This window comes from Esox lucius, chromosome 20 (assembly GCF_011004845.1).
Source record: "Esox lucius isolate fEsoLuc1 chromosome 20, fEsoLuc1.pri, whole genome shotgun sequence".
NCBI lineage: Eukaryota > Metazoa > Chordata > Actinopteri > Esociformes > Esocidae > Esox > Esox lucius.
In genome coordinates this window covers 11,572,012-11,634,314 of record NC_047588.1, presented here as the reverse complement: position 1 = coordinate 11,634,314, position 62,303 = coordinate 11,572,012, and the positions used below count along the sequence as shown (strand labels likewise).

Below are 62,303 nucleotides of genomic sequence, written 5' to 3'. Positions count from 1 at the left end.
AGGCGCACTGGTAATTTTACACAGAGGATGTCCTGATATGGGCACCGTACATTCCAAAAGAGAGTGTTCACCCCTCCCACCATGTTTCCTCTTACTGGATGAAGCAGTGGGCGGCAGTGATGACCCACTGCTGGTTGATGATGGCTCCTCCACACGTGTGTTTTCCTCTCCACTGTAAGCTGCACTGCCAGGCCGACACGTCTTCCACCAATGTCCCCCCAATGATCCTCTCAGAACGGACCGGGTTTGAGCAACCTGAGAGAATAATGGGGCAGGGTTTTCAACGAATACAGAGCCAACACTTCATTTGTAAATACGTTATTTGATCAGTTCCGCCAGTTGTTTGGCTGGATGCCTGCGGATTGCTTATGTATTTCAACCTGGTAATGTTTAAGTTTAACCCAGTTCAATATGTATTACCTGCACTGTTGTTTGCTGTATGGTTGATAGGTTGTTTGGGCAGCAGCCCTGAAGCACTGCAGTTCCCTTTACCGCCACACATCGGCGCTAAATTTTTTGGTCTCGACTGGAAACAAGAAAACCTGACTGAGGAGACCGAAGATACGAAGGAGAATGATAGTCAGGAGAAGTGTCATGTAAAAAAATAAGAGGTCAGTTTGTTGGATGGTTGTACTATTTTCACTATCAAATGTAGCTTCCAATAATTCAAGGCCTCTTCTTCAGACCTCTTGTAATTAGAGAGGCATCGAGTGCCGAGAGCATAGTGTGGATTTAACAGACACAGCTTAAGTCTACGATGTTATGCACTTCTGGCGACGTTCACACAAACAGGTACATTTTGATTTTTGATCTTTTTCGAGCTTATCATTCATTGTATTATTTATTTCTTTACCTATGCTGGCGAGTAAGATGAGCAGCATGAGGACTACCATGACGAAGGTTGTCAGCAGGATCAGTGAGGGGCAGGTGCACCGCGGCGCCTCTAGAGCTCCAGTAAAATGAATGGAACGGAATGAAAAATCCATTGTGTTATTTGTGATAAATTCCGGCATCACAAGGTCAGATATGGCAAAAAGACCTATAGGACGTCAGTTCAATTGTCCTGGCATATGGTTTTTAACAAGCGAGTGCATTACATCTATAGAAAAGCACAAGTTTTGAGACTGAGAATATTTTACCCTGTGTGGTTGGCTAGCATTTATGGGTGGCCACATTGTGTACATAACGTTATGCAATCAACGATGCGTACAGCCTCGGGAGTGCCAGGGCGAATGTGATGCCAAGGCACAGGTGTGTTCCGGAGCCTTGGAATCATTTCAGCCACTTATTTTAACAGTCCACATTGCACAGTTGCCTACCTGGCTCTTCATCGGGGCAGTCATTGGGGATCGTTAGACCAATGGATCCCTCATCTACTATGGGTGGATTACTGTGTAGGATCTCCAGAGGGCCGTCACTGGGAGGAGGAGGCAAGGAGGAGGAGGTCTCTGGGTTCGGGCCCTCAGAACCTGATACGTTGGTGGTTTGGAGGGGCGAGGGGTCTGCATCTGGCGGTGGGGCCTCCATGGGTACTTCAGACGAGGACACGGGGGTGTTGAAGTATGTTTCTGTTTGGGGCTTTTTGGCTTTCAGGGATACTCTCGCTTCTCGGGGATTAGTGGCCGCTGGGGAAAAAGAGGGGCAGGTTTCCAGGGACGGGGTGATGGGCTCAGTGTGTGGACTCTGAGCGCGCGGAAGGTAAATGGGGGTCTTGGTATCTATACCTGTTAGGTCTGGGTACAGGATGTTCTGAGGGGGTGGTGTCAGGAGTGGTTGTGCTGGGGGGTTGATTGTCGACCAGTGCTGTAGGGGTTGGGGGCCAGTGTTTGGGGGTTGAAGATGGATCTGGCTAGGGGTGGTGTTTCCCGAGTGGGATTCTGGGAAGAAGGGCTGAGGCTGGGAAGGGGAGGAGCCCAGAGAGGTGGATTTTTGGTCAATCCCTGATGAATTGTTATTAGAAATACCAAAGGTGCCCTTCAGTAGAGACACAGAAAAGCTTTTTAGGAACATAAAAAGAGTGTGTACACACACAGGACATATTCACAGAGCTGTAAATCCATTTTGTGCAGTCAGTTCTGAATGAGACAGAGCATTAGAAGCATGATGATTAGAAATGTGAAGATTCATGGGAAATATATCAAATACCCCACAATGCAGTTTAGGCAAGGCAACATGCCATTCATACGAGTGTAGATACTGTAGATAGTGACTTGATCTTACCTGAATGTGAGCCATGGAGCTGTATCTCTACTTCCTCAGGGATTATCATCTACTATAACTCCTCTCAAAGGTGGGTAACACAGTAACAAGAACAGCCAGCGCCAGCAAGTCTGTCCATCTGTTCCTGGCTTCGTCAGTTATGTTTTTTTGCCTCTTTTATAACCCCCTCTCTTCTTTTACCACTCCTGCCTATCTCACCAAATTTGCTCTTCCTCGTTTCATGGTCTCATCTCTCCTTTTCCTGCTGTGACTTCCACTCTTTTACCTCTCCTAATCTTTCTCTGCTCCTCAGAAGGGGGGAAGGTTGGTGCTGGCCGGACACAGTTCAGGTAGGGCAGTAATGGATACATGCACTCCTGTCATCGGGGGACCATGAAATATGCATGTAGATAATTGTGAGCAAGGGTCAGTTTTGAACAACAAAGGGTAATGTATACTCTACCACTGAGTCATTATCACTCACAGGTGCACAGATACATACACAGTGAACTGAATGAAAACAAGCATAGAACATTTTAAATGTACAGTGAATCCAGTGCTGATTCATTGTAAATGTTTCACATGGTTGGTTTGCATATCATGACTGTGTGTGTGTGTCTGTGTGTGTGCGCGAGTGTGTGTGTGTGCGAGTGTGTCTGTGTGTGTGTGTGTGCGCGCGCGAGTGTGTGTGTGTGTGTGTGTGCGAGCCTGTGTTTTACTTAACATAAGCAGAACAGGATTCCACAGTGGGCATGCAGGGTACGGTTTTAATATATATTCATTTTATATTCTTTTTTTATTATATATTCATTTTTTGTATTTACATTATTTGAGCAGGCAGACCCAGAAAGCATGTGTGGAATTGCAGGAATTGGTTAAAAAAACTATTTTCTGTTTTGATCCAAATTGGGTTTTTGTCAGGTGACGCGACACCATGAACCAAACGTATGTAGTTGAATATCCTCTGTGGTGTAAGCATCCTGCCAATGAATACATCCAATCGATAGGTTAACAAGAAACATTGCAATAACAATTACATAGTAGATATAAAAAAACAAATATGCTGAGCTAGAAAATGTGTTCAGCTAACAGGAACCTTCTGTGAAGTTTTCAATCAAATGTTACTACAGGACTGATACAATGAACTGACTGTCTATTCATTTTTACCATGTAATTGTTATTTGTTATGTTACATTAACCTATCTGCATACTTAATTAGTGATGCACATCCCTCATAGGTTATCTAAGTAGGTGTGGCTAAAGGTGTTGGATGACATGACCAAGAGCCGAGTCACGTCATTGATCTGTACCTTTCCTACTGAACGAAATCACCATGGCAGCAACAGGAATGTGGACATTACTCTTTACTATAAAAGTTTACTAAATTGTCTCGCAGCTTCATGACACAATGTTATCAATAGGATTAGATGAGATTTTAAAGAGCACATTGTGTTCTCTGCCCAATGGGAAAATGTGCAACACTGCTGTAAATTTGCTTTCCCTAAGTCATTTTTTTTTTCTCTCCCGCTGATATGAAATCATGTGGCTGTAGAAGGTGGACAATGATTTAGGTCAGACAAACTGACATTTAGGTCAAGAGTATGTATTTTGTGCTGGGAATGCAATTTTCTTAACTCCTGAATTGATTTCCCATGTGCTGTGAGCCCCACCCTGCAGCACGGCTGACTTGAAATAGACCAGAAACGACATGACTAAAATAATGTATTACCTCCATCTGTACAATAACAGTCCGTTTATTATAATAAAGATTTGTACAGACATTTACAGCACAGCTCCTATAAGCCCACTGAACAATTTGCACAAACACACAATTTGCACGAAAAACAAACCTCCACTGGTCGTAATGTGGCGTGATATTACTACGTTTACACAGGGACAAAATGAGAAACCATGCCCTGCTCTCTACAGGAAAAACACTGACTGTGCAGGAGTCCACGGCTGGTCGTCTGTCCAACATTTCCAATTGTATCTTGTTTAAAGACACCTCACAACGTCTGTAAACGCTGTCTCTGTGTAAAAACAGGGCCATTATCTGCTGAGGCTTTGACACTATGCATTTCAGAGCACTATCAGAGAGGGATTGACACACTGAGTCCTCGTCATCCAGAGTGAGACACTTGAGCCACTGTAGCCAGTCTATTGCCTGTTTGTTCCCTGCCTCAGGGGAACTGTCGGCCTATAGACGAGAGCCACGTTTTACAATGTCTCTCTGTTTTCCATGTACAGTAGTGTGCCTCCCTTCAATTCCCATGGCTTTTTTTATAATGTATTTTTGTCTAAGCTTTCTTCGGTTTAAATCTTGTCTTAGATTCTGTTTAAATTGTCTACATCCAGCGATGATTGTGAGCAAGGGACAAGTCTCCTTGTCACCTTGTCAACTGTTACCCCACTTTTCCCTTTTTAGTTTGTAGTCTGCTATATTTGCTAGGGATGCATCAATAAGAAAAGTGTTGGACCATGCCGATAACTGATATCCATATTCCACAATCGGCTGATATCGATACCGCTACTGATGTTTTGTCATTTCTGTAGCTGTGTAGCCTGGCAAAAATGAAATAAAAATCTTATTTCAACAAATGTAAATGTAATCATATAAAAGTTATCTTCCCATGTATTTCAGTAAAAACAGCTCTCCAAAATAAGTCTGATAATGGAAAATGTATAAATGATACAATAAATACAAAGTCCCTTTCTCTGCCTGTTTATAAATGTAGTAAATAAGTTAGGTAAGCTATTTAACTCTCAAAACTGCTTGTTGTTGTTCTTTTGGTAGGGATTAATATGTTTAAATTAGCTGTGTGTCTGAAGATTTGTAAATAATCCCACAGTTTGCAGCCTGAAAAACACTAAATTCTTCTAGGAAGGACATCAAGTTAACTTTTTTGTTTCACCTGCAAATGTGTAAGGTAAATCTACCAGCCATTCATTGTGGCATCCAATCCCCATCCCTTTACACCATATAACACAGGAAGAACGAGTACGCTGTACAATGATTTATTCCTAGTAACAAGTAGCGTTGTATATTGCTGCCAAGATCCACTCCGGGAGGCTACGGTACTGCACAGGTTGTTGCGGCGCGCCCTCTCCCTCCCCTACTGAATATCATGCACACTCTGAAGTTGCTTGCACAGCTGGTCTGCATAGAGTGTGCTGGATTCATTGGCTCCAACTATGAGGACAGTGTGCTCTGTGTTTCTCAAGTCGCAAGGACAATAGCACCAGGAGTTCAATAACCTTGAGAACAGTGCTGTAACAAGGCAGATTCTCTACACACCAGGAAAATGAAATCCATGTGCGTAATAAAAGTTAATGCCTGGAATAAAAATGTTTGTTGCTGTGGCAGCTACGGTTGCCATGCAACCAGCCGATCACGATTTAAAGCAATTGGCTGATAGCGATTATTACACTGTAACTCCCAGTCCCCCGACACAGACTGCTGGCCGATACATCAATGCATCCCTATTTGCCTCTCCACTTGTGCTTCCATCCTCCCTGCAACTCAGCAGTGTAGGATCTTGATGAAGGCCTTCCGGAACTCAACGTTGAAGGTGGTGTAGATGACGGGGTTGACAGCACTGTTCAGGTACCCTAGCCAGGTGACGGCGCTGTACAGGGAGGGCGAGATGCAGCAGCTGCCACAGTGGGCTTTCAGCACGTGGGTCAGAAAAAAGGGCAGCCAGCAGATGATGAACACACCTGACAAGGGGGAGAAGAGGTGGGGGAGCGGGGGGAGGGGGGGTGAGCATGTCTTTTCAACTGCTGGTTCCACCACCTTGACTCGGAGAAGGGAGCAAATTAACTATATTGTCAGGTGGTGCTGAGGCTGCAGTTAGAGGCAACTCTCTGATCGCTTTTAGGAGAATGTTTACAGTCCAAAGCGCACACAGTAATGGAAAAAGACTAATAAAGCAAGACAGATACAGGATCCGTGAAAAATAGGAGCTGGAAATAAATGAGCCAATCAAGCCCTGCCACCACAACAGTACCTACATCCATCCAGATTCATCAGCTATTTTAACTTTAAGTTAAGTTGTAGAGAGTGAATTGGGACTAGCTAAAACACTCGCTTTTTAGTCTTCGGTTTCTCTTACCTAGCACGATAGCCAGCATCTGCGTTGCCTTCCTCTCCTTCTGCTGTGACAGCCTCCCCCTCACCCTTTCCTTGGCCAGCGCTCCCTTCTCCCGATCTGCACTGCGCTCCCTCCATCCCTCACGGCCCCTCGTGCCATCCCCAAAAGTAACCGCGCGGGGCGTGAGGACGGGGCGCGGCGCCACTGACGGGGAAAGGGTCAGGTAAGGCACGGGTGCCACCGAGATCGAATGGGAGATGTTGTTGGCCTTCCCAGAGGATTGAAGAGGAGCGTAAGGCCGGGGGAGGCTGCGGTCTGACTGGGATATTAAACCATGCCCCGCTGGCTCCACCTCCAGGGGGTGAACCGTCGCCTCCTTCACTAACGTCTGAAGTAGTGGGGACGTTGGGAAGGAGAGGAGGGCGAGGGGGGAGGAAGAGAGAGAGATGATGGAAGGAAAAGAGGGTACAACAAGGAAACAACAGCTAAACTGTGACTGATGTAGATGTACAGCTCCGGAAACAATCACCACTGGACCTTTTTCTTTCCTTTCCAAAAAAGTCGAAAAAAGAAGGTTTTGAGTGAGGAACAGAAGGGTTCAAATTAAGAGACCACCGCAAATTGAACGCTTCTGTTCCTCACTCAAAACTTTCCTTTTCAATTTTTTTGGAAAGGAAGGAAAAAGGTGCAGTGGTCTCTTCATTTTCCCCAAAGCTGTATGTAGAGGCTCATCGTATAACCAGATTTCATGGTGATAGTAGGTACTCCGTACAGGTACTCAGCATGTTCCAGCAACGTACCACTTGAGGGGCTGTAGCGGAGGGCTTCATTATTAAAGTGCACAGCTGCACATCTTCTGGGTGGGTACACTTAGAGAAGGGATGAAGGGACAGAAAAAAGATACGGAAGATTAGAAGTAGATGCCTTCATTCCGTCCCACTACCTGGCAACAGTCAGCTTAACTGAATTCCACTTTCTGCCTCCGTGATTTATTGGCTCGCTGTTTCCACAAATTGACGTGTTGACTGGCTTGTTAGTTTATTGCTAAATGACACACCTTCCTGTTCTGGTGGTCCCCCCCTGCCCGGGCCCCTCCTCGGGGGTGCAGACCGTGTCGGCGGGGGACGGTGCGTCGGCCACGCCTCCGCAGCACCACGCAGATCTGGGCGTACACCAGGAGGGTCACGATAAAGGGAACATAGAAGGAGGCCACGGACGAGTAGACCACGAAGGACGGGTCGGCGAAGGCACACTTTGTCTCTTCCCGACTCGCTGATGGACAGAGGAAGAGGGCGGGAGCAGGACGGGGGGGGGGGGGGGTGGGCTGGGGTTAGATCTTTGATCACCAAAGAGAGTCTACAAAGGTCAGTTTCAGTCTAGACGCTGCTCCTCTGACTGATTTTTTATTGTACCTATATGTCCCCTTCTGAGCAAAGTGGGAGTTAAAGGTGATTATGAGTGTGTCCTCAGACACCTTCCCACTAGTGAACACTTGGAGTTGGCAGCACATGCCTTCATCCAGTCAACCAGCCTGTCTTAGAAACATGTTGATCTATTGGAAAACACATTGCAGAAAGCTGTTGGTAAGCCGTTGATGTAGAAGATTTGTGTCCTCCCATTTCATCGGCAACACTCAGAAGCGTGTGTGCGCCAACTCATCCTGCATATTTGCCTTGCTCAGCATTGGGATAAAACACATGTCGGCCTGTCTAACTGATCATTTATTCACACCAACTGAAACATTGATTTGGGCTTCAATCTTCTTTCAGGCTTAATGCAGATGGGTGGAAATGACAATGATCGTTTTACAGTGCTAATAACTGTGCTGTCTTGTATAATTTGTCAATTACGGATCTCCATTTGTTAGGTTTTCTCTGTTATGCATCACCCCCTCCCTCCCTCCCTCCCTCCCTCCCACCCAGAGGACCGGAGCCTGAGGACCATGTCTTAGGACTACAAGGCCTGACAGTTCCTTGATGCCCCTGTCCAAAGTCCCTCTGATCATGCTACTGATCTACATCAGTGGTTCTGCCTGTGGCTATAAACCCATTCTGTTTTCTGGAACCCCCTCTACTAGACCCGCTGTCTTAACCTCTGAATGCCTACCTCTGGAATTCCAACTGTCTTTCACATTCACTCCAGAAGAGCTGACTTCTGCACCCTCAGCAACCACCCTGCTGGTCCTCTCCAAGTATTTCAACAATGCAACCTTAATGGCGTAGCATCAAAGGGCCACGCAATCTGTACAACCAGCAGAGGATCTGCCACCATTAGGTTTCTGCATTTCCTAGCCACTGTGCTTCCATGTTCATGTGATTTACTTATATATTTGAATTAAGAGACAGAGACAGACACAGGGTCACACACACGGTGACAGACAGAGACAGACAGACAGACCTGTGTTGTTGAGTCCAAACAGCAGAGGGCAGGAGATGGCAAACGAGAGGAACCACACCACAGCAATCATCAGAGCCACCCTCCTCCTGGAGCTGTACCTGGTGTTGTACAGCATGGGCATCGCCACCGCCGTGTACCTGCAACACACAGCGCACATCAACCTACACCCATGTGCACGCACACACCCGTGAACACCACAGCCAGTCGCAACTAACTACAACACACAGATATTGTGCCCTGTTCCTGTCATTCAAACACACACAAACGATGTCCAAGTCAATTTGACCATGGTGAAAAGCATGACAAACCATACCCCAGGTGAGAGGAGACACAAACAGTGCCATCTGTGGTTGTGATAGCTAGATAGCTTGCCGGTAAAAGCATAGGTTCAACAAGTCATGGATGTTTAACCCCAGGCTACAACCCTGTATTTGGATCACAATGACAATGGTTTGATGGGCAGAGAGGAGAGAGAACTGCAATGGCTGGTAGAAGTAGCAACTGAATTGTGAAAAGCCACTACGGCCATGTGCATTGAGTTGTGACCTTCCAGCGATCTTAAGGCTACTCAGTTAGCACCAAGTGGTTCCTACACAATGTCAGTGGAGTGGCTATTTTGCTAACCCCCCGTTTTTTCTAGTCACTGTGTATTAATTCTGCATCAAATTAGTTGTTGCTTGCTTTTGAAGTTTAAAGGGTTTTATAAAAATCAGTGTGATGGGTTGAATTTGATGTGGAGTTGTGCTGCTGTGTTTAACACCTACAGGCTAGTTTGCTTAAACTAGACAGTCTAGAAAATATTATTTCCATCTCTTGACCACTTGGTGACCAATGTGCATCTTGACAAGCAGCGCTGTTTCTTATCACACTGCTCGCTCCATCAGGAAGCATGCACTAAGAATTAAGCGAACACTAAGAGTTGATGGAGTGTGACAAGAAAAGGCACCCCAGTCCCGGCATCCGCTCCATGAACCCAGGAGAGCCCTGAGCCTCTACAGGACCTGCTGGCACTTTCGGTAAACTGTGACCAGGATAAAAACTCTGGGACGTGAAGATACGGTTCTAGTGCGAGGTAGTGACACTGAAACTCTCAGGGGCCACCATTGGGACCCTTGTACCCGTGTTTCTTTTTGTGATGGGATAGGAACGACTGATGGGGGAAAGCTAGACAGACAAATGGATAGATAATACATATAGATGCATATAGACAGATCCAACAGATAGATATGGTGTGGCCACCTGTCGATGCTGATGGCACAGAGGTTGAGGATGCTGGCAGTACACATCATGACATCCAAGGTCAGCAGGACGTCACAGTGGATGAGACTGAAGCGCCATTCCCCCACCACCTAGGAGAGAGAAGGCATAGACTTCAACCCACCTGAGCAGCTATTACATGTGTTCCAGAAGGACGATGACTTCAGAGATGGCCAGAGTCCCAAATGGCACCCTGTCAGAGGTATAGGGAGCACAGACTGTGTGCTCAATGGGAGACATCATAAGTCCACCAAAATTATGGTAATACCATGGAAACGGATGGCTGTAAGATGCCTACTGTACATTTAGGCTACGATTTGTAGGCTTATTTCATGCTATGTTGAAATAAAAAAAATGTATGAAGCTTTTGTGAAAACTGTTGATGTCATTGCCATTATGCACCTGTGAACTGCATTACAACAAACAGTTACTTTGATCATGTCCTTGCTGTCGAGAGGAAAGCCAGAAAGGCTTTAAGAATTAGGTTATCCGGATTACCAATTTGTTCCTCTATTATGAATCAACACAAAAATTGGAGCCTGCAATTGTGACTCTAAAATTGGCAACAATATTCCAAACAGGACATTGTAACCCTGTTTGGAACTGCAGCTTTGGGCCATTCATTTGTACCAAACTTTAATTCCCATCTGCGTCTTCACCATGTTGTCACTGACAACCTCACAGACATGGTGCAATAACATGCTTCCCTGCTCCCAATGTACTTTTTTGGTGTGTTCCTGTAACAACCTCTCTCTCAAAAGTTATTTTCTGGGTTTTGTTCTTTAATTTTTTAAGTGTTTATGCAAGTTAATAATAATGGTAATATATACACACCACCAATGTCCACCAAATTTACCTAAGGGAAAACTAAACAAAATAATTAACAACACAAATAAGGATTGGGTTAATGGAGATAACGAGACAGTTCTAAATAATAGTTTTAGGGTTTGTATTATCCCAATAATAAGCAGAAACAACTGAAGCTGTTGTTTTCTGAGTCTCATTCCCAATGAAGCCAGCAGCTCAAAATTAGCTGTCCCAGCCAAGGTAAAAATAAAATAACAAGACCAGCAGAGGTGCAACATATGCAGAGGAAAAAGATGACTGGAATCAGTGCCAATATCTGAATCAGAACACAATCTCAAAATTTTGTGACAAAAAACATTGCCAGAAACAGTAACATTACATTAAAAAGTAATATGGTGGACATTAATACAACAATCATACTCAGATATTTACCTCAACCCAGTAAAAACAGTAGAGTACGAAACACAGATTACAAAAAAATAGTCTAAATGTTGACACCTTTTGTGCGGCAATAAGGATATTCAGGTTATTTTCCACATGGTATTTTCCCTCCACGTGTTTCCATGGTATTTCCATTGTTTTGACCAAGGTCAATTGACCTCAGTATCAATTCTATTCTGAATGAAGGGCACTTCTGTTAATTATCATGCTCTCGTCACATTATCTGAGAGTGCTATTGAAACAACTACACACTAACTAGAATGAAGAGCAATAAAAAATATCAATGCAAGTAAGACAGAAAGACACACTGTGTGCCAGACAAATAGAAACACACAAACACACTCTGCCACCTTCAACCATCCCTCCACCCAGACCCACCCACCTCCAGATAGACGCCCCAGGGCATGACCAGTGTAGCCAGCAGAAGGTCAGACACAGCCAAGGAGACGATCAGGTAGTTGGTGGTGGTCTGGAGAGCACGCTCACGCGATACCGCCATGCACACCAGCACATTGCCAAACACCACGCAGAAGATCAGCAGCACCAGGAGCACCGCGTAGAAGTTATAGGGAGGTGATGAGGGTGGCGGGGAATCGGAACAGTTGGATGGAGAGATGGTGGCGTTAGAGAGGGAGAATACCAAGGAGGACAGGGGGGGTGATGGGTCGGAGGAGAAGGAGATGGAGGGGGCTCGTGTGGGCAAGAGGGAGAGAGAGGGGGAGGATGACGGAGAGAGGGAGAAGGAGAAGCCTGTCTCATCTTGGTCGGGGAAAGTCATTGTCACACGTCTCTCGACCAAGAGTGTCTGGAAGTGAATAGATAGGAAAAAGAACGAGAAAATATTAAGTGGGAGCTGACACGCAAAATGACTCAACCTGTAAGCCTACATACAACATATGCATTCCTGTTCAACTGTCAACTATCTGACTGCAGGTTTTTACTTCTTTTGCCAAGGGTCAAAAGAAATGTGATTAGTTGGTGGGATGTTGAGTACTTAGTAGACTGAAGCACTGCTCTTATAAAACCAGTTATGGACCTCACGAACAGGAGGCCTTATTACGTGTCAGTCTATGCCCATATTTTTGTACTTTAGCCATAAGCCCATTTATCTGCTTGTAACACATCTGCTTTGGGCATAATCAAGGTGATTTTCATTTTGCTCACCAACTACATAAGCAACCCTACCTAGACCGTCCTGTATAGTACATTATCTGCATGTGTTTCATCCATAGCAGCTACTAATGTGATTAAAAATTCCTGACAGCATCACCTTTTCAATTTATCCCAAAATGTGTGCTAAAGCGGAGTCTAAACTGAAAGGACGCACGGGCATGTATGGAGTTATTTTTAATAAACAAACACAGTGATTTGTTGGACATACACTGATGATTTCACTGTATGTCATGATTTCATATTCGAGGACAATTACAAACACTGTATGAGGGCTTGAAATAGCTTAGAACCGCAGGACACTGGAAGTCAAGGATCAAGGGTCAATAATTGAAATGACCTTCTTTCAGTGAGATTTTCCCTGGCTTTTCCATTAATCCTTTGACTGACAGGAAATCTTTACGTCTAAAAGCAAAGGTAAACTGCCGTTATACAGTTCAGCAGTTGTTGTGAAGAGAATAACATAGCAGAAGTTCCCAAAAGAAATCCCAGAACAAAGATACAAAGGGTGTTTGAAGATTTGTTTTCAATAGCATTTTCTTCTTTCTGTCATTCCAGAAAGCATCATTTAAATTGCATCTGTACAGTGCCCTCCACAAATATAGGCACCATTGGTGAATATGAGCAAAATGGGCTGTAAAAAAAAGGCTGCTGTTTATCCACTTGGTCTTTCATTCAAAATCATTATAATAATTAAATCCTTAAATTAAGTGAAAAAAAATTGAAAATATAAATATTATTCTTCAAAACATGTGACACATCTATTGGCACCCCTAGAAATTCTTATGAGTAAAATCTAACTGAAGCATATTCACTTTCATATTTTAAGTTTTTTGGGTCACCAAAGTGATTATAAACTCTACAGTGGTTAGCCATGACTTTGTGTTTCACTGGGGTATAAATATGAGGTAACACACAAGCCAAATTCCCATAGTCATCCATCCATATGGGAAAGCCCTGAGAATACAGTAATGATGTGCAACAAAAGGTTGTTGAGCTGCCCAAATCAGAAAATGACTAGGAAAATAGCTCAATGATTGGCCCATTTTCTCTATCAGGGCAATAATAAAGAAGTTTACTGGAGATGTTAACAATCATCCTGGAAGAGGATGTGTGTCTGTATTGAACCCACACACAGTGGGGAGGATGGTTTGAGTGCCAAAGAAACTACAGTGCCTACAGTTCCCATAAACCTTACTGTAACTTTCAATGGCACCAGGTTCTATGGTCAGATGAGACCAACATTGTCTTTCAATTTAGTTACTTTAATTACAAGTTACATTTCTGAACTTATTTTGAATGTTTACTTTCATATTTACCAAGGATACCAATTATTGTTGGAGGGCACTGTAAATCCACAACAGACATGCTAATTAAATATATGTTTGAGTAATAAATGAATAGGTCTACAAAATAAGTTAACATAAATTACAGAATACTGTAATTTATTATGAGAAAAGCTGTTGGTCTGTCAGTTGCAACTTGCAATAAAGAAGTAGGTGGTTTCAATGAACAACATACAGTAACACCAAGATCTGGATTAAAAGAATAATCAGAAAATCTCATACAAAAAGAGACAGCATTTTCACAACAAATTCAGAGCTGACATTAAGATTGAACACATCAAGGTTAAATACTTACATACATCATCCGTTGACTAAAACTACCTATTGGCGTGAATCGTTGTACTTGGTTAAGCTCTGGCCATCGTCTTTTAGGTAACATAAAACTAAAGCCCCAAACTAATTTATTTTGTGGTAGGCAAAACTTATGCATTATCTTAAAGACTCATGAATTATAAAGACTCATGAAATATACAGTGTAGTAGATAATGTAGAGATTTCCATTAAAAAGAAATGTATTTTCATGTCTTTTTCTCTGAAGCCTTTCTCCCTTTAGTTGGATCTTAATTCTGAATGTGAAATTTATTTGAAATATACTACTTGTGCCTGTTTAATATGTGATCTCAAAAAACTCAAAAGTGTCTATCGTCCATCTCAGTCCTTCTTCACCCTCCGTCTCATGAACTCTAGAAAGGTCAATCACAGCTTTGTCCTTCCTATCCGCAGTAAAAACACATTTTAAAACGTGTCGAACCTCGTTCAAGGCAGGGTGCCATAAATCTTTTACTGGGAGGCAGCAACCAGTGGAGGAAATGGCAGATAATTAAGAGTCACGAAAAGGTCCTCAGTGCTGAGAGAGAATCAAACATATACTCAGGGGGCTGGCTGTCTGCTGCATGTGCAAAATCAGACCACTGAGAATGTGGTCAGAAAACTAATCAATGAATGAATAAATAAATGTCTGAATTAATGAAAACATTTCAGAATCACTACTCTGTGGGATTTAATATTCCCTTTACTATGACAGTCTTCAGAAATGTCATCATTATCACCATATATGCCGGTTTGATGTGGCAAAGGCAACAGAGAGGCGTTTGTTTTCAGATATTCTACCATCATGCCCTTGAGCAAGGTATTTAACCCTTAAATAGCCCAGGGTTAAGAGTTCTGTGACTGACCCCATGCTTGACTATCATGGGTAAAGACATTTAGAGAGAGGGACAGGGGATCAAAAGCAAGGGAAAACTCATGGAAATTGCATCTATGTGGAGATACAATGTTAGAAAATAAAGATTAAACAAGACAGACATGATAACTACCAGTAAGATCAAACCCCACAAGAGAGAACAGCAGAATGAGAAGTAGAAGTCAAATGGACAGTTCAGGACATCTAGTTACCCGGCGGAAAGTATCCCCCAAAAAATGTTCAGTAAGCAACATCACAGAGAGATTGAATATTACAAAGTGATTATTCTTAGACACACAGATAGACAGAGATGGACTGACACACGTACAGTAATACCACAAAGACGGGTAATACCAAACAACATATTTCTGGGTAGCAGAGTTTACCCAAATAGACATTAAATCAGTCACGGATATTTTCAGTGAAAACATCACTCACCCTCACTTGGCTACAAAGGGATTCAGTTCCATTCCATCCAAACCGAAAACAGCAATAGGCTTCAGAGTGGATCCGTCACCACTCCGCTGTGCTTGCTATTCCTCTCCTGTCAGTCCTCACACCTGAAACCTCTGTTACATGCAATGCACTCACTCCCCTTCAAGGTCCCAAAATGATCCCTTCCTCTCTCCACCTCTCTCCTCTCAGATGTTCACTGTCCATTCCTCCCCATGATTTAGCACATTCTCCTGACTCGCTGGCAGTCCTATGGATCAAAGCCAGTGTGAGCGGTGTTCGTGTGTGTGCGTGCATGCAAGCATCTGTGTGAGCAGTCTTTGGAAGATGAGACCTCACTTGTCTTGATGTAACCTATTCAGAAAGACAGACAGCGATGAAAAATGAAATGAAACCTTTCTAAAGCAACAAATTATATTTGGCAGCTCGAGCAATTGTGCAGAAGCAAGGAGAAAACCTTGTGAGAGAAAAATAAGGAGAAGATAAATTAAAGGGTACATTTACAATATACACTTGATAATCAAATGAAGAGCAGTGTGCCAGGCAGGGGCCTGAAATATCTTATTTTTTGGATACAAAAACCTGTATGTGATTGTACACTATTAGGAACAATTGTTCATTTTCTCATTAATGCAATTATCTAATCAACCAATCACATGGCAGTTGCTTCAATGCATTTAGGGGTGTGGTCCTCGTCAAGACAGTCTCCTAAACTCCAAACTGAATGTCAGAATGGGAAAGATTTTGATTTAAGCAATTTTGAGCATGACATGGTTGTTGGTGCCAGAAGGGCCGGTCTGAGTATTTCACAATCTGCTCAGTTACTGGGATTTTCACACACAACCATTTCTAGGGTTTACAAAGAATGGTGTGAAAAGGGAAAAACATCCAGTATGCGGCAGTCCTGTGGGCGAAAATGCTCTGTTGATGCTAGAGGTCAGAGGAGAATGGGCCGACAGTTGCAAGCTGATAGAAGAGCAACTTTGACTGAAATAACCACTCGTTACCACCGAGGTATGCAGCAAAGCATTTGTGAAGCCACAACATGCACAACCTTGAGGCGGATGGGCTACAACAGCAGAAGACCCCACCGGGTACCACTCATCTCCACTACAAATAGGAAAAAGAGGCTACAATTTGCACGAGCTCACCAAAATTGGACAGTTGAAGACTGGAAGAATGTTGCCTGGTCTGAAGAATCTCAATTTCTTTGGAGACATTCAGATGGTAGAGTCAGAATTTGGCATAAACAGAATGAGAACATGGATCCATCATCCCTTGTTACCACTGTGCAGGCTGGTGGTGGTGGTGTAATGGTGTGGGGGATGTTTTCTTGGCACACTTTAGGCCCCTTAGTGCCAATTGGGCATTGTTTAATGCCACGGCCTACCTGAGCATTGTTTCTGACCATGTCCATCCCTTTATGACCACCATGTACCCATCCTCTGATGGCTACTTCCAGCAGGATTATGCACCATGTCACAAAGCACCATGTCGAATCATTTCAAATTAGTTTCTTGAACATGACAATGGGTTCACTGTACTGAAATGGCCCCCACAGTCACCAGATCTCAACCCAATAGAGCGTCTTTGGGATGTGGTGGAACGGGAGCTTCGTGCCCTGGATGTGCATCCCACAAATCTCCATCAACTGCAAGATGCTATCCTATCAATATGGGCCAACATTTGTAAAGAATGCTTTCAGCACCTTGTTGAATCAATGCCACGTAGAATTAAGGCAGTTCTGAAGGCGAAGGGGGGTCAAACGCAGTATTAGTATGGAGTTCCTAATAATCCTTTAGGTGAGTGTATCTCAATGTAATTATTGTATGTAAGGTATATCATTATTGTATAAATCATTATAATTATATTTCGCCTCTAGCTGAACTTTATTTGTGATTAATCAGAGTCACTTTAAATGATTGCAGTTGTGTAATGACTTCGGTTTAACATGAGTTTGAAAGTGATAGGTTAATTCTGAACATCCCTAGTTATAAGAGGGTGTGCACACTTATGCAACCAGGTTATTGTAAGGTTTTTATGTTTCCACCTCAACGATTTCAGTTTGATTTTCAATTGAATTATTCACATTATAGGTCACATTAAAGGTGCAAAAAGTTCTGACTTGATTTATCCTTGTCTCATTCTTTTACATCACAAGAAACTGGCATTTTAACAGGGTTGTGTAGACTTTATATCCACTGTACCTTACTAAGCTGTGGTGCAAAAAACTATTTAGAAGTCAATAATTAGTTAAATGCCCAGTTCAGTGCAATTCAGATGTTTTACATGATTTCAGGTTAAATACACCTGTCACTGGGAGGTCAGTCATTTGGTAAATAAAATTGCTAATGAAAACATTATCATGAAGACTAACAAACATTCCAAGCAAATCCGGAATAAGGTTCTTTGAAAGCACCAATCAGAAAATTATAAGAACATTAAAAGGCATTGAAAATGTGAGTATCTGTGTGAGAAGGGCACTAGTCAGGGAGCCCAAGAGGCCTATGGCACCTCTAAAGGAGTTGGTCTTCCACAGCTGAGCTGAGAGGCACTGTGCATACTGCAACAATAGCCCGGGCAAAAAAAGCCATTGTTGAGAATAACTTAGAACACTAGACTTTGCCAGAAAGCATGTGGGAGACTCAGTGACCAAGTGGAAGAAGATTCTATGGTCTAATAAGACCAAAATATAGTGTTCTGGTCTCTGGACTGGTGTATTTGGTGCAAACCTAACACCGCACATTATCTGGACAAAACCATCACTTCCGTGAAGCATAGTGGTGGCAGCATCACGCTATGGGGATTTTTCAAAGCCTGGGAAACTGGTAAGTATAAAGAGAAAAATTGATGCACCAAAGTACTTAGGACTCAACTTACTGCAGGACAATGACCCCATAAAATACAGAGAAATCCACACTAGAGTGGCTTATAAACAAAAAGGTTAATATCCTGGAGTGGCCCAATCAAAGCCAGGTCCTGAATCCAATTGAAAATATGTGGACCAAGGTGAACATTTCTGGAATTTCCCCATTCAACTTGATTGAGCAATGGACAGAAATTGATGTGTCCAGTAGTGCAAAGCTGAAAGAGATACATCCAAATTAACTCATGAATGTATAATTGGCCAAAGGAGCCTCTATCAAAAGTAAAAGTGTGTGAATACTTATGCAATCAATTATTTTCTGTATCATATATACAAAGAACTTAAAACAATTTGTAGATTTTATAATTCACAGGAAAAAACCCTGATTAAATGCATTTTGATTTCATGTTGTAACACAAACTGTGGGAAAGTCCAAGTCCCTAATATATCCTTTCTCTGGAGAGCAAAAGACTCAAATTCTCCTGGGAGGAAACAGGGACAACTAAATATCATTTTAGATATTTAGCATATGCCACGCTACCTGAGTTACTGGAAGAGAGAGGGCAGTTATGGGGAAATATAGGGGGAAATTAAAAGATGAAGAGAGGAATACAAATGATTCAATGTTAAAGATACTATGAGTACAGGAGCATTCAAACAATCTCAATTCTACATGGTTGAGTAGTATGGGGAATAAGGAAAAGCCTTTAGAATGGACAGGTAGGAGAATTAATGCAAATGAGAATCCATGACCTATGTGATAATTTAACATCTAATAATCTGACTCCATATTCTTTGTAAACATACACAGTCATAGATGACCATGATATGTTGGAAGGTAGCTAATCATTCATCACAAACCAAACATTTAAAAGATAATGTGTTTCACAGCCTATGTCATCCTCAATGCTCCTCCTCAATCAAGTCCAGAAGACAAGGGACCGTGTAGCATCACAGAACTCAGAGACGATCAGTCTGGTCACCTCGATTTACATATGTGTATGTGCCTATCTCAGTTATCATAATGCAAATGAGAATCCATGACCCATGTGATAATTTAGTATCTAATAATCTGACTCCATATTCTTTGTAAACACAAGGTGTAGGTCGTTTGACACAAACCATGGGCACACATGCCATTGTACTGAAGGTTAAATGCCCACGACTCAGGGATGACCAGACAATGTTGTGTTCTTGAGCCTAACCAGACTACTTCAAAAATCCAGGACTTAGGGACACCAAGTCTGGTCACTTAGACTTGTGTGTGTGTGTAACCACCAGTAGCTATACGAACTTGAGAAGGAAGATGAACAAGGAATGCCGTAGTAATCTATATTCCAAAGTAATTAAATGTATTCCAATCAAGTAATAAAGATACAATACAAAATATAGTTACGTACCAACACAATTCAACGTCCTCCCAACTACAGTAGTCTAACTGTCTACTAAAAATGAAGAGACCACTGCACCTTTTCCTTTCCTTTCCCAAAAAGTCAAAAAGGAAGGTTTTGAGTGAGGAACAGAAGGGTTAAAATTAAGAGACCACTGCTAATTGAATGCTTCTGTTCCTCACTCAAAACATTCCTTTTCAACTTTTTTGGAAAGGACAGAAAAAGGTACAGTGGTCTCTTTTTTCTAGAGATATATCTAAAACACTCCCCCAAACAATGTTCTTGTGAAGTTTGATCCATAACCCATACAGAACAATAAAGCATATCAGACTATTCAGCCCTTTAAGGGGAACAGGGGAAATTCAAACACTACAGATAAATGTCCAAAATATCATGAATATAATTACATTCCAGTTCACTCACCTCAGGTGAACTCAGGAGGGTGGGGCTGATGGCCCACACCTGGTGTTCCAGATCTTTAGAGAAGAAAATGTTATGCAGCACCCTGATTAACATCACCAAGGGTGTACTGGAGACTTGGTGGGACCAGACGCGTCTCTTCATAAAATGCACTTCCACTCTTCCTCAACAGACAATTCTTATTACAGTTCAGTTGAAGAATAAAAACATTTAGTGCAATTTAATTTAAAATCAATTATTTTAATTAATTCACTTAATTAATCAGAAACAAACAAAAAATAAGAATCTGAAAGCCAAGACTGTAATAACTCACATCGAGGTCCTAACATATTCCCTAAATAACCAAGCAAAAACTAAAACAAAGTCACATTGAAAATGAAAGAAAATCGTATCTTTATAAGATTCAAACAGCATACAACATGAATAAAACAAAACACACATGTAATACTACAGTACTAATCTACAAATTAAACTATAAAGCCATTTATTTATCTAAAGTTGCTTGTAAAAAATAAGTTTGAAAAAGACCAACCAATCCCTGAAGCTCATTTCACATTCCTACCTAGCAACAGGGATGAAAGCCATATATTCTATGAATCTACTGTGGTCCTGAGTGTCAGCGCCCTTAAATAACTAGCTAACTCTAATGTCAGCGAATGGCATCCTATGTACTGGTGCACTACATTTGGCAAGGGATCCAGTCAAAAGTAGTGTACTACAGCACTTTAAGGATTAGAGTGCCACTTCTGACGCACCTCAGTCAAAGTTCTAACACCCACCCCACTATCAAAGACAGTCACTTATCGGGACATGAGTGGTGACTGGAACTTACATGAGCCCTGAGGTATTGGAGGTGGAAACGACCACGTCAGTGTAGGACAGAGATGTCTTTATGTACACCGGTAATAACAGTCTAACATGCGCCATCTCTGGCTGGGAAAACATTTCATTTAGCTCTCTGGGTGGCTAACGGTAAAATATAAAGAGTTTGACACAAAAGCCCAATGGCTAAGCAAAGAAAGTGTTTATGGCTTCAACACACGCCATTCATACCATTTTGACAATCCTGCTGTTTGTGTGAAAGAGCAAACTTGCAAAGTCTCAAGGGACAACAGTGTACGGCTGATATGGAAGCATCTTCTGTCGATCATTGATGGCAAATATCCATGTGGGCTTGACAAAGCTCAAATTACCATTCTCCATCAGCGCCTGTGGCAGAGAGAGACACGAGAGAGAGACAGACACGAGGGAAAGAGGGGCGCGAGAGAGAGAGAGGAGCGAGAAAGACGTGTGTGTGAGCGGTACATAATTAAGGAGTACAGTGTTTTTCAGAGACTGAACCCAAATGGCTCAACGCAAATTTCAACAGCCCAATACTTGGAATAGGCACTCTGCATTGCAGATGAGCTGGAGTGCAATACAGATGCCCCTGCCGCAGAAATACATCAAAAGGCACTACTGAACGAGTAATATTTCATCACACAACAGTGTTGCACCAAATAAGGGTCTGAGATAGGTAAACAATTTATCAAAAGATTTCCCTGAAATATGCCACTACCTTGAAGCCATTGTAAATTATGATTTTAAAGTGAAACTTATTCCAATATATAAAGTGCTAGAGAAACAACCTGGTTCAGATGTTGATCAATGTTTATCACTGTATTAGTTATTTTTTTAAATCTATTCGGGAGCACATTTCTTATTTCCGTTGTTGTTTATGAAATCCTTTTGACTTGACAAATTCATTTAAACCCAATAACACTATCCCTGTACTAGACGATCATCTGCTGCTACTACTACTACCAAATATGATCATTTGGAAGCTGGGGCGATGTGATTTCATTTCAATCCTAAAAGTGGATGAATCTGTTAAACCATTACAGTGTTTTTCGTAGTTAATGGCACCTAAACGGGCTCTGTCCTTACTTTTTTGCAAGCACAACTAAGACGGCACCTTCTAGTTTAGAGGTCAAACTCACATCTTCGAAGGAGTCATGCCATCCCTCGCCAGTGACAACAAACTGGACCTTCTCACTCATGTAGTCCTCCACCTCCCTGGAGAAGGAGAGTCAGAGATATTGGGAAGGGCAAAGTGAGCAGGAAAGAGTAAGAATAAAATCACACGTGAGTATTAATATCACAATCAATTGTATTACTTCCACATAACATTAAAGCCAGTGACTGAAATGTATCACATAAAATGTATATAGTATGTACTCCAACCAATTGGGGTTCCACACATTTGTGTTTTTACTGTAGATTATTGTTAGTTCACAGAGTTCTAGCAAATCCCATTAGCGGAGGGACAGCAGTGTAACCCTCTGATAATGCACTCCTGCCAGCTCGCCCCTGATCTCCCTGAGTGAGAGGGTAGAGTGCATAGAGACAGTCCTACAATTACTACAAGCGATTAATAAACTCAGAGATATCTTAGTTATTTGCCACTATTCCCCTTTAAGTACTACTGTTAAAGGAGAAATGTCCCCAATTCTCATTTTGTCTTTCCTTCCTTACCCATTAAAAGCTATGATGTATCGCAGGAGCAGTCGGCGGTCATTGTTGGGGAATTTGCCGTAGAGAAAGAATCGCTTTCCAGTCAGGAAATCTGAGTCCGAAAAATTATAGAGAACACAAAAGACAACTGGATGAGACCCACTGCATAGTATTGCTGTAATTATTGCCTAGAGAAAATTGGATTGCAATTTTACAGAGGCAGACTAGTTACCTGACCACACAGACAGAGAGACTGGTAAACCGGACAGACAGGGAAAGACAAGAGAACGACTGAGGGAGCCAGACACAAACCAGACCAAATATGCTAGACGCAGAGATGTCAGATTGACAGAACATACAAAAGCAAGACAACAGAATTAGCCGGTCAGTTCAGGGAATGTAGACAAGTTTGGAAAGAGTCAGATGGAAGGACAATTGACCAGCTGAAAGACAGCCAGATGGAGGGACAACTGACCGACTGGAAGACAGGCAGATGGAGGGACAACTGACAGACTGGAAGACAGCCAGATGGAGGGACAACTGACCGACTGGAAGACAGGCAGATGGAGGGACAACTGACCGACTGGAAGACAGCCAGAACAGAGGGACCAGACAGAGAAGCAGGCATGGGTAAATAGAAGGACCTGGTAGCTCTGGGATGGGCTTGTCCTCCTCGGCCTCTGCGTCTGTGTTCTCATCCGTCGACGCCCCATAAGGGTCCTCCTCCTTCATTTCCTTCCTCTCCTTCTCTCCTTTCTTCTGCCGACTTGTGCTTTCTACCCTGCAGACGAGAGAGAACACTCGTTAAACTGCTGACAGATGCTCTGCTGGTGTCATTGAATAAAAACACCACCCCTGAAAATTGTGATGCCACAAAGAGAACTGACAGAGTCAGACATTTCTGCCAACAGAACAAAGCAAACAAACTTTTAAATTACAGGAGGCGCTTGAGTGCAAGGGTTATGTTCGACTCAAGACCATTTGACTATGGACTTTTCCGTGTGGAGTGAATTATTAGATTTTGAATTAATGTACTACACCACAGTAACTACGGATTCCCCTTTCCTGCACTAGTACATTTCTATATACACATCCAGATACACGTTGCAATAAGAAAATAAAAGCATTTTTGTTGTAAATAATTCAGTTTGACAGTTATCAATTTAGAAGACCTTTGGCATGCTAAACAAACCCTGACAATATCAGCAAAATTGCAAAACGTGCACAGCTTTGAATAACAAGTAGGCACATTTCTGATCGTGCCCTTTTTTCTCTCCATTTAAAAATGTGCGAGAAAAGATAGCATTGTCACCAGACCTTGAGCACCTTGTGCTGTTGCCTGAGTTACTAAAGGACCAGAAAACAAAATACTGCTGATTTGAATCCCAGAGCTGAGTGTCCTTGAGCCAGGCTTATGCCGAATAGCTCGAACAAATCTAACTCATAAGGCCCAAATAATCAAACTAAGCATTACTAAACATAAATAAAGACTTAAAATAACAGCAGCATTGCAAACATTGCACAAACACTTCCAAGGTAAAACAGTCCCAACTTCACCCGATCCTCCAAAAAACAATGATGTCAGCCTGTCCCAGGCTGATCCCCACCAATCACAATCCACAACAAAAAGAGGTTTACGTGTGTAGTTTGGGGAGAGGGACACACTCCTGTCTGTTCCAATGGACTAGAATCAGCTGTCGCTGACATTTTGTCTTCCAACCAATTGCTTGTTTGCAAGGTTGGAATTCTGTCTTAGGATTTCCAATGGAGCATCATGTCTCTTTAAACAATTGAACCAGGGTCTGAGGCATATCGGTTTATCATTATCTCCAGGAGCAACGCAGATCCATTTCAGAAACAAGCCTCTGCAATTCACTGACAAAACCAGCTGGTTTCGTTAATCTATATCTCAGAACGATTTCTGTCATTGATCATTATTGAAGCACAACCCAGGTTGTAAAATTACAAAAGAGCTCATTTGCTGTGGTTATATAGCAGGAAGACACTGTCTCAGAACCACAGTGGGAGGACATGGGTTGGACCCACGGCACAGCATGATGACTTTCCATTGGTCATGGGTTGGACCCATGCCACAGTATAATGACTTCCCATTGGTCATGGGTTGGACCCTTGATGACTTCCCATTGGTTTCTTACCTTTTCAACTCGTCCTCTGTGTCCATGCCAGACTCATCATCTGTGGAAGAGGAAAATAATAATGACATGTTATTGATCTGCACTAGGACAAAAACATTTGGCAGAATCAGAAGAATAACATGTTATTAACCTGCATAAGAATGACCCATAATTTACCTGCTTCAAAAGAACAACATTACTTTTTTTTTTTATTTAACCAGGAAAGACTCATCAACATTAGAAATCTCTTATCAGGGGTATCCTCGCCCAGATAAGAAGCCTGTCCTAAGTCATTATTTCAGAATTACAGACAGACAACATACAACAAATTTAAGTAATTTAATAAAAAACAGAGATCCCAAAACAAGACAAAAATATTGACAAGTCAAGGAATCAGCTGTAATGTCCTTGATCAATTAATTAAATGCACACAGTGGGACAAGTTCTTCCAATTTAGAAAAGTTTAAGGTGTTCCAGCCAATGGAGCTGAGCACACAAAATGCTTTATATTCTAATTCAGTTTGGGAATTTAGGACAGTGTTTACCCAACACATTACAGAAAACAAAAAATGCAGAAATAAGATGGTAGTAAACCCCAAATGTGAATGTATACCAGTGACTCAGCCTATGGGTGACTAAAGAAGGCCAGCTAAACAAGGCATATAGAGTGCATTAAGATTAATTAACCTGCATCAGCAAAATAATATGTTATTAACGTGCATCAGAAGAAGTTGAATGGGAGACAATCCCCATATTCTTAATTAAGCACACTCCAGTGCTTAGGCCCTTGTTTAAGGTTAGTTGCCTCATACAAGTATTTTCCAATCAGTAAGAAAGGAAGCAGGAGAGGAAGCGCCTTCTACATTATTGAGGTAGACCTATCCGTTCCTCCCTCTTTTCCTGGGAAGGTGCCTTTGGTTAAAGGGGACCAGAAAAGAAAGCTGCTTGTAGTCGATTGACAGAATTCATCCCTCCTCCATCTTTTCTGACCTCAGGAGTGAAAGTAGTTGGATAACACACTCCTGTCCTAGCATTACCATAGAAATGAGAATCATGCACAAGTCTCTGGGCAGCGATTCTCTGCACAGGTACCACTTATTATGTCCCACTTGTCCTCTGAAAGTCAATTCCTCTCTCACAGTACTTTTAATGACCGTCGTCAAACCGATTATACCTCCATGCACTCCATTAAAGCAGTCCTTCCCTGCTTTATTTCTACATCCCCTTGCTCTTTCCCTCAGTCCCTTTTACCCTCACCTTTAATTCCCATTGTTTTAAGTCTTGGTGGTTTTGTCCTTCCCTCCATCGCGCCCTCAGCCAGCGACAACAGCTAATGTATTAAAGCCCATCAAGCTTTTTAACTCCTAACCTTTTCTGTGCTCACTTAAGTAAGAACTGGGTCAAACGGAAATAATATCAACGTGAATATCGGCGAGAAAATACGATGGAACAAGTTTCTGGAAATTTGTGTCAGCCAGACAATGTCTCTTCATCATCACTTTTTCAACCATAACTCAGAGGTCTTTCATTCATCTACAATAAACACTATCTAGTAACCTCGAAAGAGGCAACAATAACTGTATTCAGAACTGCATTCCGTATTTCCGTTGTTCGCCGTAAACGCACTGTTCTACTGAATATCTGAAGAAATCTTGACTGTTCTGGATAATCAAAATGTCAACCAGAGAATCATCGTTCATCAGTCAAAGGTACATGGTGTCTCAACCCTCTCTATTTCCTCTCTCCATTACTTCTTGGGGGAAGGCTATCCCTTTTACCACCTGCTCAATCTCCTCTTCCGTCTGTCTCAGGTGTAGCTCAGCTATCTCTTAATCAAGCAAGATGTCTGAAGACTTCTCCACAAGCACCCTTTAAGTGCACCTCAAAGATATTGCCTTAGCAACGCTTAGGCCTTTCTCTTATGGCAGTTAGTTGGGAGTGACCACGAATTAAAGAAGTAGGGTCAATAAACATTGAATGAACAACTGAGTGAACAGATTCTTGATTCTTAACAAGTTAATACTTTACCGTCCTCTGTGTGTTGTCAAAGAAACATCACTATTGACGTTACCACTCATTAATTCATATAAACAATGCAAAACCGGGACACACTAAATGGGATGCTTTGAGATATACAGTATATGGGCCATTCCGCCGAATCAGAGCATTTTCCGTCCCCAGGACATTACATGTATAACTATGCATGAAAAGTATCTGTTTAATACATTATATTATTAATCAGTGTCCTGCACTTTGTCCTAATTGCAATTTGAAGATACATCATGTAGAACTTCAATAAAAACTACCTAGAACACAGAACAAATAGGATTTTAGCCCATCCCCACTCTCTAACACTACACCCCACCAGGAAATATAATGATTAGAATCCTCCAGAAATATGTTTTTGTATTATTGTGTGACTATATCCAATTTAGACATAAAAAATATTTTCTCATCGGAAATTCATAATATGTTAGCTAAATTTTAAACAACTGTTGTGTCCCCAGGTTTTCACACAGTCCTGTTACCCAGACAAATTCCTCTTTATAAAATTGTGGGACATTCCACAAGTCGCAAGAGCAACAAGAAGTAGCATAATGAGTCTCCTGAAGGCCATAGGAAGACCAAAAGTTACAGTGGATATAAATAGTCTACACACCACTGTGAAAATGGCAGGTTTTTGTGATGTAAAAGAATGAGAAAGATAAATCATGTCAGAACTTTTTCCACTTTTTAATGTGAACAATCCAAATGAAAAACAAACTGAAATTTTCAAGGGGGAAAAATGAAAAATAAAAACCTTACAATAACCTGGTTGCATAAGTGTGCACACCCTCTTATAACTGGGGATGTGGATGTGTTCAGAATTAACCAATCACCTTCAAACTTATGTTAAATAGAAGTCATTACACACCTGGCATCATTGAAGTGACTCTGATTAATCGCAAATAATGTTCAGTTGTTCTAGTAGGATCTTCCGGACATTTTCTTAGTTGCATCTCAGAGCAAAAGCCATAGTCCACAAGAGAGCTTCCAAAGCATAAGAGGGATCTTATTGTTGAAAGATATCAGTCAGGAGAAGAGTACAAAATAATTTCCAAAGCGTTAGATATATCATGGAACACAGTGAAGACAGTAATCATCAAGAGGAGAAAATATGGCACAACAGAGACATAACCAAGAACAGGACGTCCCTCCAAAATGTCTGAAAACTGGTCAGGGAGGCTTCAAGGGGCCTACAGCAACATTAAAGGAACTGCAGGAATTGCTGGCAAGTACTGGCTCTCCTGTATTCTTCATATGAATGGGCTATGGGGTAGGGTGGCAAGACGGAAGCCATTTCTTAAAAAGAAAAACATCCAAGCATGGCTGAAATTTGCAAAAACAAACATCAAGTCCGCCAAAAGCATGTGGGAAAATGTGTTATGGTCAAATGAAACCAAGGTTGAACTTTTTGGCCTTATTTCCAGAAGGAATGTTTGGCGCAAAAACAACACTGCACATCACCGAAAGAACACCATACCCACAGTGAAGCATGGTGGTAGCAGCATTATGCTTTGGGGCTGTTTTTCTTCTGCTGGAACTGGGGCCTTAGTCAGGGTGGAGGGAATAATGAACAGTTCCAAATACCAGGCAACTTTGGCACAAAACCTTCAGGCGTCCGTTAGAAAGCTGAAGATGAAGAGGAAGTTCATCTTTCAGCATGACAACGACCCAAAGCACACATCCAAATCCACAAAAGCATGGCTTCACCAGAAGAAGATTAATGTTTTGGAATGGCCCAGTCAGAGTCCAGACCTGAATCCAATTAAACATCTGTGGGGTGATCTGAAGAGGGCTGTGCACAGGAGATGTCCTCCCAATCTGACAGATTTGGAGCGCTTTTGCAAAGAAGAGTGGGCAAATATGTGCCATGCTAATAGACAAAAAGACTGAGTGCTGTAATAAAATCAAAAGGTGTTCAACAAAGTATTAGTTTAAGGGTGTGCACACCCTTAAGCAGGTTATTTTGAGTTTTTTAGTTTGTTTTTTTTGCCCTCAAAGATTTCAGTTAGATTTTCAATTGAATTATTCACGTTATAGGTCACATTAAAGGTGGAAAAGGTTCTGACATGATTTATCCTTGTCTCATTCTTTTACATCACTAGAACCTGCCATTTTAACAGGGGTGTGTAGACTTATATCCACTGTAGTTCTCACAATATGATAATAAAAAAAATGATAAAAAAGAATGTCAATCTCAACATTCAGTCCTGTTACCAAAATGATTTCTTAGATGTTATTATGTCTTTTTTTTTTAAGATAGTTTTGGTAAACCATTTGAAAGTGCTAAGTGTTCTCATGATATTATCATTGATGCCATGTGGCTACATTTCATGTATATAGGAATATTATGCTAAAACCTCGAAGGGTAACATAATTGAGGGAAAAACAAAGAAACAAGTCGACTTTTAATTTATATTTAAATAGTTGTAAGAGTTTTGGGAACTTTTACAACAGGACTGAGAAAATCTAGTTTGTCTGAACCAGGCTGGGCGTAGACATTTGTAATCCGAACCTGGTTCATCTGCGTCTGTGGAGCCTCCATACTCATCCTCATCCTTAATGGGGGTCTTAACCAGGGTCTTCTTGGGGGTTGGTAGCCGTTCATCTTCTCTTCTTTTTTGTGGAGTCTGTCGAAGAGGGAATGGAACCAAAATAATGAAGCGGGGGTGTACTGCTAGTCTATTAGTAACAGGACAGAAAAAGACCCTCATCCTCTAGTCAGTTACTAACAGAAGAGAAAAAGACCCTCATCCTCTAGTCAGTTACTAACAGGAGAGAAAAATACCCTCATCCTCTAGTCTGTTACTAACAGGAGAGAAAAATACCCTCATCCTCTAGTCTGTTACTAACAGGAGAGAAAAATACCCTCTTCCTCCTCTACTCTGTTACTAACAGGAGAGAAAAAGACCCATATCCTCCTCTAGTCAGTTACTAACAGAAGAGAAAAAGACCCTCACCTTCTCCTGTTCCTCCTCACTCTCTTCATCCTCTCCTGCATCGCTCTCCTCTGAACTGGACTCTGCTCCATCCATCAGGTACCTTGTGGAAACAGAAAGAGTGGAAATGCAGACAGAGATAATTGAACATCTTGTAGTATTTTATTACAATCACCATTAGCTGCAGCTTGTTGGACAAAAAAATAAATAAATAAATGTGAACAACAGTGATGAAGAAATGCCAATATCTGAAGCTGCAACATTTTACTCTTTGGTCCAAAATTCTTTCAAGGCCACGAAAACATAACATTTGCAGCTTTACAAACTTGTTGGATGCATTAGGACATTTTTCCAACTGAATTAGGTCCTGTGCCAGTTTGGAGTAAATGTTACTTTAAGTAGGAATAGAAGATTTGTTTAGGAACACTTGCAGAGTTTTGTGGATGTTACCAAGAAATACAGAAAATGCCCAAGGCTTCCAAAACACTCAGGAGTGATTTCATTTGACATTAAGTTAGTATACTTCAAGGGTCAAACTATATTGCCTTTGTGGACATCCTAGCATAACAACATCCATCAAGCACGAAGACGACCAAGGTCCTTTTGAAAGTGGAACCCCGGCCATGACACCAGTAAATAGGTTATGAGACACTTATCAAAGGGGAGCCAGCATGTCACAGTACCTGGAGCCACCCCACAGAGAAGGTCTGTTGACGGGAGAGTGAGCAGTATGGAGGGAGCATGCCCTTGAGGAAAGTCCTTAACCGCTCAGACATGACTGAATATTGTGGTTTGTTTTACAAGGCTTGTATTTGCCCTGTTTCTCCATCTGTCAACGAAGCATGTACACATAGAGGAGGGTAAGTCCCTACTTTTTTTAAAAGAATGTACGCGTATACATGAAATTGGGCTTTTATGAAGCAAATAAATGTCAGAATTAAAAATTAAGTCTGGTAAAGGGAATGGATGGGGTGGATTTGGGACACCTTGTTGACGTGGCTCTGAGCTGAAATGGAACCTCAAAAGTGGCAGAGCCAAACTACACACACACACTCACACTCGACTCTCAATCAGAAGTGCATTACTTTTTTCCGCACCTACACCCTCCAGCCTGTCTAGTCACCAAGACGACAGCTGGAAGGTAACGGCACAGGTGAGGGTTATCAGGCCAACTCACATGGTGGCTGCTTTACTCCGTGCTTTGATTTCTTATATCCTACAGCACTGTTTAGATTGGAAAATTTCCACTCACACCACTATATGCTTAGCGTACCGAGACAGGGCCGTCCATATCACTCTCCCAGCACTTCATCACCTCATATTCAGTATGGTTACGAACAGGAGCTTCAGAAAGTATTCAGACCTATTCACTTCCTGCACACTTAAAAATAATAATAATAATAATAATATTTTTTCTTTTTTTAAACACGCAGTACCCCAAATTAAAAAAAACGTTTTTAGAAATCTGGCCCAATTTACTGGAGGAAACGGAACAACTGCACATGGTAATAACGACATTTCTTTGTGTGTGTCTTTGAGACTTGACATGCAAATGGAAATCCTCTCTTGCAAAATGTTTAATGGTTAATGTTAATTGTTTATTTATAGTGGACCGTGAATTGCTTTATTCATATCAAGAGTGTCCGCTGATGCTTTTAAAACACCTAGCCACTCAGCGGAAGTCATCGTCTGAGTTTCGCCAGTAACCCGCCACCATGCTGAGCACAGGGGACTCAGCACCCAGAGGTTGCTAAGACTCAGAATTGAGTGCAGAAAGAATTTTGTTTTGACATCCAGACCAACGTAGAATAAAAGCAGACAGTACGACGACGAAAAAAGTTGCTCAACCCTGTAATAGAGCAGCATTGTGATGATGAACAACAAGCTACTAAATGCAGAAGTGAACAGCGTCCTCAAAGGCACCTTCATTGGTGACGTAACCATAAGAATGTCATAGTGACCCCTTCACGGTCAACACATCAACTGTGACAATGATTAGCAGTTACTCAGTCTTAGACATAAACATTTATTGAACGGACTGAATCTATCGACTCATTCTTAGATTCCAATTATGAAAAGGTCAAGGGCTTTTGAAGAGAAGAACATGGTTACAAGGCAAACACTGGTTCTTGGTTTAATTCTCATTTGCCTAAGACAACGTCTTTGTGTGGGCTTTCCTATCACCACGCCTTATCATAATCACGTTGAACAACAGAGATCCACTCCCAAATAGAACTCTACTCCTAATGAGCCAGGGCTAAGATATACGTACTAAATAGTGAAAAGAGCGCCGTTTCGTACGCACCCTGGGTCAGTGATTGCTAGAATGTTTACATAAGACACTTCAGATGTTACGGATGGATCCTTCATTAATCCAGGCAATTACTAAGCCTGTTTACCCATTTACTTCCCATTCATTCCATTGTGGCCGCTAGTTCCTCGTGATGCTACTTGAGCGTGGCGTGTCAGCACGTGCCCCTTCCCTCCTCTCCTCTGTCACTCACTTCACTTTGAAGCATTCGCTCAAGGGCAAAGGTAAAAAAAAATGCCAACTAGTTCAGTGTCGTAGATACTGTATAGAAGTATAGCTGTGTGTCACCGGTTTGCACTGGCTGGGCTGTGTGGTGTGTGTGTGTGTAATAGGGTGGTGGGCGCGTGCCTGCATGTCTGTGTGAGCACTCAACTTCTTCAAAGGAAGTGGTCATATTAATTACCCATAGCAGATGTGGCTTTTAAATAAGGAACAGACACTCAGAGCTCTCCAAAACCAGAGCCTCACAATAGACCCGGGGTGGATGAGGAACGAGGGATGAGAGAAGCAGGATGGATGAGTGGAAGGAAAAAGGGATCCTCTGTACTGAAAGTAGAGTGACTAAGGAGGTGGGCGGAGAGCTGTCTAGAGCAGACAGGGTTGCTGAACAGTGATTGGACGTGGAAACCAAACAAGTGTGCCCTGAAGTAGGACACTAATCCTAACGTACATCCGTGCAACACACAAACCTTCACGTTACGAAGACACCATCAGAGTCAATGAGCTTATTGTGAGGAACGGTTTAAAACCCAGTGTTAGAAAACATAGTTTGTGTGTTTTGATACACTGATACACATCCCAAAGACTTTAAATACAAATAAATGCTAACATACGCAAATGCATTCCAATATTGCCACTGCTACTTTATTGGCAAAGTAAGTAAGATCAAGCTTTTGAACACGTCTTGAAGCAAGTATCCAGGTCAGTGAACTCATTGAAGCAGTGACTGTAAAGAGAAAACTCAGCTTTGAAAACCTCAACAGTTCAACAGTTACTTACTATCAAAGGCCTGGCTTTGATGAACACGAGATTCAGTTATGTAATTTGAAGAAGCCATTGATCTGACTGAACATAAGGGCTCTTCACTGGGCTCATAAATGAGGACGGTCATCATTCTAGGATAACAGGAGGCTGAACAAACTATCACAGCGGCCTTGACTCAAACCACGCGGGCACAGGTGAAGCCTTGGCAAACTGCGCTAAGAAATGTCATTCAGTGCCAACTTCAATTAATTTGCTTGATTCAAAGACCTTTGAAGTGAATGCCTTCAGATAGTGCGTGGATGGCAGAGACTGAAAACCCATTCATTTGAAACATACTTCCTATTCGAAATGTACTTGGTCCCAATAACCATTCACTGTCCTTTCTCTAGCGGTTTTTCCACCTCCCTCTCCACTTACTGTTTAAACGAGATGTTCTGCTTCCTCTTGTGGCAGTCCAGCACCCACTCTTTCCTGACGATGATGCCTCCTGCTGACTTCACCTGGCTGTACTTGGGGGTGTTGGAGAAGGCACAGCTGGAGAAAGGAAATAAGATTGCTGCTTAACCCCACGCATCCCAAATCCCCAAAGCAACAATCCTTCTCATTGCAATCAGGGACCAATTTAGACCTGGTACACTGGGTGGGTGACAGTAATGATGAGGTAGGACAGAAAACCAGCAGGCTCCGGACCTCGGAGGATAAGAGTGGAGTACCCTGATCCGTTTGGTGCACTACTTTAGACCAGGACTCAAAGGGACAGTGGCTGCAAACATCCTCCTATCCCCTCTACATTGTTGTGGACTAAACTGAGAAAAGACCTGCGTGAAGTTGCCCCCCGCCCCCACCCAACACAAAACGTTGGCAGAATGGGCTTAATTGTTTGTGCTCTGTTTGTGCGTTAACATTTTCATTTGTGCTGCTATATTTTTTTTAGATATAAATAAATATTTTATAGGTCATTCTGAGGTCACTCAGCCCCCCAACCAGCTCCAAATTCACTCAAAATAGGCTCAGTCATTTGTGCTCTGTTGGTGCTGGTAAAGGTTATGTTTTTGGTAACATATATGTTTTTGGTAACATATATTTCTACTGAATAGTAAAGACAATGCACTCTCTTTCCACTATAGCTCTGTCATTACATATTTAACTGTATCGGTAGGAAAGACAGTGGCAAAAACAAAACTTTAACCAGCACAAGCGATTTGGCTTAATTTGAGTGGATTTGGAGCATGTTGGGGGGCTGAGTGACCTCAGAATGATCTATAAAATATTTAGACTAATATCAAAAAAATTACAGCAGCACAAACAAAACGTTGACCGGCACAAACGGAGCACAAATGATAGAAGGCATTTTACCGGTGTGAAGTTGCACCCCCCAACGCAAAAGTACAGCGAAAAAGGCTTAACTGTTTGTGCTGTGATAATTTTTTTGATATTAAAGAACATTTTATTGGCCAAATTCCCTCAAAAAAAGCTCAATCGTTTGTGCCAGTAAAAGTTTTGTTATTGCGACTGCCTTTCTTACGGACACAGTTGAAGACGTAATGACAGAGCTATAGTGGAAATAGAGTAAAACCAATGCACTATCCAGAAGGGGCGTTATTAGGCCTGAGAGTCCGGGGCTATAGCCCGGATCTATTCATCACTAATTCCCATAATGGCCTTAATTAAAGCCCTCAAAAAATAATATAACGCCAATGTTTTGGGTCCTCTGGGTGTTATTCAAGCAGCAGATCTACTTCACACTATTAGGCACGTGCGCATTTTGTGCAAGTCCGCCGAGAGAGAGTAAGCCCTCCGGTTACAGGGCGTGTCATTGTTGGCACCTGATTCTTGCGCCTATAGATATACAGAATTTTTTTTGAATCATTATTTTAAGATAAATATAAGAAGTGCAGCTGAAGAGCTGATGTCTGAATGACAATGTATAAGTGTAGGCAGCTGGCATGTACATTCAAATGTTCTTCCACCCACTCTTTCTGCACAGGGGTGAGGCTAAGCTTCCAATGCATTGTGATCCTAGCAATGCCTCTGGTATCCAATAGAAATGTAGCTAATGTACCAAAAATGTTGTAGCCCAAATGAAACTTGTGTGTGCTGAAGGATATAGGAAGAGTATTGTGAAGGACACATATTGGACTTTTGAGCGTTTTAATGGAAATCATTGTGTCCCACTGACAAACTACTCACCCTTCTTGATAATACTATTCCTGATTTCCCTACAAATATTACTAATACTTATAGTACAAAATACGAGCCACACGCTTTGTCAAATTCCACACAATACCTGTTAAGCGGTTTCCAACGCCTTCACGTTTTCAACTCATTCAACAGAGAATTTACCTGAACCAATTAAGATTACAGTGAAAACACAGCTAGAGAGTACAACCTAAACTACCAGCTCCCTATCCCTGCATTTCCTCCATCCCCACTCCTCTACTCACATGAGATGCGTGGCATCAGGGGTCCAGTCGGGACGGTACTTGGCCCCCATGGCCAGGGCCTTGTCCCTCAGGTCTGCCCGGAAAGGGTTCTGGAAGCCACTCAGCACAAACACCACTCCCTCCATGACCTTGTTGAGGGGGACTGGGGCCTCTGAGGAGCTGGACCTGGCTTTGGAAGATCTGCTTTTGGCTTCTGGTTTGGACTGGACATCCCTCTTCTTTTTTTCAGAGGTTTTCTGAGCAGGGGAGGCTTCAAGACAGGACAGTCCGTAAGACTAAAGGTTGGAATATAATTTGGTCGTACGGCAGAATGAATGATTTCTCATCCGCATGCAAATGTTTTCAGCATGTATACTCCTATTATGTTTTGTCAAAAAAAAAGTGGGTGGAAGAGGGGAAAACAGCAATAATACTACCCTAATGTGAGCCTATATGACCCAAAAAAGCTAGAAAATTATTAGAGCACAATCTGACGAAAGATCCAAAAAAATGCACAAATTGTGAACCTTCCTGCAACAAAAAGTGAAAGTATACATTGGCCTTTAGGCTGGTGAATTCATTTATTAACCCAAGGAGAAGAAAGGAGTGAATCGTGTTAACACATTTTTATATATTTTTGCATCCAAAAATTCTGAACAGCTTTTCACATCTTAGTTACCCAGGAAGTTGCCTGAATTATAGGAATTGAGGAAGTTGCTCAATATAAAGTTACACTCTGTACACCCGAAAAGTAAAAAAACTGCTAAATAAAACTGACATATAAGTCTCCAAAACCCTAATCTTGCAAAGCCATACCCAAAGCAAATGCTGTCACAAGGCTTGTAAACCATGTATTTGCTGTATTTGATAGAGCAAACAATACACTTGCAATGTACAATACTTCACCATCATGACAGATATTGCTTTATTGGATTTGAAAATAAATAATAAATATAATCTACATTTGTAAAACATCCCAAAACAATAGCTGTTTGAGTCTGGTTGTGTGTATGTGGGGGGGGTCAGTGTTTTGGACATCTTTTTGACAACCATAGTAGTGTTGTTCATTGGTTATGCTTAGGCTGGATGTCTGAATGGCTGGCTGCATGACTGGCTGGCTGACTGCGTGACCGGCTGGCTGGCTGACTGCGTGACCGGCTGGCTGGCTGACTGCGTGACCGGCTGGCTGGCTGACTGCGTGACCGGCTGGCTCTGTGTTTTTTACCTTTGGGAGTGTTGAGGCTGGGGGGACTGGGTTTGGTCTTTGGTTTGGGGGTGGTAGAGCCTCGTTCAGGGGAGCCCATGGGACTGGGTTTCTTTGAGGGGGGCGGAGCAAGGGCAGACTGGCGCTCCTTAGTGAACTCAAACTTCCTCTTAACCGGGGCCTGGTAAAGACAAGATAAGGAACGAGAGATACAGAGTTACCCTTGGAGAATTCATAATATATGTACCATTTGTAAAGACAACATGAGTGAGCAGGCAAAACACATGTCTTTTTTTTCTTATAGGATTCACATTCAACTGTAGGTCATAACAGAATGGCACAATCATAAAACAAAACATGGCAACACATTTTTTTTTTACTGACCTCTGTTCAGAAGTCTGTATACCCTTAGTTCTTAATACTGGGTATTGCCCCTTGTCTGCCAGTATTTTCTGATAGCATGCGGCATTCATCTTACCATAAATTTTCACAAGATTCCCAGTGCCTTTAGAGCTCACACACACCCAAAACATCAATGAGCCACCACCATGCTTCACAGTGGGGATGGTATTCTGTTCACTACAGGCCTTGTTGACCCCTCCTCAAACATAGCGCTTATGGTTGCGAGAATAAACGAGAATAAAGCTCTATTTTGTTCTCGTCACCCCAAATTACAGTGTGCCAGAAGCTGTGATGCGTGTCAAGGTGTTGACAGGTATATTGTAACAGGGATTTTTTGTGGCATTGGTGCAGTAAAGGCTTCTTTCTGGCAACTAGACCATGCAGCTCATTTTTGTTCAAGTATCGTCGTATTGTGCTCCTTGAAACAACCACACCGTCTTTTTCCAGAGCATCCTGTATTTCCCCTGAAGTACAGGCTGTGTTTTTTTTGTGTGTCCCAAACAATTCTTCTGGCAGTTTTGGCTGAAATCTTTCTTTGTCGGCTTAGTATCAAGAGATCTCCAAATGTTCCACTTTTTAATAAGTGATTGAACAGTACTGACTGGCAAAGCTTTGGATATGTTTTTATATCCTTTTCCATCTTTATAAAGTTCCATTACCTTGTTAAGCAGGTCTTTTGACAGTTCTTTTCTGTTCCTCATGGCTCAGTATCTAGCCTGCTCAGTGCATCCATGTGAGAGCTAACAACCATTTATACGAAGACACTAATTGCAATTTAATTAGCCACAGGTGTGGGAAATTCACCTTTAATTATCATTTTCACCTGTGTGTGTCACCTTGTTTGTCTGTAACAAGGCCAAACATTCAAGGGTATGTAAAATTTTGATTTGTGCCATTTGGGTGATTTCTGTTATCATTATGATTTAAAAAGGAGCTAATAATAATAAATGACTTCATATAATCACTATCCTTAAATAAAACACTTTTTATGCATGATCAGTCATATTTTCAAAATCAATGCCAAAATTTCACATTTTCTGCCAGGGTTCGCTAACTTATGAGCACTACTGTATAAAGTAAAGCGTCCTAATGGTCAACATAAGGAACTGGAGGTAACATTAATCCACATTAGTTATTAGGGCCCAGTCAACCATACACTATTGTATCAACAGTAAAAATAAACACATGGCACCTGATTTTAATATGGCTGCATAAAGCACTGGTCAAAACAGCCCACTACAGAGACAATGAGATGACATTTGAAACAAGCAGCATCATGCTAGGAGATGAAGGTCGTTTAATGTTAATTAGGAGTCATGCTGTGCCCAAAGGTATATTTCCTAAAAGAGCCCTGAATCTTGAATGTGCACCAGTCGGGTCCCAGAAACACCATGCCCTGCCTCTTACCTGTGGTGAGGGAGAGGTGGAGGATGTCGGGGCTAAAGAGGACCCAGACCCAGACACTGACTGCAGTGCTGCCGCTGCATAGCTCAGCTTCTCAGTCTGTGGCGAGACTGTTGAGGGAGGACATCACACACCCCATCAGCAGACCTTACGTGGCCTACCATTCAGTCAGTACACATACATGTCAATAAGGAACGTTATGGAGTACCAGCAGGCTTACCTTTGAGGGCTGGGCTGGGTTTGGAGGTGCTCTCTCTGTTGAAGAAGAGGGCGCCCGGCTGTAAACTAGGGCCGACTGAGGGGGAGTCATCCTTCACCCGGAACTGGCCCAGCTTAGTCAGTTTCTGTCATAGGTAAAATTTGTGTTGGGAGAGAAGATTTTTGGAAATGACAGTGCACTTAAAGCTGTTCACAGTATAAACTCCAAATTCAAAATAAATGCAGCAGATTTTTTTTTTTTTTTTATGTGCTGCTCAAATGTGGTCTAGACTACAGCCACCCCACCTGTGTGGAAGCAACAAGGTACATTAATCTGTTGGAAAATATTCCAACATCAGTCATCAACCCAAATGAATACAAAAAATGGGCAACTCTCAGGGCTTCAAGAGGAATAGAAGCAGAGTTTCTCTTACTGGAGGAGTTGTGGGTTGTGGATCACTTTTGTCGGGTGGTGAATGGAACTTCACAAAGGCCAGTCCATACGCTATTGTCTGACAGTGAAAATAAAACAGTTTGTTCAGTCAAATTATTATTTGACATGTAAATAAAATACAATCACATTTACAGTGCTGTGGAAAAGTATTTGACGCTATCTTATTTTACTGTTAGATTTTTTACCAAAACCTTACATGAATGGATCCAGAATGATAAAAGAAACTGTACATACTGATTTCATGTACTTAAATATGCAGTCTATGGATGAGTGAAAAGAGTAGCATTTTGGACAACGTTTTTCTTGTTATGTCTGCCAAAAACCAAACGTTTTGTGGGTTGTCTCGATGTCTTGAGAAATGTTTTGGGAGTCACTGAATGTAATATATTCATATGTGAAAAAGCAAGTAAACCCACTGGAAAGCTGTCTTTTTTATATACTTGAAGTCTGACAGATAAAGGTAAGCAAAGTTAACAAATGACAAAGATTATGCTTATCATTCATTAAATACAAACAAACGCAATTCCATAGTGCTATGTTATAAATTAAAGTTTTCCCACATGCGTGAGTGTGGATTCCTAATAATAATGTAGCTGTGCTGCTATTTCATTTTACGAGGAGCAACTAAAATGAAGCATATGCTTTAACTGAGCTCTAATCTGGGTCATTCTGTCTGAAGCACATGCAGTTCTTACATGAAAGGCTTCAAGCGACTATCTAATCAACGCATCAGCAAAGTGAAAACCTAACAAGATATCTGGCAAATCAATGTTCAGCAACATGTTAATGCTTTCCCTGTCAGTGGTTGGATCATCAACTAATAGCAGCTACTGAGCTTGCCTTTACAGTACCTGCTTTCCTAGAAGAAACACCTTTAATGCCATTGGACAAATGCATGCCAGTCGTCATCACAATGCTGTCTGACCACATGTTCTTGGTGGCGTGTGACTCACCTTGCTGTATGGCTGGCTGCATATAATCTTGACACGGTCCCATTTCTCCTGGGCATGAGCCTTCACCAGCTGGTTAGGGCCAAAGAAGCGCACTCTGTTGGTGTTGGTCCCGTTGCGACTCTCTGTTGGGGACATGAAGGAGGACGTGACCAGCAGAACCTGTGAGAGATAGAAAAATAATTGCATGATTTGGATAAAATATTTAACTTTGTTTCTTTTAGCCAAAAATGCAATTACGATGTATTATTAGGATGATGCATAATTTCCAAACAGTGTAAACAGCAGAGATTACCTCAATTCAGAATAGGGATTGAAAAAAATCACAGTGTGTTAATAAACTGAATAAAAAACAAGTTAAATTGGAGACGTTAAGTGTTTTTAACACCTTTTACTGATTTGAAGGTACAGCCTGTGTCAGAACACTGAAGAATATATTCATGTCACGCAATGGCGTTTGCTATGTTTGTTCCGTTACCATAGCTAGTTTTTCTCAATATATTAAGTATGTTGGTAGGCAATGACATAAAAGCCGAAACTACTACAAACTCCACAAAAAATACTACAAACAGGAATATGGTGGCATACCTCAAAGTCCTGGTCTTTCATGGAGGTTGAGTGTCCCACCAGGACCTCAATGAAAGCAGAACCTTCATTTCCCATGTCTATGCTGTGCACCTGCTCTTCTTTCTCAAACTGAAACAACAGGAAAAACGAAAGTGGTTAGAAAGTACAAAATAGTTCAAATCACAACAAGGAATTCAATTGCACTACATAAAATGCTGGAAAATATTTCATACTGTCTATAACAAAGTTTGAATAATGCTGTATTTAAATTTACTACTGAACATTTAAATCACATCTATTCATATTTCAGCTACTGGATAGAGTTGAATGCATCCAAATGGAATGACCAAAAAATTATGAAGTAATACTATTAGTATACATTCAATGCCATCTCATAGGCAAAATACTTAAGGATTAATCTAACTAGTTTTTTTACTGTACGCTGAAAACTGGAAAAAGTAACTTTATTTTGTTGTGCAATGATTGGTTTTATATAAGAGGTAATCTGAGACAATATCCACTTTGAAGTCAGCTGGTCTGTATATTGTTTGGATGTTTCCATTTCTGGTTTGCATTTTCAAAACAATGGCAGAGTAAAAAAATCTCTGATTCTTCCCACATCCCATCACATCAGGAGTATGAAAATCCAAACTAGAAATAAAAGCACCCCAAAACATAAAGTTAATAAAACTTTACTTTGGACAATTAATCTGCACTTCCTACTACCCAAATAACAAACCAGACAGATATACATTTAAGGATACATTTTTTGTACTATTTTAGTCAACATTCTGGCTTGTCGATAAAAGTATTTTCTCTGGCAACATGTAACAGATGGATAACCCATGGAACAAAAAATAAAAGCCTGATGTTTAGGCACACCTGAATAATAACTGAGGTTTGTTTCTCCCCAGGTCTCGCTGCTTTCCATTTCCTGTAGGTGTCAGAACTCAGCAGGTTATCAGCCTTGTGAGTCTGTAATACAAGAAGATCAGGACTAACTACACCAAATTATAACACAAACTGCTGCTGTTACCACTGACAACTGTAGTTGGCTACTATTTGCTTTCACTAAGACATCAGATTCAAGAATGATTAAACGGTAGCGCATGCAAATACAATGCCGTACTATTACAACGATTATTTGAAATCGGTGTGCTACAATAAAGTAATAAACAGTGACTGTACATACAGGACAATAGAGTCAACATAGTCTCTCAATCAGAAGAAAACTTTAAAAACTATGTAGCTAGCAAGCTAACAAGTTATTATACTGGAAGTAGGAGGCTAACAATTTAGCCTAGCCAATTGGACAACTTACATTGTCTTCGGTGCTGCAAGACACGATGTGCTTGAGTTTTATCTCCGGCATGTTGCGTACGTCACTTGACTTGTGTCGAAAAAGTGCAGTGACAAGTTATTTGTGTTTTGAAGCTATATAGCCTAGCTAGGTAGCAATTGGTTAGGTAACAAGTAGCAGACAATGGAACACGTTCATAGTTAGCTGGCTAGTCCATAGCAAGTAAAACGCCTCTAAATGTTCTATACAACCACACTGTTTGACACTGTCTTTGTCTCTGCATTGTATTTTACTTCCATGTGAATGTGATTATAATGTAAAGGCGAAGAATAAAAGTAAACGTATTTTAGGTTGAAAATGTGACCACTCTAAATTTCACATCAAAATCCCTCTCGATTCACAACTTTCGACGTAACTTCCGGTAAATTATTTTAACCAATCAAAACAACAGTTTGCAAATGGTATCAGTCTCCTCCAGCCTGGGCTGTGTTCGGTCGTTTGTCATGTCTGTGCTTAGAGAAGGAACATAGCAAGGCGGGGGAGGGGGGGTCCTGTTTCTCCAGGACCATCATTGCAACTTACCTGTAGCTCTGCATACTTCTATCATCTGACTAGTACTCATTTTCTCACTGCTCTCAACTTTTATTTTCTGAGACTGCCCAAAACGGATGAATATCACTGCCATCCTGACACTCACTGTGAATGAAAGCTGACTAATAAAACTGCTTGCACTTTAATCAAACAAACACTAATAATGCAATTTATTATAAGCAAATACAGCTATACAGTATACTATAAGAATATGCAATCAATGAAAATGAATACTGTCTGCACAAATAACACATGCAGCGCAACATAAATGATTGACACTTTAGGCAGACTTCACCTGGGCTTTCTGAAATTTCTAACCAAATCATTAACGTAAGACATTAACGTTAGTTGAAAACACACAGGAGCACCAATGTGGTGGTTGACTGATTAGCACTCGCAAATCAGCCCATTTTCACCCAAAACCTTTGTTTACACTCCAGGCAATTACTGACGCTTTTTAGCCAACTATTATTCATTTCCACAATTACAGTTCCAGTGCAAAATGACGTGTTGATGTTTAAACAATCACAATCGACAGGAAGATATACGTAACACTCATATTACATTTTAGTTTTCCACTTTTTAATACCTTTGAAAGTAATAAGAGAGTACAGTGTTTGTCATAGAATGTACGTACCAATAGCAATTGACCTACTGCTTCTGTGGTACAGCAACAACACTTGGACAAACTACACCCAGAACTGCAGAAAACCGTAAAACTAGAACCAGTAGTAATAATGTCAATTTGTTACGTTTAGTTATGATTATGTTTACATATGCTAATGATTATTTTTGGACGGCGGTGCATGGTTGCCTCTTATAGCATAGCACATTTTTTATTTTATTTATTTGTCAATATATTGGGGGGAACATTTTGAGCGTATCTGAATATTGGGGGGGATGTGTCCCCCCCAACATATATTGTGATTACGGCCTTGGAACATGGTATGCGTTCTTATCCGAAGTAGAAGCACAGGGAAAAACTTTATTGGTCAAAGCAGTGTAGGACCAGAACATATGTATTGTAACCAGTTATGCATCTGTATTCATATTGCATTTACAGACTTAATTGATTTCATTATATTGGATAGTTCGTGTAGGTGGAATGACTTTTTTGCTTCAATGACCACCAATCAATCCTCTGTTATGGGTAGCAAGTGAAGAGGCACCTTTGTATCTCTTCATGTACAGTTGTTGTTCCACAGTGACAGAGAAATATAGTTCTGCATTGAACAATTGCATGAAATACATGCAGTTATTGTTTTATAATAGAGGAGAATAAAACAAGAATTATTGTAAAATACCATATGGTACAAGGTTATTATACAGACATAATGCATAAAATACTGTAACATCATACCATATGAAACAACTGATTGTCAGGTAAAGTACATTCAAGTTGTTGTCCACCACCATGCATTTATGATGTAAAGGGCAGCGAAGTGTGCACTTCTCTATTAAATGTACTGCAATATTTCATGGAGCACATACACTGATCAGCCATACCATTATGACCACCTGCCTAATATTGAGTATGTCCCCCTTTTGCTGCCAAAACAGCCCTGACCCGTCGAGGCATGGACTCCACTAGACCTCTGAAGGTGTGCTGTGGTATCTGGCACCAACACTTTAGCAGCAGATCCTTTAAGTCCTGTAAGTTGCGATGTGGGGCCTTCATGGATCAGACTTGTTTGTCCAGCACATCTCACAGATGCTTGATTGGATTGATATCTGGGGAATATGGAGGCATAGTAAAGGCCAATGCCATCAATACCGTTGCCAATCCTTAGGTAGGTGGCACGTGTCAAAGTAACATCCACATGAATGGCAGGACCCAAGGTTTCCCAGCAGAACATTGCCCAAAGCATCACACTGCCTCTGCTGGCTTGCCTCTGTCCTGTAGTGCAACGTGGTGCCATGTGTTCTCTAGGTAAGCGACATGTTTTTTGATGTAAAAGGAAACGTGCTTCAGACCAGGGCCTCTTCTTCCATTGCTCCATGGTCCAGTTCTGATGCTCACATGCCCATTGTAGGCGCTTTTGACAGTGGACAGGGGTCAGCATGGGCACCCTGACTGGTCTGCAGCTACACAGCCCCGTACACAACAAACTTTGATGCACTGTGTGTTCTGACACCAGCATCAGTACCAGCATTAACTTTTCAGCTATTTGAGCTACAGTAGCTCATCTGTTGGATCCCACCACACGAGTCACTGTTTTTCCTTCCTTGGACCACTTTTGATATGTACTGTCCAATGCAGACCAGGGACACACCACAAGGGCTGCAGTTTTGGAGATGACCCAATTGTCAAGCAATCCCTGTTTGGCCCTTGTTTACGTCGCTCAGATCCTTACACTTGCCCATTTTTCCTGCTTCTAACATATCAACTTTGAGGACAGAATGTTCACTTGCTGCCTAATATATCCCACCCACTGACAGGTGCCATGATAACGAGATTATCAGTGTTATTCACTTCACCTGTCCGTGGTCATAATGTTATGGCTGATCGGTGTATGCAGTAATCATCTTGTCATGAATAATCATGTGTCTTATCCCATTTGGTATCATTCTACAACATAACTTCATAAGTGTATTAACTCAAATTATTAAATGGATAGGATATAATTAGGTATTTATTGTTATCAGTCAAGCAGTTGTGCACATTGCATTTTGTCTGATAACACAGACACTGTCTTCACTCCATGATGTAGCTTTGGTCTCTGCAAGCACCGGTTTTCCAAGCAATAACAATCTGGACCAAAGACACTCATGATGTGGATCCCTGACAGATGAACTCAGAGGATCTCCAGGTAGATAGCTGTTTCGGTGTTAGTATCGCTGGTCGTAGGGCTCTGTCTGTCTCTCAGTTCTCTGTCCGCCATGCCCCCTGGAATCTCTCCTCCTCTTCTCTCCACCCCTCTCTCACCTCGCCTCTCTGCTCCTCTTCTTTCCCCTCCCCGCCTCCCTATTGGACGAGTCTGGGACACAAAAGGACTGGGGTTTAATGAATCACTCAATGGGAAATGTCTGTTTCTATGGGCAAATACCGTTAATGTACTGGATTGTAACATTCCCATATACAAGTTATATGGACTTTTTTTTTTTTTACAGAACAGGAGGTTCTACCTGTTTGGTCCTGACGAAGCAAGGAGTGCAGTTCTGATAGACCAGCTGGTAGCTGCCATTGGTGTAGATATGTGTGACCTCAGTGCAGTTGATGTAAAGGGGCATCCGATCCTGGTATATCCCCATGCCTTCGGGGTGTACTGAAGGTCTGCAGGTCAGCCTACGTCTTTAATAGACCAAAGAAGAAGAACAAAGACTTTGGTTTAGAGGACTTCCTCAGGAAAACATTTCCTTGTAAGGTTAAATGTTTCTACCATTAGAATTCTTTACAATTTTGAGAAATAGGTCCTCTTTCATGTTTCTATTCCAAGTTAAGTAAAACAAGACACGCCTATTCTGGCAAGCCATCAGATGAAAGTGAAGCTAGATTGGTGGCAGGCGTTAGGGAAGACAGAGTAAAGTAACTCTCACGAACGAGATGTCTCTTACTTTCCCCTCTTTCGTCGACAGCAGAACAGGAGAACTAGTAAGAAGAGGAAGGCGACCAGGGAGATGCCCACTGCGCGTATCACTCTCCAGGGAAAGAAACCTGTCAGTCAACCACAACCACAAAGATAAGGAAACGAACACCCTCCTCCAGACTGCATCAGTTTTTTAGCTAACCATTCAAGTATTTGTGTACTTCAAGTACAACAAGGTCATTCTTAGTAACCATAGTGGACCAAGGTCAGCATCAGTATATTTTACTCTTTTCAATATTCACAGACAATACGGCAGTTCTTACCCTCCTCTGTGTGAATCAGTGTTTGCGAGTCGTTGCCCAGCGCATTGATGGCAAAGCAGACCACCCTCAGTGGGGCATGCACGTGCCCCCTTAGCTGGGCTGTCAGGGTGCCATTTTTCAAACTCACTGATGTGTTATAATCATATGGTGGAACACTCTCGTTGACGCTCCAGGTGACCGCAGACTGCGGGTTGGAGTCCACAGAACAGCGACACAGAACCACCAAGCCCTCAATGACACAGGAGGAGGAGACCGGAAGGATAACAGGCTTGTCTGGGGGAAGGGGAGGGGCAAAACATTCACATTAAATCCAAGGTCCAACCCAAATTATGAGTTTGACCCTCTGTTACATTCAAATTAGTCGTCTGTGGGTATTTTGCTGAAAGAGGGATAGAGAGGGGAATACTTGGAGACAGTACTGTGAAAAATGACTACATGAAGAACGCAGGAGCGACGGACGTACAGTAGCCAGGCTCTTATCTGTGCTTATCGTATTTGCGATACTATTTTTTATATATTTTAGTTTCCCTATTTAAAATGTGATTATTTTATCCAAATATAAAATAAAGATGCATTCTTTATCAAGCAAGAATGGGAAAACATGTCACTTTCAAAACTACAGCAATTGGTCTCCTCAGTTACCAAACGTTTACAGAGTACACTGTATACAATACAGTAGTAAACATGGCCCTGTCTCAACGTTTTTGAAATAGATTGCTGGCATCAAATTCAAAATGTATTTTTCCAAAAACAAAACAAAAAATTATCAGTTTCAACATTTGATATGTTGTCTTTGTACTATTAACAATTAAGTACGGGGATAAATGATTTGAACATCATTGCATTTTGTTTTTATTTGATTATTATGCAGCGTCCAAACTTTATGGGAAAAACAGGGTTGTACAAAGAACAGAGAGGATGTTTTGTTTCATCCTGAGAGGTGCAACTGGCCCAATATATTTGCTTGTCATGGTATCTGTACACAAAGCTGCCATTCAAATCCATTTGCCGGAATAGGACGCAACTTTAACTATCGAATAACAGGCTTACATTTAATGTTTAGGGATGTAGGTTTGGACTCTGCCCGTCCAATTAGGTTCTGTGCCGTGCAGCGGACCGTCATATCACGGGTCACGTTGAACACTCGGACCGTGTGCGTGCGCTCGGGGAGGTTAACAGTCAGCCCATGTTGGGTGTAGGACCACTTATACTGTGACACGGGAGGGTCTGCTTTACAAGAACAGGACAGCAATGCGTTTGCCCCCTCCTGGACAGTAAAGGTATGGATGTGGACCAAGACGTCTTTTGGAGGAACTGCAGGAAAGAGACAGTAGCAAGACCCCTGATCATAAAATGTCTCAAGAGTACTAGTATTGACATAGGATCAGTTCCCCATGCCGATCTTCCGTTACTTATTTATTATTTATACTGTAAATAATGTTATTATTGATTGTCTGTAAGCACTGTAATGCAAAGATATTTTAAATATGTTTTCTAAATCGTAGAATTAGCACGGCACACTTCAGAAATGTACTTACATGACACATGGAGCTCCATTAACACAAACGATTTCTTGTCTCCTGGATATACTGCCTCACATTTGACTTTGGATTTGATTCGGTGGGATGCGGTGAAGGTGAGAGAGGACCATACGTTAAGACTCTGGTCATGGGGCTTCGGGGCCAGTGCCTCCCTGTACTCGCTGTGGTTCACTGGGGTCCCTGTCTCCCACTGCCACTGAAGGGTGGGGGCTTTTGAGGGACAGGAGTAACTGGTGCTGCAGTTTAGGGACACCACCTGTCCATCTGTCACCGGCCCCGTACTGCTGATAACTGGGGGATCTGGGGATTCTGTCAGGGAGGGGGACAAAAGAAATGGAGAACTGGGCGGTTGGATTTAGTATACATTTAAAAATGGTTGGTCCGTTAGCAGTATAGATAATCCAACTCACGTGTAAAAAATAAGTATAGAGGTGTTAAATTAACTAGAGCTACATAAAATCACTCTTGCACAATTCACAATGTCTGAACTCAAATAAAATGTATGCAGTTCGAGAATCTCAGTGAAATGAGTTGATTGGAGATCTCTCTCACTTGACACAATAAGGTTGACGCTCCTGCCCCTCCCCCAGTCCTTCTCCTCACGGCCCTTCAGGGACAGATCATAGACACGGGAGTCATCCAGGGTGACCTCCTTGATCAGCACAGAACAGTCTCCCTTGGCGGTGTCCCCCAGTGGTGACGCAGATCGGTCCTGTGTGCTGAAAGCTGTAGTCCACAGCGGGAAGAAATGCCTTGTCCAGTGGCGCAGCCTCACGTCCACCACCTCTCTATGCCTGGGAAAGGTGGACTTAGGGGGAGTGAAGGAGCAGGGTATGACTGCACAAAAGCCTGCCAGGGCACGGACATCCTCCACTGGGATGGAGGGAATGGGAGAGGTGGCGTGGGTGTCTCTCCATAAGCATGCTGGGAAGGGTTATTAGAGAGATATGAGCTACACAGCTGAAGCACAATGACGCAACTATGTTGCTGTCTGCTATTTGAGTGTGTTGCTATGGAGGAACGACAGGTATAGTTACATTGCATGAAATGAACAAGATAGAATAGAAGTATATCCAGTTGATAGTCTGGGCAGTCTGGCACCATGTCACATGTAGGAACATTCCACAATGCAGTTAAATTTAGAAAAGGGGAAGAAACATGCAACTTCTCAGCTTGAATTGTCCAACTAATGTACTAACATGGTCTCTGTAATTTATTGACTTATTATTTCACTACTAACAATATTGAATACACAATTGTAGGTTAGCATAAATGAATGAATAGTACAGTACAGACATTTTCTCAAATGTTATTGTCACAGTAGGCCTGAGCCTCAATGCATATTAGATCATGTTCTTCAGCTCAGCTCAAACATTGTAAAATGCACCATACTCAACTGTATATCTGGTGAAAAAGACACAAGGGCTAAGGTATCCCATGTACAATGCACCATTCTCAACTGTATATTTGGTGAAAAAGACACGAGGGCTAAGGTATCCCATGAACAATGCATGGTGGAGTGCATGGATAGTTATCAGTCATATATTCGCCATATACCACATATGCCAAAGATACCTTATTTCCACTATAAACCAGTTACCAGGGCAACTAGAATAGTAAAAGTTATGTGATGTCAGAACCAGGGTATGTAGTCTCCTATAAAGCCGTTTATTTTAATCCTAAATGCTGATTTGCTGACTGCCATGGTATTAAGATCGTACACCACTAGAATGACATCACAATATTTTTACTGCTCTAACTGGTTCATACGAGCTATAAGACATCTTGGGATTGCCTTACTGTCATAATACATCCTTTCATGTGTTATATTTCTTACATATACCATGACTTTCAGCCAATCAGAATTTAGGATTCAAAGTACCCAGTTTAAGCAGGGTGAACGTTTACCTGTTAAGGAGATGCATTAAGATGAATAAAATGATACCAAGCCTTTTGATGGGGCACTTCACAGGTTAACAATAAAACTTGACTAAACCTTTATTCTAGTGATTAATTAAAAAAAAATCATAACCAACTCACCAAATATCACAGTACACCGCAGCAGAAGCATTTTTCCCAGACACATGGATAGAAGCTCAGTAGACAGAGCAGAGGAAAGGATGACCTGATGGAATAAGAGTAAAGAAGGAAGTTGGATTGATTTCATAATGTCAAGAACACACATGGTTTCCTCAGAGGTTCACAATACAGTTAAGCTAAGCTAACACCTGTCTAAACCTGTCTACTGAATTTGCCTGGTAGTACATTGACCTATAGTTCAGCCCTTGGCTGGCACGCCACTTGCAATTAGCTTATACGTTGTGTGTGTAGAATTTAACAGACTGAAAGGAAAACACAGTAAGTGGCAGTAATGTTTGTGAGGAGGCGCACAAGGATTTTAGTGACTCACACTCATGCCGTATGCGGTTTCCTCTCTCCACAACATTTCTTCTCACTGACTTCCTTCAATATTAGCTGTGCACATTTTCTTTATGCAGCTCATGCTGTATTCATGCATGAAAACCAATCTTAGATTGATATAAATGAGATTGAGATTCATACACTGATTGTAAAACAGAATAGGAAGCTAATTGAAATAATTTGTCCAATCTGTCCTTCATGTCACTATTTGAGTTGTTAATCTTTATTGCGCTGGCTGGATCATACGGGATCACACTGAACACAATGCAATCAATTTTGAAGTGGGTTTAAATCAGAGGGTGATTTCAAAATTACAAATTTAGTTTCATTGATTTACTCACAAATACCAATCCACAATGGTACATATGATGTACATATGATGTGAGCTTTTACTATTGCTGCATGGAATTTTCTTTACATTTTCTAACATAAAATGCCAACTAAAAGTTTACTACAGTATTAAAATCTTCTTAGGTTTGCAATTTTCACTTTAGAAAGGCTTGATATGCCTTAACACGCATATCTTTACACCCAGCAAAAACAATATTACATTTAATTATTTTAATTTCACTGCTGTGAAAAACATGTATGTTTCCTCAACCTTTGCCTCACCATAGTACTACTGAAGCCATGAAAGGCAGTTAATCTAACCCAGTAGTACAGTTACTGTACATAACAGATTCCCAGACGTTTGAACTCTGGACTTTGGCCTCCTTGGGCAGCTCTAATCACAGTTCTGAAGATGCCACACCTCTTTCCGTCTCCACGCTATGCCCGTGTCTAGAGAATTATCAAAATAGTCAGCAAAACTACAGACTGTTGCTGGGACCTTAGGAATATCTTCTGTGTCAGGTAAGGTTTCCAGGGCACATTTTAAGAATATTTGTGCTTTCTCTTGCTGTTTGTTTGTAGAGGTTTTGCCATTTCTTACTGGGAGTTCACTTTTTGTTCTACAAAATATATTTGTTATTCAATGGCAAATTTCAGTTTAAGAATTCATACCAGTTCTAACTCTCAGTGAATCCTTTCTCTCTCATTATTTTTATAATGAATGGCGCAATATACAGTATACAATAGAGTTCATGAGCTCTGCAGCCCAGCAGCTCCTGCGCTCCCAGCGGGATGTGCTCCTTGTGTGGACCTGTGAGCACCCGACCCCCCTGCTGCGCCGGCTACGTGACGCCGGGGTGCTCTCCCACGTCCACTACTTGTCCCTGCTGGAGTGTTCCTCCTCTAACGCTGTGGCCCAGGCCCTGGAGACAGTGTGCGCCACTGAAGAGAGCAGCCGCGGCTTCCTGCAGGTCCTCAAGGAGGTACAGTACCAGTGAAAAGTTTGGACAGACCTACTCATTAAAGGGTATTTCTTTATTTTTAATATTTTCCACATTGTAGAGTAGTAAGACATCAGATCTATGAAATAACACACATGGTAACCAAAAACATGAAAAGCAGATTAAAATGAAATTCATATTTTAGATTCTTCAAATTAGCCACCCTTTGCTTTGATGACAGCTTTGCACCCTCTTGGCAATCTCCCAACCAGTTTCATGAGGTAATCACCTGGATGAATTTTAATTACCAGATGTGCCTTGTTAAAGTTAATTTGTGGAATTTAATTCCTTCTTACCTCTGATGCAGAGAATATATTCATTAGCCTCAGAAATCGGCAATCAATTGAACCTCAAATTGCATTCCAAAAAAAGCTTCACAGAGTTCAACAGGCAAATCTCCACATTAACGCCAGAGGAGACTGCATGAATCAGGCATTTAAGGTTGAATTGCTGCAAAGAAAGCACTACTACAGGGGAATAAGAAACCAATAAGAAGACACTTATACGGGCCACGAAATTCAAATTTGAGTCCAAATTTGAGATTCTTGGTTCTAACCTACGTGTCTTTGTGAGAAGCAGAATGGGTGAATAGATGATCTCCGCATGTGTGGTTCCCACCGTGAAGCATGAAGGAGAAGGTGTAATGATGTGGGGGTGCTTCGCTAGTGACATTTAGAAATCAAGGCACACTCAAACAGCATGGCTACCACAGAATGGCTACCACAGCATTCTGCAGCAATTCACTATCCCATCTGGTTTTGCATTTAATGGGACTATCATTTGACCAAGAAGTGCAGTGATGCTGCTGCATCAGATTACCTGGCCTCCACAATCACCAGGCCTTTAAAACAATTGAGATGGTTTGGGAGGCGTTGGACCACAGGGTGAAAGAAAAGCAGTCAATAGGTGCTCAGCATATGTGAGAACTCATTCAAGAGTGTTGGAAAAGCATTCCAGGTGACTACCTCATTAAGCTGGTTGAGAAAATGGCTAGATCATCCAATGCTGTCATCAAGCAAGCAAGCAAGGAAGTTTATTTATATAGCACAATTCATACATCGAAGCAATTCAATGTGCTTTACAAAGAAAAATATATGAAAGTATAATAACATAAAAACAAATACTCAAATGAAAACATCAAAGCAAATGAATACATCATAATAAGAAAAAATACAATAAGAAAACATACAAAGATTAAAAAAGGGATAAAAACATAGGAAGGCTATAAGGCTAAACAGTGTGGTAAAGTTTAAGTGCTCAGTCATAGGCACATGAAAAGAGAAGTGATTTTAACTTGGATTTAAAAATGTATACGTTTGGGGCAAGTTCTTCTGGTAGTTTATTCCAGTTTTGTACAGCATAAGTGCTAAATGCAGCTTCTCCATGTTTAGTTTGGAGTCTGGGCTCTACTAGCTGACCTGTGTTCATGGATCTAAGAGCCCTGCTCGGTTTATATTCTGCGAAAATGAAATGTATTTGGGTCCTAAACCATTCAGAGATTTACAAACTAAAAGCACCACTTTGAAATCTATTCTGTAACTGACTGGAAGCCAATGCAAAGATTTAAGAACCGGAGTGATGTGCTCTGTTCTCTTGGTCCTGGTTAACATTCTAGCAGCAGCATTCTGAAAGCTGCAGCTGTTTTACAGTCTTTTTGGGGAGTCCAGTTAAGAGGCCATTACAGTAGTCAACCCTACTAGAGATAAAAGCTTTTTGAGGCACCAAGCCTTTGATTCTGGCTATATTTTTTAGATGATAGAATGCTGTTTTGATGACTGTTTTGATATGACTGTTAAATGTGAGGTCTGAGTCTATCAGAACACCAAGATTACACACTTGATCCCTGGTTTTAAGGACCCGAGAATCCAGCTCTTTACTAATACTTGTTCTTTTATTTTGTTGCCAAATACAATAATCTCTGTTTTATCTTGGTTTAATCGTAGACAATTTTTGTTCATCCAGGTATTTATGTGCTCTATACAGTGACACAGAGAGTCTATTGAGCTGTTGTCATATGGTTTGAGAGCCATATATATTTGAGTATCATAGGCATAGCTGTGGTAGTTAATGTTGTTGTTCTGTAGAATTTGGCCCAGAGGCAGCATATAGAGATTGAACAGAAGCGGTCCGAGTACTGATCCCTGTGGAACTCCGCATGTCAAAGCCACCCTATCAGATTCATGATTACCAATGGTGACAAAGTAACACCAGCCATCTAGATAAGATCTGAACCAATTAAGCACTGTCCCGGAGAGTCCTACCCAAATTTTCAGCCTATCTATAAGTGTTCTATGATCTACAGTGTCAAATGCTGCACTGAGATCTAATAGAACCAGAACTGTTATATTATCAGAATCAGTATTCAGCCGTATATCATTTAAAACTTTAATCAGGGCCGTTTCAGTACTGTGGTGAGGTCAGAAACCTGACTGATATTTTTCTAAGAGACCGCTTGAGGTCACAAAATTGCTAAATTGTTTGAAGACAACCTTCTCAATGATCTTGGCTATAAAAGGGAGATTTGATACAGGTCTATAGTTGTTCATTATAGGTACATCCAGTGTCCAAACCTTGGACTGGTACTCTGTGTATTGTAATGAACTACATTAGCCTATTTATAATGCCCCCGGATGGTGCCAGCAAAAAATCAGGTAACCTTAGTAACTGTGCTCCTGAAGCAGCTGTAATGGTGGGCTGTGACTGCTTGTTATCAACACAAGGTGCAGGACTACTACTGTGATGAGCTGCAGGTCTGGGTGGAGAGGCATTGCAGTAAGAGGGAGGAAGGGAGACAGAAGGTCACGGCTGTCAAAGTGAAAGGTAAAGTGGGCTACAGGGGAACTGTAAATTGGTTTTAAACAACTCCTATGGGCATTGGTTGGCAGAGCACAAATAGACCTGGGAGTGGTAATGTATGTTCAAATTGCTGGCAGTTGAAGTCGTGGTGTCATTAATGTTCATTATTAATGTTTTATCCAGGCTTCCAATCATGCTTGATTCAAAGATAAGATGTTGCCCGTGTGAGCCAAGCATGGGTAAATAGTTGGAATATGTCTGATGGCAATGTAACTACGTTCTGAAGTCTACACCTGTTGTCCTGTGTTTATCAAGCTGGGGCCGACTCCATTTTCGGTGTATATTAATGATACTGCTCTTTCTGCTGATAACTGCCATTCACCTTTATAATGACACTATCCTGTATACTGGCCCCCAATTGCTTGTAGTATACAATAGTAAATCTAGCACCTTGTAAAAAATCCTTTAATGTATTGCCTTTAAATCCTTTAATATATTGTAACAAATCCTTTAACAAATCCAAAGCCAAGGTTTCAACTGACATATTCGTGGACCGGCAAGAGATTATTTATTGTGGCCTGTGTCAATAAAACACTCTTCCTGTGTGGTAACATGTGAAGTGTCCATGATCAAAGTCTGGGATACCATCTCATCTAATGCCTAGTTATGTTTTCTTATTTGTATCTATTTTTCTTATTTGTATATATTTGTATCTCTCCTATTTCAACAGAGAACTCGAAAAGCTTGATTTCAAAACTGTTCAAAGGCAAGAGGAAATTCTCTGTGTCCCCAGAAGTCAAAGGTAATGCATTATGTCATCATACAATTAATTCTGCCCCAGTTCAAACACTGAATCACCACAACAAATGAAACAATTACAAAGTAATTTTGTTTTTGGAAAATAGGGTCCTGAAAGGATTAAGTTAGACTTGTTTTCAATGCATTGTGGGTAAAGCCCTCATTTGTTTCAAACAATGTACTGCTCTGCTTGGGGCAGCTCTGGCCTACTACACACACCAAAGTAGATGAAAGAAGGCTCACTGAAGGCGCAATGGTCTGAGGCACTGCAACACAGTGTTCTAAGGCACTGCATCGCTGTACTGAGGCCTCCACCACAGTCTAGATCTAAGCATTGCCTGTGCCACTTGCTAGCATGGGTAGAGGAAGGCATTTGTTCTGGGTAGAGGAAGGCATTTGTTCTGGGTGGAGGGAGGCATTGGCAGCAGGGATTTTCTTGACATAATGTACAATAGTGATTCCCTCAGGCAGGTTGGGTTGAGGGAGTACAGTACATCCGGCATGTAGACTATTTCTGCTGATACTAAAAATGATTAATTAAATCATCATATGGATGTATAGTGTAAATGTAATTATATTGTACCAAATGTATAATTTAAATATTTGTCTTGATAAATCAATAGTGGAAGACTTGCAAAATGTCTTGCAGAAGCCATGGCAAAGTGTTAAATCATCTCATCTCAGAAGTAAGTTGAAAAAAAATCAAGATAAGTGTACAACTGTGATAAACTTGGTTATAATATTTGATTATACAGATATTGTGAATCTTTAATTCCAACAGTGAAAAATTAGCTACGTTACTGGGTTTAGTATGAATGCCTAAGTTGCATGTAAATAACTTGCCCTTCCTTTATTCTACTTCTAGCTCACAAAAATACACTTCTGGAACGTACAGAACGACTTACATCTTACGCAGAAGGAGGAAGGCAGGTTTTCAACTCTGCTTCTCATATTGAGATCCGCTACACTGATCTCTTTGTGACAGAGGACAATGAGTCATTTGACAACAGCCAGCATGAGTACTTCACCCTGGCCAGTCGACGGGCACGCATCTACGCCCACCAGGCCTGCCAACGCATCCACCCATGCAGCCTCCTGAGCCCCCAAGGCCCCACAGGGTGCCGCCCAAAGCGAGTGAAGGTGAAGGGCATTGCCGGGATCGGCAAGAGTGTCATAGTGCAGAGGCTAGTCTACGAGTGGGCCCTGGGGAAGCACATGCGTGAGTTCACATGCATATTTGACCTCCGCTTCCGTGAACTGAACATAATCAAAGACGCGCTAAGTTTACTGGACCTGCTTGGAGACCGCTTCCGATACTTCAAAACTGTCCTGAAAGACCTTCTGGCCTCACCAGGGTCCTTGTTATTCATTCTGGATGGCCTGGACGAGTTTAAATACCAACTGGACTGGAACACTACTGACAGGGACATCGACGTGGACTCCAAGGTGTCCATATCAGAGCTAATGATGGCATTGATCAAGGGGAGTCTACTACCAGAGTCATCTGTCATCCTGACATCTAGGCCATCCACGGATGCTCCTAAGCGGTTCTTCCAGCGTTGCTGCATGGTCTTGGGTTTTGAGGAGGACCAGCTGAAGGAGTACATAATCAAGTTCTACAAGGACCATAAGGTGTCTGGGAGAGTGTACGACTACATCCTGGGCAATGATAACCTCTTTGTGCTTTCTTTCATCCCTCTCTACTGCTATATCATCTGTACCGCTTTGGCTGAGTTCTTCTCCATAGAGAACCAGGCAGAGGATGAATCCCAGTCTCTGGAGCAGAACCCACCCACCACAGTCAGCGAGGTATACTACTGCTACTTATTTACAGCCGCCAAGCACCATGCGCTGAAAGGAAAGGCGGAGAGGAACACCCCAAGATCGGAGGTACTTTCTCTAGTTAGGCAGCAGCTAATTAACCTGGGGAGGTTAGCATACGAAAAACTTCTGAAGAGTAAGATCATGTTTGAAAGACAGGACATGGAACATTACGGTCTTGCGCCAGAAGATATCGAGAACACTTTCCTCAGTCAGATGCTGGTGCCTCTAAAAGAAAATACAGTGCAGATGTTTTCCTTCTTTCACTTGACCGTCCAGGAGCATCTGGCTGCCCTGTACTGTGCCATAAACCTCTCAAAGCAAGAAGACATTATCCAGGCTCTAGACCTTTGGTGTTTTGGGGAGATCCCACCACCTTCCACCTCCCTGTCTCCACTACTGAGTCATGACCTCCACCTTGGCAAGACAAGAGTAGAGAATCTACAGATGTTCACCCGTTTCTTCATGGGGATTCTCCGGACCAGGATAGGGGGCCAGCTGAATGGTCTGATGCTGGCCCCTCTGGAGGTGGATGTGAAGGAAGAGGATCTTCCCACTAGGTTGGGTCTCTGGTTCCAGGCCCAATTTAAGGAAAGGAAGCTGGCTAACCAGACAGCTCTGAACTTATTACACTGCTTGATGGAGTTGCACATGGAAGCAGCTACCAGCAGGGCAGCATCAGAGATCAAGAGGCTGAACTTGTTCAAGATTAAGCTCCGTGTTGTGGACTGTGCAGCTTTGCACTATGTGTTGCAGTTCTCCCCTCATAAACTCACAGAGCTTAACCTGGGCTACTCCGACATTGGAAACAGAGGTCTTAACAGATTAGCTCCAATACTGCACCGCTGTGAATCTCTCTAGTGAGCATTTTTTCATAGCATTTTCTTGACTTTTTAAATTGCAATCTTTAAATGGCTTATCATTCATATGCTCCAGTATTTTTTGTGGGTGGTAGCCAGTCTAGCAGTTAGGGCATTTGACCAGTAACTGAAAGGTTGCTATATTGCCAGCAAGGTGAAAAAATATTGGCCAGAGCAATATAGTTAACCCCAATAACTCCCAGGTCAGTTCTGTAATGAGAATGGGTTCTCAGTCAACCTGGTAAAATAAAGAGTAAATGTTTTAAATATGATACACTCCAGCTAATGAAAAGTTTAATAAAAATCAGAAAGACATTTGACCTACAACTAACTTGAATTTGTATATTATATAGTTTGAGATACAATCGTCTGGACAGGGAGGCAGCCACCCTGGAATCTGCAGTGTTGAAATCAAACAAGTGTCAGGTGAAGAAGCTGTTGTAAGTAATTTGAATTAACATTTTTCACAACTATTGGATCTCTCAATAGTTTCATAATTCCTATATCACCAACTAAGCTCTAGATGTTTTCTACAGTATGTGTGGTAACAACTTTGGTCCAGATGGAGTTCTGGAGTTGTGGAAAGCCCTGGAGCAGAACACCACTCTGGAGGAACTTTACTTAGACATCACTGGCATCACAGAGAGAGGAACAGAAAACATGGTCGACAGTCTCAGCAAAAACACCTCGTTGAAAACACTGACGTAAGGGAAATAGAGAAAGATAGAGACAGAAAAACATTCACATGTTTAGATGTTTGATCTGCACTTACAAGGAGGGTTGACATGCTGCCCTTGTGTATTTCACAGTTCTTATCTGACCCAGTTTTATTTTCTCCTCAGCATGGTAGGGAATGACATTGGGGAAGTGGGGAAAAGGAGACTGAGGGAGCTGAAGTGTCGACGCCCAGAGCTCTGCATCATCGGAAACTTTGTTGATGACCAAGGACTTCTGCAGGCCTACCTGGACTGGGTAGAGGAGATCCGGGCTGACCAGGACCAAATGGATTCAGTGAAGAATGCAGACGCCCTGCATTCTATCCTGAAGGGGCTACGGGTGGAATCAGGTGGGGAGCGAAAGGAGGGATGTAAAGAAGACAATACAACCAAAGCCCTGGAACTGGAGACCAAGATCCTGGAGCTTTTGAACTGTCCCGCTCACCTGGCTGGAGTGAGATGATCAATCAAATGAGGCAAGGAGAAGAAAGCTGGAATTTGTCAAAATATGAATTTAGAATCTATGTGAAAATGAAGTAGACTGATTACATTCAAAGTTAATTTGATTGTAAATGTAATCTCTGTTAAAATAAAGTATGTGCCTTTTGTTGGTTCTGTAATTTTAAAACAAACAATCTTGAATAAAGTTATTAGCCCAACTGAGCAGTAGTTAAAAAAACCACAAAGGTTATTGTAGGAAAATTAAAATTGAATTAAATACATTTCTGGGTCTCTAGATCAGGTGCTCAACAGATGGTGCTAAAGATCAAGTTGAAAATGACTTATAATATAAAAATATTCATACATGTGGCCTAGGCTGGTCTAGCAGTTAAAGCCACTGCTGGCTTAAAGTACAGTAGCAGCATGACTTCAAGCCCAAAGCTTTTAAGAAATAAAGGAGACATGATCCACCAGAAACCTGAATTCAATAACCAGAAGGAAAAAATATACTTATAACTACTCTGGTACCTGGTATGAAAAAAAAATGCTGTATATTGTATTCTGTTCATCAGCTCATGGACAGGACTGCACATTTTATATCAAAACACAAATGTCTGACTTAATCACTTTGTAGAATGTGTACAGAAACAACAAAAGCAGAGAACATCTTGAAAGCTCACTAACGCAATCTATGGTAGGCTAAGTGTGAACAGCAACACAATTAGATGAAGCCTGCTATGTATTCCTAAACACAACCTATACGTTGACAGTGTTGTAGTAACATATAATGAGAGTTTGAGAAAAATTATTACACTAAAGTTGTGTGTTGGTTTCATTCATTCTATGTAATCCAACAAGCAATCTTCAGGTTTGAAATAATGGATGCTTTGGTAAACAATCAGGTCCGTAAACAATTGTTGATACATATCAGTCTAACAAAGCAATTTCTAGGGCTAGAGGGTCCACCGGACTCTAGTCAGAGTCATAATGTGTAAAGAGAGAATGTTTGGGACAGTAGGGAATATTCACAGGAATTGTCATCTTGACAAAATCTCTCCAAATTAATCCAGGATGTCAGAAAAACCCTGGAACATATCTCGCCTCAGCTAAGGTCAGTGTTCATGACAACACCATCAAAAAACTATGGGTAAACATTATTGGATTTATGGCAGTAGCAAGGAAGAAACCACTGCTCGGTAAGCATTACATGAATGCTCATCTTGAGTTTGCTGAAAAGAACCTGAGTGATCCTCAAGAATTCTGGAACAATGTTCTATGGACAGATGAGTCAATTGGTTAACTTTTTGAGCCACATGGGCCCTGTCAACAAACACTGCATTAGTCATTAAAACCCTGTGGACAAAAAGCTAGGAGGAATTCCAGATGCTCTAGATGCCCTCTCAGGTACTTAAACGGCCATTTGAATATTTCAAATCGATGCATGTTTACAGTTTTTAAAAAGTATATTACTGCCATTCTTGCCATTTCTACAACATTCAATACTACTACCACTATTGCTGCTAATCTACAGTACTCTTTTTAAACTTCTGCTATGTACAGTGTTATGTATATTATCACTTTATCCTCTTGATATTTTATTTTGCTGTGTGTACATTTTTCTTATCAATTCTCACTACGTTGTTGTAGTAGGCTATTCCACCATTCATGAGTTTATTGCGCTTATATGTATCTATAATATTCAATAACTCTACCAATTGCTGTGAGAAACATTAGCATGTATCTATGTATATTTAAGTTGTGTTTATCAGATTCCCTCGGCAGCAATTTAGTCGTATTTGTTATTATGCATGCTAGTGCAACCTAGTTACTGTATGCTTGCTTGCTCCGTTTGTTGGATGCTATAATTTTGGATGTTCAACTACAAATTTGAAAAAGAAAATGTCCTTCAGTACTTTGTTGATGAATAGTTTTGTTTGATCACTCATGAATAGTTTTGTTTGATCACTCATTTTCCATTTTATCTAGTTAGGTTTTGGTTTAAAGTTGTGCTACAGTTAGTGTAACAGTGAGTGAAAACATAATCCAAAGATGTAGAAAACAGACAGTTGGTAAATGTCATGGCACTGTAACTATCTGTGTAAAATCTTAAAATAAATTACTGACATTCTTTTCAAATAGGATTTACAGTACTTTGTTGGAAAACAAATGTTGGCCACATTGAAAAGTAAAGTTTTGAGTGAGGAACAGAAACATTCAATTTGCAGTGTTCTCTTAATTTGAACCCTTCTGTTCCTCACTCAAAATCTTCCTTTTCAACTTTTTTGGAAAGGAAAGAAAAAGGTGAAGTGATCTCTTAATTTTTTCTGGAGCTGTATATTATTATACTTTTCATACCATATGATTTGAATAATTTAACCTTTTAAACCTTTACCTTAACTATTTCAAAAACATCTTCAATGCTCTTTTAGATAGAATAGTTAAAGACTAACATATTTCATTGGTTCATACCCACAGAACCAATTAATCTTATATTTGTCTTTTAGCATAGTGTTAAGCATAAAACATTATCTAATGTAACATTTATCACATGAAACAACTTTGATGGCTTCCATAGCCATCCTAACTTTAAACTTTAAGTAAAGCCCCAGAGTGCTTCCTGTTTGAAAATAACAAAGATGAGTGTGATGTAAGTAGTTTGCCTCTGTAACAAAAAACCACACCACCACCAACAGATAAAGACAAGACAGAAAGATAATCATAATCTCCTCTTAAGGTAAGACATGGTGTTAATCTATGGTTATATGGGAAATTGCAACAGCATTTCAATGACATATATAAATGTTTCAACAACCTGTTTCTTTTGTAAAAGTTGTTCCCATTTCTGTTTTGGAAATGTACATACAATATAACTGTAATGTTCTGTAAAATAAGGTCTAATAAGAAATATATATTTTCTGAAGATATGTACATGTTTAGCTCTTTGTGTGTCAAAATTAACATGTTACATAATGCTATCTGATGTGTCAAATAAGAAACTGATTATAGAAGTATCCTGAAAACAATGTCCTGCAACTGTGGTTACCTAACTTTGAATGAATATTTAAAATCTCTAATAAGACTAACATAATTTACTATGAAAAGCCATTTTGTGCATAAAGGATATATTACACAGAAAATTATACTTATTATAATTGATTTAACCAATGAGTTGGCATTTGTACTATTAGGCACTAGTAGTTAAAACACATATGTAATGGGTTTGTAACTTCAAATTTCAGGGTGTATTATTGGCCTGTAACTTTTCTACATTTTCATTTAAGTTCTATGCAATGTTTTTGCCAATTACTA

General features: G+C 41.3%; 4 protein-coding genes across 8 annotated transcripts; 1 reads left to right on the top strand and 3 right to left on the bottom strand.

Moving 5' to 3' along the window:
- Window positions 1-3,810: 3,810 nt before the first annotated feature.
- drd2l (dopamine receptor D2 like) lies at window positions 3,811-15,704 on the bottom strand. Its single transcript, XM_010867841.3, has 8 exons — window positions 15,330-15,704; window positions 11,575-11,997; window positions 9,927-10,036; window positions 8,688-8,824; window positions 7,348-7,562; window positions 7,091-7,159; window positions 6,312-6,678; window positions 3,811-5,916 (listed from the first exon to the last, which is right to left on the bottom strand). Exons 2-8 carry the CDS (start codon window positions 11,968-11,970, stop codon window positions 5,720-5,722), a joined length of 1,491 nt encoding a protein of 496 aa, XP_010866143.2. The 5' UTR covers window positions 11,971-11,997; window positions 15,330-15,704; the 3' UTR covers window positions 3,811-5,719.
- Window positions 15,705-20,288: 4,584 nt separating this feature from the next.
- xrcc1 (X-ray repair complementing defective repair in Chinese hamster cells 1) lies at window positions 20,289-42,233 on the bottom strand. The gene is made up of 17 exons (XM_010867839.4): window positions 41,850-42,233; window positions 41,411-41,503; window positions 40,550-40,657; window positions 39,965-40,123; window positions 38,992-39,069; window positions 38,580-38,703; window positions 38,363-38,469; window positions 36,575-36,734; window positions 35,371-35,620; window positions 33,344-33,460; window positions 29,653-29,734; window positions 29,208-29,322; window positions 24,671-24,710; window positions 23,159-23,295; window positions 22,536-22,626; window positions 22,001-22,076; window positions 20,289-21,230 (listed from the first exon to the last, which is right to left on the bottom strand). Exons 1-17 carry the CDS (start codon window positions 41,898-41,900, stop codon window positions 21,123-21,125), a joined length of 1,896 nt encoding a protein of 631 aa, XP_010866141.2. The 5' UTR covers window positions 41,901-42,233; the 3' UTR covers window positions 20,289-21,122.
- Window positions 42,234-44,868: 2,635 nt separating this feature from the next.
- LOC105008515 (sialoadhesin) lies at window positions 44,869-50,536 on the bottom strand. 3 transcript variants are annotated; one of them, XM_010867836.3, is made up of 9 exons: window positions 50,221-50,536; window positions 49,851-49,935; window positions 48,363-48,734; window positions 47,808-48,119; window positions 47,320-47,583; window positions 46,270-46,542; window positions 45,975-46,074; window positions 45,546-45,711; window positions 44,869-45,397 (listed from the first exon to the last, which is right to left on the bottom strand). In XM_010867836.3, exons 1-9 carry the CDS (start codon window positions 50,254-50,256, stop codon window positions 45,215-45,217), a joined length of 1,791 nt encoding a protein of 596 aa, XP_010866138.3. In that variant the 5' UTR covers window positions 50,257-50,536; the 3' UTR covers window positions 44,869-45,214. The 3 variants fall into 3 exon arrangements, with proteins under 3 accessions (XP_010866138.3, XP_012986990.2, XP_010866140.2); XM_013131536.3 differs by lacking the exon at window positions 50,221-50,536 and having other exon boundaries at window positions 49,851-50,174; XM_010867838.3 differs by lacking the exons at window positions 47,320-47,583; window positions 50,221-50,536 and having other exon boundaries at window positions 49,851-50,177.
- A 409-nt stretch (window positions 50,537-50,945) lies between these two features.
- LOC105008513 (NLR family CARD domain-containing protein 3) lies at window positions 50,946-59,160 on the top strand. Of its 3 annotated transcripts, XM_010867832.4 has the most exons (9): window positions 50,946-51,083; window positions 51,299-51,544; window positions 54,283-54,382; window positions 55,089-55,160; window positions 55,780-55,842; window positions 56,022-57,837; window positions 58,191-58,277; window positions 58,374-58,541; window positions 58,680-59,160. In XM_010867832.4, the coding sequence occupies exons 2-9, from the start codon at window positions 51,314-51,316 to the stop codon at window positions 59,014-59,016; spliced, it is 2,874 nt and encodes a 957-aa protein (XP_010866134.2). In that variant the 5' UTR covers window positions 50,946-51,083; window positions 51,299-51,313; the 3' UTR covers window positions 59,017-59,160. The 3 variants fall into 3 exon arrangements, with proteins under 3 accessions (XP_010866134.2, XP_010866135.2, XP_034144440.1); XM_010867833.4 differs by lacking the exon at window positions 55,780-55,842; XM_034288549.1 differs by lacking the exons at window positions 50,946-51,083; window positions 51,299-51,544 and having other exon boundaries at window positions 54,083-55,160.
- Window positions 59,161-62,303: the final 3,143 nt, after the last annotated feature.

Excerpts from the sequence above, each read along its gene's own strand:
- LOC105008513 (XM_010867832.4), top strand. The coding sequence starts at position 51,314 with ATGAGCTCTGCAGCCCAGCAGCTCCTGCGCTCCCAGCGGGATGTGCTC. Across the intron at positions 55,161-55,779 it reads TGTGTCCCCAGAAGTCAAAG|TGGAAGACTTGCAAAATGTC; the intron begins GTAATGCATTAT and ends ATAAATCAATAG. Across the intron at positions 55,843-56,021 it reads TAAATCATCTCATCTCAGAA|CTCACAAAAATACACTTCTG; the intron begins GTAAGTTGAAAA and ends TTCTACTTCTAG.
- LOC105008515 (XM_013131536.3), bottom strand. The coding sequence starts at position 49,995 with ATGTGTGTTCTTGACATTATGAAATCAATCCAACTTCCTTCTTTACTC. Across the intron at positions 48,735-49,850 it reads GCGGTGTACTGTGATATTTG|CATGCTTATGGAGAGACACC; the intron begins GTGAGTTGGTTA and ends AACCCTTCCCAG. Across the intron at positions 45,712-45,974 it reads TGTCGACGAAAGAGGGGAAA|ACGTAGGCTGACCTGCAGAC; the intron begins GTAAGAGACATC and ends GGTCTATTAAAG.
- xrcc1 (XM_010867839.4), bottom strand. The coding sequence starts at position 41,900 with ATGCCGGAGATAAAACTCAAGCACATCGTGTCTTGCAGCACCGAAGAC. Across the intron at positions 22,627-23,158 it reads GCCCATCCCAGAGCTACCAG|ATTTCCTGACTGGAAAGCGA; the intron begins GTCCTTCTATTT and ends TTTCGGACTCAG. Across the intron at positions 21,231-22,000 it reads GGCATGACTCCTTCGAAGAT|GCGCTGATGGAGAATGGTAA; the intron begins GTGAGTTTGACC and ends TCTCTGCCACAG.
- drd2l (XM_010867841.3), bottom strand. The coding sequence starts at position 11,970 with ATGACTTTCCCCGACCAAGATGAGACAGGCTTCTCCTTCTCCCTCTCT. Across the intron at positions 7,160-7,347 it reads GGGACCACCAGAACAGGAAG|TGTACCCACCCAGAAGATGT; the intron begins GTGTGTCATTTA and ends CCCTTCTCTAAG. Across the intron at positions 5,917-6,311 it reads GATGCTGGCTATCGTGCTAG|GTGTGTTCATCATCTGCTGG; the intron begins GTAAGAGAAACC and ends CCCCCTTGTCAG.